General features: G+C 37.0%; 1 protein-coding gene across 1 annotated transcript; it reads right to left on the minus strand.

Moving 5' to 3' along the window:
- Positions 1-11,964: 11,964 nt before the first annotated feature.
- Positions 11,965-53,828, minus strand: Gs1l (pseudouridine 5'-phosphatase-like Gs1l). The gene is made up of 4 exons (XM_081770016.1): positions 53,672-53,828; positions 22,837-23,055; positions 19,109-19,341; positions 11,965-12,277 (listed from the first exon to the last, which is right to left on the minus strand). Exons 1-4 carry the CDS (start codon positions 53,727-53,729, stop codon positions 12,098-12,100), a joined length of 690 nt encoding a protein of 229 aa, XP_081626142.1. The 5' UTR covers positions 53,730-53,828; the 3' UTR covers positions 11,965-12,097.
- Positions 53,829-72,089: the final 18,261 nt, after the last annotated feature.

Here is a 72,089-nt window from a genome sequence, read left to right on the forward strand (position 1 = left end):
ATAAAATGTAGCGTATACGTTTACGTTATATATCAGCATTTAACTTTGCACGCACTTTTGCGATAAAGGTAGGTTTTAGGCAAGAGTGTCGCGTCGGGGAGGGGGGATAGAGAGGTACATGCCTCTAACTTTCTTCTCTGAAATATCTACCTATCTCTTTATTATATGGATATGATTCAGATATTTATAAGATAGTTTAAAAAATAGTGTCCCTCAAATTTTTGATCACGCTAAGCCACTGCACAAAAAGGTAAAAATAATGAATTTACTCAAAGTTTAATTCTGAACAACTTTGTATATTATTTTTTTTAAAACTCAGCCGTTTAAAATATATTTAAAAATTTCTGATGTAGAGAAAGTTTTAGGCGACCTTTGACCTTGGCGGTCATATTGCCAAAAAAACTCACGGTTTTCAGAAAATGTGACCAAGCCAGAAATCATCTACTAGTACCATTAGATAAAGTTCAGTAATAATTTGTTCTCGATCTTTTCGATCCAACAGGACCTATGGGTACGTATGTGAAATTGGCCCCCTCCACTTTCAAATTTCGATTCGAAACTGAAGCCAATCGATTGTTTTTCGTTTGTTATTGATTGTTTTGAAGAAAAAATCGTTTGTTTCGAAAAACGTATGGACATATTCACAAAATAAAGTTGGAGGGGGCCAACTTCACGTTCCCCCCACCCACTTTCAACCTTCGATTCCAAACTGATGCCAATCGTTTGTTTTTCGTTTGTTATTGATTGTTTTGAAGATAAAATCGTTTGTCTCGAAAATGTTACGGACATTTTCAATAAATAAAATTTGGGGGTTGGCAATTTCCCGCTAGGCTCTCTAGTATGAAATATCGACTCAGAACTGAACCCAATTGTTAGTTTTTCGTTTGTTATTGATTGTTTTGAAGAAAAATCATTTGTTTCGAAAAGTTGGGGGGGCCAAATTTCCACTGTCCCCCCACTTTCAAATTTATATCCCGAACCGAAGCCAATCGTTTCTATTTTCGTTTGTTATTGAATGTTTTGAAGATAAAATCGTTTGTTTCGAAAAACGTACGGACATATTCACAAAATAATGTTGGAGGGGGCCAACTTCACGCTGCCCCCCACTTTCATCTTTCGACTCCAAACTGATGCCAATCGTTTGCTTTTCGTTTGTTATTGATTGTTTCGGAGAAAAAAATCGTTTGTTTCGAAATACTTACAGAAATATCAAAAAATAAAGTTGAGGGCAAATTCCCAGTGTCCCCCTACTTCCAAATTTCGATTGCAAACCGAAGCCAATCGTTTCTTTTTCTTTTTTTATTGAATGTTTTGAAGAAAAAAATCGTTTGTTTCGGAAAACGTACTGACATATTCACAAAATAATGTTGGAAAGGGCCAACTTCATGCTCCCCCCCACACTTTCAACTTTCGACTCCAAACTGATGTATGAGAAGGGTACCACGGTGGACAGGGGAGGGTAACCCTACGTGTTTTTTTTGTTTGTTTCTTGCATCAGGATTTTGGGGAAGGCATTTCTTCCCCAGGGGCGTCATTTCAGACTTCGCTTGAGGGGGCAACAGCACCACCGACATAAGACTTTAACGTTTTGTACTAGTATATTAGTAGACAATTGATTAAAGTAAATGTATTCCTCAAACTCTTGGGAAGGCAATTGCCCCCTCCTAGCCCCCCTAAATGACGCCGCTGTCCTTCCCCCTTGGGGGTATAGGAAAGGAGGGCAAAGCGGATCACTTAACTTCAAGAGCCTCAAATGGCAACTAAAATTAAGACTAGGAAACCAAAGTTTTGAGGAAATATTTTATGATTATTAAACTTTCAAATAACAACACAATAGTAACAAGGATTGCATATACATAAATGATATTGCTTAATTACTGAACTACTGCAATTTATTCACTTTGCCCCACCGGTAGGGCAAAGCGGATCATGATAGTGGGGCAAAGTGAATAAGCAAAAACTCATACATTAAAAGTCAGGGTTTAATACAGATATGCAAAATAGAAATTGTATAGAAGAACAATATATGTGTACACAGTCTAAGATAATAAAAGAATGACACCTAAATGAACTGCTTTATCTACCAGAAGATTAAAATGCTTAATATTTTGTGAGTATTAGCCTAACACATTTAAATATAGAATTAAGTCTAGCCAAAGCTTGCATACACATGATCCCTAATAGTCTGGAGGAAAAACCCTACTTTTGGACCAAACCAAAAATTTCAGTATGTCTAATGTTTTTCAGCGGTTTTTAGCTCATTTGAGGGTGCTGAATCTGAATCTGCCGGGTGTACAGATGTACACCTTGAGCATTTTGAGTAATTCAAGATGGAGGCCAATATGGCTTCTGTAAAAGTGACAGGAATATTTTTGTATATTTTATCAAGATGGGTATCAAATTATATGTTTTTTGGGTTGCAGATTCCAATAATAAAGTCAAAAATGTTATGAATTTGATACAAATCGAGATATTCAGTATGGCGCCCAATATGGCGGCTGCAAAAGAAGTTTATGTTGTCATTTCTGAAACCTATTTTTGAAAAAAAAAATATATATATATACTGACGAGTAATAATAAATCGTAAAATCTTAATTTTGTTCTCACAGATGGCAGCATTTTCATAGAATTTAGGAAAAATATCTCAGAAACAAAATAAGAGATACTTCCAAGTGAAATACTAGAACGATTTATGAAAGACGAACATGTTCTTCGTCACAAACCAGGTATCTGAATGCTATATGGTCAGACATGTTCATTGAGAATACATTTATGCCATGGAGCAGGATGAATAATCGGACACACTAAATCCATCAGCAGTGAAGCAATGGGCTTTCAGCCTTCACACCTGCAGTCGTTTAGTAAATGACATTTATGTCATGAGAGATGCTGGACGAGATATGGAAATAACTAAGCATAAGGAAGGAATGCCATCTCGAGTAAAAGGAGATGCTGCAGACTGAATTAAGTTAAAGGAAAAGCTGTCTCATTGTATAGATCCTCTGAAGACCGATGATCACCCAAAAACTATTGTGAATATTGTAACAGGGAAAATTTGTTCCCAGAAAGTGAATGTTGATAATGCTGTTGCGATAGGTGAGAAGGCGTTGTGTTCTTACGAAGAAATACTAACAACTGGTTTTCACGATTCAATCTAAACAACGGTTCGTAATGTTTCCTGCCATGGCGTCAAAAGAACAGCTAGTATTGGTGTCATTGACACAGGACTCTTGTACACACGTGCAATGTGTCTCACACCTACAAGATATATTGATACTAAAGGAGTGATTTCATATGAGCTTGCCGCTGTCCTCATATCTTTGTTTCATGAATATGGAACTCCCAGGTTCTGCAAAAGTAAGTCAAAACTGAAACAAATATTACAGGTAGAGAAGTCTATGAGATCGTACAAGCACGAAGATGCTGTAATGCTTGATGGTTGTGCTGTTTTATGGGTGATCAACTGGCCATCTAACGGAACTGTTCTTGACTTCATAAAATTGTATCGATCATATGTGCTTGAAAAATTGAACAAATACAACGTGTACTTGATATTTGACTAATATAAGGAGTACAGCACCAAAGGAGGAATAAGAAACGTCAGAACAGAATCAACATGTAGCAGGTATCATAAATTGTCTTTCAACACGTCCTTGCCCTCCCAAGAAGTTGTGCTGAATGTTACGAAGAATAAGGTACAACTAGTACAGCTGATCTGCAAGTATCTAATGACAGAAGGGTTGCCATCAGATTCCACCAAAAATCTATTTATCACTGGACCAGAAGATGTTATAACAGAAATAACTGCTGATTGTATCAAGAAACGTCCAGATATGAAAAACACTCACGAAGAGGCTGATGCCATAATTATCACACAAGTAGTGATGGTAGCCAATCAGCTGGACAGAAATTCTACAATAAATGTAATTAGTGATGACACGGATGTTTTTCTCCTCCTGATGCACCACTACCACAAACAAAAACTTACTTGTAACATTTTTATGGAGGCAACTCAAAGTCATAGAGGAGTTATTGACATTGGATTGTATGTGTCCAAACACCGTGATATTGTTTCAAACTTACTAGGACTTCATTCTCTTTCTGGCTGCGATACAGTTCCTACTCTTTATGGCATTGGAAAGCAGAAGGCAATGAAAGTACTACAAAGTGGGAAGGAGGGTCAAAAGCTTGGAAATAAGACATCACTACTTGAAGATGTGATTCAGGAGGCAACCGAGTTTATAGCTTCTTGCTGTGGCAGTAGCATAACTGGCCCTACAATGTCTGATGTCAGAAGAGATGTCTGGCTGAAGAAATTGTCAAAGAAGCCTGCCGTACATATCCCGAAATTGAAGAGCTTGCCACCAACTACGGAGGCATTCTCTGAAAATGTAAAAAAAGACATCATTTCCAGGCTTGTATTTGGAAACAAGCAGATAAACCAGACCCACCAGACATGGATCCGACACATTTTGGGTGGTATCGTGATGAGTTGAACAAAACATTGGAACCAGTTACTGGCACGGAAAGACATCTTGAAGATGGTGAGTTGCGACTGTTCTTCTGAAAACATCTGTAAAGGACGTTGTGGCTGTGTGGCAAATCATAATAGCTACACTAGCTTCTGCAATTGTGAAGCCTCTAAACGATGCCAGAATACCTTCACACGTCAAAATACTAGGAATCTAGAAGACGAAAACATGGATACTTCTTCTGACGAAGACTGACAAGTGACTGATCTGTGATATTTATTATTTTATTGCGGAGTAACATAGAAACATCGGCATTTTGTATTGTAAATGTACATATTTCGCATTAATGTGGCCAGCAACATAATTCTTGATTAAGAAAACGTCCAGGAAAAAATATAAGAATATCTCCAAACCTGAGCTTGTGTTGTTTGTTTTCTTTTGCACACAGAAAGGATTTTTTTTTTTTAAATAAATATAGAGAAGCCCAAAATGTGGAAAAAGTGTTCTGGAGCAAACAAGGTGAGTTGCGGTGACGGAGAAAGCATCAACACCCAATCCAAAATTTCAGTGTATCAGAAATTGTTCTAAGTATGTACTTAGCTCGAGAGTCGAGAATCTGAATATTCCATATTGAATATGTTGATTTCTATTAATTTCATAAGGTTTTTGAAGTAACTATTGAAATCTGCAACCCAAAAAACATATAATTCGATACCCATGTCGATACAATACTCCAAAAATATTCTTGTCAATTTTACGGGCGCCATATTGGGTGCCATATTGAATATCTCGATTTGTATCAATTTCATAACATTTTTGAAATTATTATTGGAATCTGGAACCCAAAAAACATATAATTTGATACCCATTTTGATAAAACATACAAAAATATTCCTATCAATTTTACAGCCGCCATCTTGGCCGCCATCTTGAATTACTCGAAACGCTCAAGGTGTACATTTGTACACCCGGCAGATTCAGATTCAGCACCCTCAAATTAGGTAAAAGCCACCGAGAAACATTAGACATACTGAAATTCTTAGTATCGATGGATTTCCTCCAGACTATAAATATGTTTAAAAAGCTTAAGTCCATAGGTTTTTTTTTCTTATTAAGTAGGCATCTAGTATCTAGTTTCTTTCAATCTATAGTAACCCTAATGAGTACAATCTACGTAGTAGCAAACAGATTGAAAAAAAAAAACAATAATAAGGCTTAAGGCTGAAAACAATATCACATCACACGCTTGGTTTACACAGATCACAAATGTAAATGTCTTGTCCCTTATAATAATCGGTACAGTTTTCGTGAAACCATGACAGACAAATAGAACACTGAATCCAGTCTTCATTAAGTGGATCTGAATAATATTCATGACAGAACTTGCATTGGTAACTACCGTCTCCTTCTGGTGATTTTGAATGTTTTTTCTTTGTAATTCCAGATGTAATTGGGAGAGCTATAGCCGCAGCAAAACATTTCTTCTTGCAGGAGAACCTTGAATGGTAGATTTCCTTCTTTTCTCTGGTATTTCCTTTACGGAAGTTGCACCAGTACTTGGTTCGGTAGACATAGTAGACTTGCTATACTTCTTCGCACTCTTCTGTTTTAAACATTCCTTGATAGGGGTACTCGTTAGTTCCTCTGCACGTAGAGACCTCAAGCTTCCCCTCTCCCCGAACAAAATTTCACGCTACGCCACTGTAGTCATTAGTACTGAACATGTATGGAACATTTTACGTAAATTGATTCGAGGCAAAAAGTAGAGAAAGGAAGAAACAAACAAAGAACTGAATTTAATTAAAATCATTTTAAAAGATGTAAAATCAAACTAATAGTTTCTTCACAGTGGTATAGAATTACATAGTTTAATATTGGATAAGTTGCGTTAATAACCGCTGCGATTATTTAACTGAACTCGTATCCTAAGCCAACTTACTACTACAACAACTACTGATGTTACTCTACTACAACTACCACCACTACTACTATTACTACTGCTATGTTTTTGTTCGGCGAGTGTTAACGGAACAAATTCAATATGAATTTCAATATTCAAATTAGCTGTGTTGCAACGTATACGTACCATCATTACCACATTTAGTGCCAAACAGATGTTCTAAAACAGTACTTCATTATGCTTGGGGTAAAGTGAATCGCTATTCGCTTTGCCCCTTCTAAAATTATTCTCTTTGCCCCACACTGCCACATGAGACAAAAGACTGTCTACAGCATATGGACGACGTATTTACGATAATTCTCAAACATGATAACAAAGGTAAGATCCCACCCTGTCCATGCATAGTGTGTTCGCAAACATTCTACGGAAAAGTAAGAAAATATTTCAAAATCCTTACCTCTTGAATTTTTTTAGCAAAATGCGTATTTTCTTTTTTTCTCCTTTCTCGTCTAAACAACAACACGTACACACAAAGCAGTAATGTCTTTCTCTTATTTCACTAGTGACGTCATAAACTGGGGCAAACATTTCCTGTCCTCTGTTTTCAGTTGACTGTAAATTGCGTTATTCGCTTTGCCTCATATATCCACACTCAAAAAATTTGGTATGTCAAGCAATAAAGTAGTACATTATATGAAACCCAAAGGGTGTGGTTTGATGATGCCAACTTGTATTCTTGCCTCTGATGATGCACATTTTGTGTTCGTAATTGTACTGATTTGAACAAAATCTTAGACACTCACAATGAGAACTCTGGTGACACACTCAATTACCACAGAGTAATGATTCATACATCGTTGGAAACTCTAAAGAACGCAGATCTCAACGAGGTAACATTTGTACAATTCCCTCCATATTCTTAGAAAAAGTCGCCCTGAAAATAAATGTAATTTACGACAAAAAACTGAAACTCAAAAACCTGTCCAACTTTGGCCTCCTCCCCCATACAAGCAACACGTACGCATATAGGGGTATTAGCATGTAGTGAACTACTTCATTGCTTTCTAAACCAATTTTTATGAGTGCACCCCAAGGGGGAAGAAATGCCATCTCCAATATTCTGATGCAAAAAAAAAAAAAAAAAAAAGAGAGTTTCCCACCCCCGTCCGTTGAATTACTGTCAGATACATGAAATACATATCGGCGGGATGCTTCATCCTTCATAATCACTTTGTTACCAAAGTTATCTTGCTACTTTAATTAGAGAGTAAGTTATAAAAGTTAAAATTGAATAACATCAAGGGACGACCAGACTGTATTCTACAGCATGAAACGGCTCAATGGCACCCCTAGCTTTATTTTTTGAATTTTTCTGTACGTTTTTCCAAACGAAGTTGCCCCCACAACTTTATTTTTTGAATATTACTGTACGTTATTCGAAACAAACCATTTTTTCTTCAAAACAACCAATAACAAACGAAAAACTAACGATTGGCTTCAGTTCTGAGACGACATTTCATACTAGAGAGCCCAGCGGGAAATTGCCAACCCCCAAAATTTTATTTAGTGAAAATCTTCGTAACTTTTTCGAAACAAACGATTTTTTCTTCGAAACAATCAATAACAAACGAAAAACAAACGATTGGCATTAGTTTGGAATCGAAATTTGAAAGTGGGGGCAGCGTGAAGTTGGCCCCCCCCAACTTCATTTTGTGAATATTTCTGTACGTTTTTCGAAACAAACGATTTTTTCTTCGAAACAATTAATAAAAAACGAAAAGCAAACGATTGGCATCAGTTTGGAATCGAAAGTTGAAAGTGGGGGGGCAGCGTGGAGTTGGCTCTCTCCAACATTATTTTGTGAATATGTCCGTACGTTTATCGAAACAAACGATTTTTTCTTCAAAACAATCAATAACAAACGAAAAACAAACGATTGGCTTCGGTTTCGAATCGAAATTTTAAAGTGGGGTGGGGCTAGTGTGAAGTTGGCCTCCCAGCTTTATTTTTTGAGTATTTTTGTACGTTTTCGAAACAAACGATTTTTTCTTCAAAACAATCAATAACAAACGAAAAACTAACGATTGGCTTCAGTTCGGATCGACATTTCATACTAGAGAGCCCAGCGAGAAATTGCCAACCCCCAAATTTTATTTAGTGAAAATCTTCGTAACTTTTTCGAAACAAACGATTTTTTCTTCGAAACAATCAATAACAAACGATTGGCATTAGTTTGAAATCGAAATTTGAAAGTGGGGGGCAGCGTGAAGTTGGCCCCCAACTTTATTTTGTGAATGTCAGTACGTTTTTCGAAACAAACGATTTTTTCTTCAAAACAATCAATAACAAACGAAAAATAAAGTTTTGGCTTCTGTTTCGAATCGAAATTTTAAAGTGGGGTGGGGCTAGAGTGAAGTTGGTCTCCCAACTTTATTTTTTGAATATTTCTGTACGTTTTTCGAAACAAACGATTTTTTCTTCGAAACAATCAATAACAAACGAAAAACAAACGATTGGCATTAGTTTGAAATCGAAATTTGAAAGTGGGGGCAGCACGAAGTTGGCCCCCCCAACTTTATTTTGTGAATATGTCAGTACGTTTTTCGAAACAAACGATTTTTTCTTCAAAACAATCAATAACAAACGAAAAACACACTTTTGGCTTCGGTTTCGAATCAAAATTTTAAAGTGGGGGGCTAGTTTGAAGTTGGCCCCAACTTTATTTCTTGAATATTTCTGTACGTTTATCGAAACAAACGATTTTTTTCTTCGAAACAATCACTAACAAACGAAAAGCAAACGATTGGCATCAGTTTGGGGTCGGAAGTTGAAAGTGGGAGGACAGCGTGAAGTTGGCCCCCTCCAACATTATTTTGTGAATATGTCCGTACGTTTTTCGAAACAAACGATTTTTTCTTCAAAACAATCAATAACAAACGAAAAATAAAGTTTTGGCTTTGGTTTCGAATCGAAATTTTAAAGTGGGGTGGGGCTTGTGTGAAGTTGGCCTCCCAACTTTATTTTTTGAATATTTCTGTACGTTTTTCGAAACAAACGATGTTTTCTTCGAAACAATCAATAACAAACGAAAAACAAACGATTGACATTAGTTTGGAATGTAATTTTGAAAGTGGAGGGAGCAGCGTGTAATTGGCCCCCCAACTTTATTTTTTAAATATTTCTCTACGTTTTTCGAAACAAACGATTTTTTTTTCAAAACAATCAATAACAAACGAAAAACTAACGATTGGCTTCAGTTCTGAGTCGACATTTCATACTAGAGAGCCCAGCGGGAAATTGCCAACCCCCAAATTTTATTTAGTGAAAATCTTCGTAACTTTTTCGAAACAAACGATTTTTTCTTCGAAACAATCAATAACAAACGATTGGCATTAGTTTGAAATCGAAATTTGAAAGTGGGGGGCAGCGTGAAGTTGCCCCCCCCAACTTTATTTTGTGAATATGTCAGTACGTTTTTCGAAACAAACGATTCTTTCTTCAAAACAATCAATAACAAACGAAAAACAAACGATTGGCTTCGGTTTCGAATGGAAAATTTAAAGTGGGGAGGCTAGTGTGAAGTTGGCCTCCCCAACTTTATTTTTTCAATATTTCCGTACGTTTTTCGAAACAAATGATTTTTTCTTCAAAACAATCAATAACAAACGAAAAACAAACGATTGGCTTCGGTTTCGAATGGAAAATTTAAAGTGGGGAGGCTAGTGTGAAGTTGGCCTCCCCAACTTTATTTTTTCAATATTTCCGTACGTTTTTCGAAACAAATGATTTTTTCTTCAAAACAATCAATAACAAACGAAAAACAATCGATTGGCTTCAGTTTCGAATCGAAATTTGAAAGTGGAGGGCCAACTTCACATACGTCCTATGGGTAGCCCCTAAACTATAAGGAACGATCCAATTTTCAGGCTCCTCATTCAAGTATCTAGCCTTATAGAATTCGAATCGAATTATGTTGCGGAAACGAAAAACACTGATCTGGTAAATTGTGAACGATTGAAGTTATATAAACCTGTCACGATGCTAAATATTCACGTCACTTCTTGTTAATGCTGTATCAGTGATGAAACGAACGAAAGCTTTGTATGGACAGAAGAAGGGAACATGCAGAGGCTGAATCATGCTACTACATCCACCGGTATCAGCCATTTGACCAATGCAAAACGTGCTGGCACACACTGTGATGAAAGACTGTCGTCTTTATTTGCAGACTATGAATCAAGTAACAGGAGGACTTTCTTCCTATCACCTGGAATGCTTTTCCTCATGACGTCCGAATAGAAAGTCTTAAGATCTTGCTTGTTCATGTTCGCTGTTTTAACCAGCAATTGAGATTAAGATTATATTTACCAGATCGGGTGGTTTTACTGGAGGGAACCTACCGTTTGGTTCAATCACCAGAACATACATGGGACGCAGAATTTTTCTGTCCATGGACACAATCGGCATTATCATATAGGAATGAGATGTTGCACTTACATATTTCCCTGTTGTTCTGATCTTCACTAATTCTTTCTCCCTCAACATCCGGTACGAATGCAATTAAGCCGCATTTAATCCGCAGCTGGAATGTCATCAGTGATCATAAGATCACGTACAGATATAGAATATAACATGTATTTCCATATGACGTTCTAGTGGCTGTATCTCCTAAACCCTTTGAGTTTTGCACCTAAATCTTCCTGACATATTGACCGAACTTAGTACTACTATATCACATATGTCTCGGGCAGCAACTCGATTCACCCAAACGTGACATTTACTTGGCAGTTCTACGCTTTCGTGGCAGAAATTAGAAGCGAAACTTCAGCGCACGCACGCACACACACACACACACACACACACACACACACACACACAGAGAGAGAGAGAGAGAGAGAGACAGACAGACAGACAGACAAATAGAGAAACACTATGTAAGTTTTTACTTGCCAACTCGAAAATTAGAAAATTTTCCAGTTCCCGAAAGCTAATTGGAATTTATAATTCGTTGTTGCCTTACTTTTCTCTACAAGAATTCAATTCTATAGCTCAATGTGCAGTTAAATATAGTGCAAAAATTTTCCACCTAACATCATTATACATAATATCCAAAATTGTCCGGCTTATGAAAAGTTTTTCCACTTGTTCCCATATCGTAATGAACATTTTCTAATCTATGAAAATTCCTTTCACTTGCTTCTACAGACCAACAAAACTTTCCGATTCATAAAAATTGTTTTACCTTTTGCTTCAAAATGATGAAAATTTTCCGACTCAGAAAGTTTTTTTCAATTTTTCCATACACGACAGATTTTTTTTTTTTATTCATGAAAAGTTGTTTCATTTGTTCCTACATAGTACTGGAAATTTTCTGAGCCATGAAAATTTTCAAATTCTTTAAACGATTTTTCAGTTTTTAACATTTCTACACACAAAATCAATCTGTTTTATGGTTAGTGACGAATTGTTACTTGATCACTGATATTTGTTTAGAACGGAAAATTTTCCAGAAATATATAGTGAAAAATTTTCCACCTCATATCACTGATTAGTGGTCAGAAAAGGAGCACTTGGGCAAAGAAATATTAACAATAAATACTACACCAAAACGTTTATTCTAGAATATTTTGTACAGACAAAAATATATTTATATCTGTTTAGATAAAAACCTATTTTATTTTATTATCATCATTGGGTGGAATGAGGAAACCATAAGCTTCAATTACTAGTCATCATATGGTGGTAGACCAAATTTCTCTGGCTCAAAATCACTCAATGACTTCAAAACAAGTGTTGCTCCTTCGTGGAACTCTGGGGGTACATGAGGGTCTGGAACCATCACAACCTGCATTTCTGCTGCAAGAGCTGCTTTCACACCGTTAGGTGCATCTTCGAACACCAGGCACTGAAAAATAGTAATAATAGAATAAGAGCAGGTGAATCAAATGCACAAAATGCACATGAACAAATGCTATATTTAAGTACCTGCCTCACCTTAATAGATGGCATGGTTTTCGTTCAGCTGCAATTTTTAGATTTATAAAATAATTTAGTTTTCTTAATTTTTTTGAAAAACTACGCATGAGGTTTCATAATGTTAGATATCATTTTATTTTACTTACTGAGGTCTATAGATTGATGGATGTCTGATCTTCGGATATTTTTTCTGTTAAACGTTAGTAATATTGTAGAAACTTTTATGTGATATTAAGTTATTTTTCATTGGGGAAATTATTTCCTTGATAATGAATATAAACTCTTACACAAATATGAATATTTAATGCTTTGTTTATGAATTAAATTTTTAATGGAACACTTTTCTCTACTATTTGATTAAAATCTGTGCTGTTATTTCATTACATATTTTTATTACGCTCGACCCTAGCGATAGGAGCTAAATACAGGTTCTGATTGGTTGGAGTTATCCGTTTGTTGCTTCGTAGCACAAATCAAATGCCATATACTATCGGTTCTCGTTGCCGAGCATGCTAGCGCACGGGCCAGTAATGAAAATCGCTTTTGGCGTGGGTTCAAACCCGGACCAAGGAGTTTTTTTTTAAATTTTCATAACACTTTCATCATTAAAATAAGTTGAAACTAATACCCATTTGTCATTTTATATATTACATATGTGCTTTTTCCACCATTTACCTAGAAATTTCTGATAGCCCTTATGAACAATCATGTAATAAAACAACAGAAGAGTAAGAAGTGGGGTCCTCGCGAATTAACTAGGGATGGCCACAAAGTTCCGGTTCCAGTGGAACCGCCGGTTCTTGGACATCCTGTTTTCAGAACCGGTTCCAGACCTGGATCCGGAAGCCCCCAAAGACCCGAAAAGTTCACCTTCAAAACAGTGCAAAGAGGACCATGCGCTTGTGCCCTCCCGCCCAGACATGCTTGTGCCCCCAGAAAAAAAAATGCTCCACCAGCGGGTGTTTAGCCAAATGAGTTGGCCAATTTGCCTGTTTAGGCAATAAGTTAGCCAGTTACCCAGTTTATTTAGCCAAATGAGAAAAGCGGCCGCCGCCTGGGCGCCTGCCTGTCGCTTCCACCATTTCATCTAGCACACTGTTCACAGCCTGCCAGCAACTCGGGTTTAGCGTAGGGATAGACTGAAAGTTTCAGTTCCAGCGGAACCGGTTCTTGGAGATTTGGTTTTCAGAACAGGTTCCAGACCTGGATCTGAAGAACCGGTTCCAGACCTGGATCCGAAGAACCGGTTCCAGACCTGGATCCGAAAAACCGGTTCCGGAACCGGATCCGTTCAAACCCGAAAACCGGTTCCACCAGGAACCGGTTCTGGCCATGCCTAGAATCAACGCGCTGAAGGAATAGTGGGCAGTTAGAGAGGAGGGAGATGCTGGAAGCACCAGGAGGGGAAAGGTAAGCATACGCTTTCTTGCCTTCCTTGGGATGTAGTTAAATTTACATTGAATTTGCACCGGTCGTGACGTAATGTCATGTGGTAATTAGTCCACTTTCCACACACAACTTTATTGATAAAAATGTGATTTGCTTACATTACGAAACATAGCTGAGCAAGCGCCAGCGAGCGAAGGGGGTTAGAAGCCCCGCAGGGCTCGTTCTATTCCACCTTTGCACCCCATCATAATACCACATGGCATTACGTCACACTCGGGCGGTAGAACTTTAATTAATATAGGTACTACGAGCACGGGTCAACAGATAACTCCAACCAATCAGGAAACGTGTATTTAGTTCCTATGGCTAGAGTTAAGGGCGAAAAAGAATATGCTACCTGTCAGAAATCAGATATTTAGTCATTGCTCTGAATTTGATGTTTTTCCGAAATTTGCTTTTTTAAAATTACTTACTAGAGTATTTCTAGTTTAAGTGTACTCTTGCTGACGCTGCTGTCCGTACCTGCCTCGAAAAAGCAGAGACAAGTTGCTGTGACCGAGATCCTTTTCTAGTTGGACAGGGTTGTCACATTGCATTATTTCACAGGCTTCGCCAAACAAAATGACTGAATGACAAATTGGCAACACTTCTTTCCCCAAAGCAAAGGAAAGATTTCCTCCGTAAGAGGGCAGCGACGGTGGAGCCGAAATATGTTTCACATATTTTCTGCGGGCACACTTGAAACATAAAAACTCTAGTAGTTTGGTATTGTCGACGATTCTTATGTTCCTCGGAGTATGAACATTGATTAAAGAATCTCAGTGATGTGATCTCTTTTTTTCTTTAACTAATGGTAATTCAGCATTATCCTTACATAGCAATTGTATTTTCTATTACTAAAAAAAAGGTGCTTTAGGATTTTAAGTTTGGATAGGCCCGCTCACTAGCTTATGAATACATGTACACATTTGATTGATTAATGACAGTAGAAAATTACTTTTACAGCAGTAGTTGATGCTATTTGTTAATAATTATCAACCATTAATATAAATAGTGGAAAATAAAATATATTTATTCTTTATTTTATCTTTTAGTGTTTAGGTTATATATTTTTCAAATTTTTTGGGGTAGACCCATGCCTACCCGGGCTACCCGCTAAAGCCGCCACTGACTAAATATAATATTATACTGTTTTCACCACTTCCAGGAATCAAGTGCATAAATTTATGAGACGAGAAAAGCCTCTCGAGAAGCGAGACGAGACGATAAACAGACAATAGGAAGAAAGTTTTAAACGAAGAATGAAATTATAAAATTAAAATAGATTGGTGGACACCAGAGCTGGATTAACCCATCTGGAGACCCGGGGCTAGAAAAAATATATGTGGTCCCTGCTCAGTTCGCCTAATACATGTCTGTGGAAGTATAATAGTAAAGTTAAGTGAATATATTTTATATTTTGGTCAGATTTTATCTTATGATGATGATTGAATTGTGTATGATTCTATTTTAGACAGCCAATTCAGCTTTTGATCAAAGTGGAGCCCCGGTGCTACAGCTCCTCTAAGCTTCTCTCTTAATCCGACCCTGGTGGACACAGAAGTTCCTTGCACCAAACCTTCTACTAATAGTAATGGAGAAAATACAGCTACTGAAAATGGAACAATTTATGGAGATGAGATTTTCAATTGTCATTTATAGCAGAAATATATAAATATGTACAAACTAAATATCTTGGAAAATCGAAATCATAGGAGGTGTGGTGTCTCAGTGCGAATGCTCATCTCTGGTGCGAGAAGTTCCAAGTTCGATGCTATGTCATGTAAGTTTCGTGAACAACATAGTTTTCACGGGTCTTTTCGAGGTTCACCCGTCTCCTCTTACATTTTCATCCCACCAATGCTTCCATTATCATTCACTTCCGCTGACCATACGTCTCCTTTAGTTTCAAAGGTAAAACCATGGGGTGCTAATTTAAATATTTAATTTAATTTAATTTTTTCTGGAAAATCATAGAATGGAAGAAGCTTCATAGAAAGTAATTTCGGGGACACAACAAAGATGGATGATGGGAAATAGGGAGGCGAGGTATCTTTGCCATAAGCAGCTGACACGTTTCGTTGGTATCGAAGTTAATTCACGCCACGTAGTCGTCAGTAACAAAGTACTTTATGTCGTGAGGCTCTTAAGATATTTAACATTGATAAGTAGAAAATCAACTCTTTTAATTATTGGTGGAAGCGCGGTGGCACAGTGATAGAGCGTTCATCTCCGGTGCTTGGGGTTCCTGGTTCGATCCCAGCTCGCGCCGTGTGGACTTTGTGGTGGACAAACACCGTGCTCGTGGGTTTTCTCAGGGTTCTCCGGTTTCCTCCCACTTTGTTCATTCCACCATTTCATTCATTTCTCATCATCATCGTCTCCTTTAGCCTAATCGGCATAACCGTCGGACGTAAAACTTAAACATTTCATTTTTTAATTATTGGAAAAGTAGCTAACAAACGAAAATCGTATATAATTAAGTATTTTCCTTATTGAGTCGTGTGAGCGGTCCCGGGTTCGATTCCCGGTGGGGTCACTCGGTCGAAAAAGTGTAACAGATTTTTCATTCCAGCCACCCTGAATGAGGTTTTCCTTGGTTTTCCTCATTCACACCAGGCAAATGCCGGGGTGGCACCTAACTTATAGGTCCCAGGCAGCTTCCTTCCTTTCCCAATCCTTTATTCCTTCCCTTTCCCCGGATTGTGTGCTCGCCGAGGGACGTCATCCCTCAAATCGTGAAGGGCTAAATGGCCTTAGATGCGGAAAGCCCAGAAATCCAAATCCCCCCCCCCTTATTGAGTCATTCGTTTTGTGTCTGCCACTACTTTCGTTGACATTAGCTCCCTGAGTACAAGAAAGAATGCATTTGTCGTAAGAAACGATAACAGCATAGCCATATAATTGTAAAGACCAGCCCCGGGCGCCGAAGTAAGGGGGCGCAAAATTCGGGAAAGAGAAAGGTTATATATATATTTGTAAAATGCAATGAAAAAAGTAATAAAAGGTGCTCAAAATCAAGAAAAAGCTTGAAAATTTTCTTATGCTTCGCGCCAACCATGATGCCAATTCGCGGCTGGTCTGTCGACCTTACTCACACGTACGGGGGTGCCGTCGTATATTCTCGCGACGGGCGCTGAGTTTCCACGACACGGCACTGGTAATGACCTAGTATTCTCAACTCAGCAGGTATTCTATTATAACACTGTACTGGAGCTCGAAATCAGGAATTATCTTTTCTAATCCTTCTCCCCTTATTTGATGAGGATTTACAAACAATCGAAAGCATATTACGCGATCTTCAGCATATCGTATATTTACGCGAAGCATAAACAGTACATTAGGTGGTCTTCAAGACAACAATGTGATATATATATATATATATATATATATATATATATATATATATATATATATATATATATATATATATATATATATATATATATATAGGGTGGTAGGTAACTCCACCGACAAACTTTGGAAGGTGTTTCCTTATATGAAATGAAAGAAAAAAGTTCTAATAAATATAGGTCGAAAAACGTCTCCTTTCAGTTATGAACCGCCGAAAATTCGAAAAATTATGTTTCGAAACGCCCTGTCTTACAAAACTATAGGACCTATAAGAAGCGGTTTAAGGAATTACAAAGGAACTAGTATGCGAACTTTCTAAATATCCATGTTTTATTAGTACTTAAAAGAACGCTTTATTAGTACTTAAAGGAGTATCCCTATACCTCAATTTCCTTTTTACAGTTTGTTTCGCCGATAACGGAAGATGGTAAAACATGGATATTTAGATAGTTCGCATACTAGTTCCTGTGTAATTCCTTAAACCGCTTCTTATAGGTCCTATAGTATTGTAAGACAGGGCGTTTCGAAACATAATTTTTCGAATTTTCGGCGGTTCATAACTCTGAAAGGAGACGTTTTTCGACCTATGTTTATAAGAACTTTTTTCTTTCACTTCATTATAAGGAATTACCTCCCAAAGTTTGTCGGTGGAGTTACCTACCACCCTGTATATATCTATATATTTCTATATCTATATATCTATATCTATATCTATATCTATCTATCTATCTATCTATCTATCTATCTATCTATCTATCTATATATATATATATATAGAGAGAGAGAGAGAGAGAGTAGATTTAAGTTAAGAACTAATGGACTTTTCCCCTCAACTTTAACTGGAAAGTGACAAGCATGTTATACTCTTACAAGTTAATATATTACAGTAATACGCTACCAGAGATGTCGAGGGTCAATGAAACCATGACCCACTGGATCCACCATCACCTTGACCCACTCTGACCCAGTACCCACCATGATCACTCTGACCCACCACACACCATGAACCACTCTCTCACTGTGACCCACTTGATCCAATTTGTTTAGTATATGCTCATATTTATGTCCAGTTACATCTAAGGAAACTAAAAGCAATTTTGTGTCTGAGCGTTATAGTAGTGCATAATTGGATTCCGGATAAATGAAGGCCCATAAATATGCAAACTACCTAAATGGGCCGCTAAAATTAATACAATATACATTGGGAAGTGGAGAACTTTGCATTTAAATTAGTTTTATACGAATCCCGAGGGGACACTTCACGAATGTTCCTTGTTTGACTTATCCCTTGTAACCACAGTTTAATAACAAGGCACAGAATAAAAGAAATCTGGAAGCAGGAGCGTCATTTCAGACTTCGCTTGAGGGGGCAAGAGCACTAGCAACATAAGATTTTGTATTAGTAGACAATCGATTAAAGTATATGTATTCCTCAAACTCTTGGGGGGGGGGTAATTGCCCCCTCCTGCCTACCCTAAATGACGCCTCTGTCTGGAAGCGTTTTTATTACCCCAAGAGACAACAACTGAACTTAAAAAAAAAATGTTTCGCAGTCTTCCTGTACCTAGGTACATTGGGAAGAAATAAAATAATTTTCTATTGTGTTGCCAGGTAACAAAGTATATATACACAAAGAATCAGAAATGTGACTTGAAAACTGTTAACATCTTCAATTACTTTTGCCTCTTATTACCCTGAGTGTCTCTTATTACCCCATCTTCCCCTACTTTTTGAACTTCATCAAGTTTATTGTTTTCAATCTACACTGATGAAGGCGATGGTGATTTGTTGAAACGATTATTTTTTTCTGTTTACAGTATTATAGAATCCTCATAGATGTCGCATTTAAGTAGCGTCCAATATCATCCTTAAGATATCATACGTTACGTTCTTAGGCACGTTTCAGTTTTGACAATACCATTTTCAACCCGTCACAAGCGATAAATAACAGCAAACAAACTGAAACCTGGTTGTTTACCTTCGAAAACTCTGGCTTATCTGGAAACCGAGAAGCACAAACAAGGAAAATGGTAGGATCTGGTTTTCCTTTCAACACCTCTGGATCGGAACTGCCCATCACAATATGATTGAATAATGAGAAAAACTCTTGGTGATTCACTGTTTTCAGATCAAAACTCTCCTTACTACTGCTCGTCGCCAAGGCGATGGGTACTCCTTTCTTATGTAAATGGCGAACTAATTTTTCTGCTCCTGTCATAAGAACATGGACATATCCTATTAGATACAATTATATTACGCTCAGATCAATAATACTTAATTTCAATTTATATTACTCTCATAATCAGTGAGACAGACTGACATACATAGAATAAAGCAATCAGTAAATTTCATTATTTAAGCATTCAATTGATATATTAGAGCAGAATAATAAAATTTTAAGTAAAGTTTATTTCAACCGTATTTTTAACCTATATCGTAACAACTCAGAAAAATTAACCCTTTAACTAGGTAGTACTACGTCATTGCATATGTACAGTGGAAACGGCTACGACGTAGTAATACGTCTTGACTAAAAAGTCACTGATCTTCAGTGGCAATGACGGTCTCACTTGAAAACTTTTCTTCTTACATTTAAATCGAAAACAAATCAATAGATGGCTCTGAATACACATAATGCACAAACGACATTGGGTTTTGGAATAACAGATGGAACATTCTTGCTCGTAAGAAGGACGCTGCTGCTGCTGTAATAAAAGAAACAGAAACTGCATTTCAAAACAGTAGCAAACGTCTTGGTGAGGTGGGGACGTCTTTGTAAAGTTTTGTTTGTTTATTGTTGTGTGCTATTGTTGTTTGTGTGAAACATACGTCATTGTTTCATAGTTCTACGATTCTTGTGGCTACGACGTAGTACCAGTGATGCCAACCTGTGGGAAAAATCCCATATCGTGGGAGTTTTTGACCTTATTTTCTCGGAAAGGGATAATAAGCAGCAAATATGGGATTTTTCGAGAAGATCGAAATTTACGGCTTATTCATTTAGATATTGTAAAAAGTGACTAACACAAAGAAATTTAATTTTTAATATTACAGCATACTTTTAATTATGCATACTTTACTTGGGAAATTTACAAGTAAAATGGGATTTTTTGCCTCTCGACATGGGATTTCATATTGTTTCAGGTTGGCATCACTGCGTAGTACTACGTCTGCCACCTGAGAGTACACATTTCCAGAAAACTGTGCCAGTTAAAGGGTTAATGAAAAAATCTGATAATTACGCAGCAACAAGCTTAATTTTCTTCTGGAATTCATAATTTCTGTATTTTCACATAGTCATATCAACATTTAACCCTCTGATGCATGATCAGTTTTTCCTACACAAAATGTAAAACATGAATCTCTCAGGTCCACATTTAAAACCAATGGACAATACATATTTGTTCGAAAGACTTGTATTATCTTTAACTTGACTTCCCCCTTAGCTTATATTCGAAGTGCGAGAACACGAAAGCGTACTATAGAAATAAAGAACCTGAGAACAGAATAGAGAAATTGAGTATGTCCGTGTCATCTAATTCACAGTAGATTGTGGTTCCCGGCAAAGACTGCTTGAGTTCTTCTGTCACTTGCAGCGCAGTCACACGATGGCTCTAAGAAACCCGCTTTAATGCTCGGTGGGACCTGTCACTGAGGGTATTTCTTCTAACCACTATTCTTTTTAGCTGATGTGAGTTTAGTGTGAGTTTTGTAGGCCGCTATCACCGTGGGCACTGTCACCCAAGACATTCATTTTCGTTACGTTCACACCAATAAGCGAGCGCTAACAATGGGTATCAGAGAGGTTGCACATTTTACACTATCGTCTGCTCAGTTTGATGCAAACTACCACTCTATTGCTCCTTACGTAATACTGAGTTTCCTCTAACACCCCACCCTCACAAACTGCCTGGCGCTGTGTTCGCCGCCTGAGCCAGGGTAAAAGTGAGGAAGAAAACGCGTGGAACGTCATTCCCCCACTTCCAAAAATATCTATGGCGTCCCCCACTTCATAAAAAATACAATGAGCAAAGATAGACACGGGGGACGGCATGACATCATGCGTTACCCTACCTTTTTAGATCCACTTTTACTCGTGCTCCTGACATTTAATGTGATTCGAACACAAGATGCTTACATTAATTTGGAAAGTATCTGTATGAAAGATCCGGAAATTTGGCAACGTTAGGTATTGCTTCTGTGAACTTAGTCCTGAAGGTACTTGAAAGATGCCGGAGATACCTAGGGTACAAATGCGAAAAATATAATAATAATAATAATAATAATAATAATAATAATAATAATAATAATAATAATAATAATAATAATAATAATTTTGGTTAATATGTCGGGCCTTTCATAACCACGTCATGCATTTGAGGGTTAAAAAAGAGCAAATAGAAGACAATATTTAACTTATTGAGATAAATTGATCTCAACATATTTAAGTATGGCAGCGACAGCATCAATTGTCGCAGAATATGAAAATTTGGAGATCTTGACACGTGAAACGATCAAATTTCCAAGCTAAGATAAAAAAAAATCACGTAAAAAAAAAAATACCAATTTTAGAAAAGTGAACCACATGCATTGAGATATTGATCAACATATTACACCAATATATACAACGTTATACATATATATTTATTTTTAAAAAAATCTATTTGTGTCTGAACTCCCTGGTGGATACATGGTTAGCGTACTCGCCTTCAGCGTGGGAGATTCCGGTTTGATTCCCGATGGAAGCTCATGTGTTTGGGATTCCGCGTTGAGCTGTAGCCCAAGTCTAATCAGGGGCGGATCCACGACGGATTTCTCAGGGGTGCGGTAGATTGTAATACTGCTACTTAGAGCTACATTTAAGGGCTCCAAACTTTGGGATGGGTTTTATTTATATATAAAATAATAAAGTTTTCTCTTCTGTGGAGGGGGGAGCGGTCGCCCCCTGGATCCGCTCCTACGTCTAACCCTTTCCGGATCCTGGCTTTTTGGGCTATTTTTTAGACTTTCAGTCAAGCAGCTACTGTATCGTCACTATTTATCTTAGGATCTTAGGAAAAAGAAGTATATTTTTCAAAAAATCCCTGAGACATCCCTAATTACCTAGGACAATGATTCGACCGACATTCTCTTCAGAATGGAACTGCCTTTCAGACGGTATGACTCACGTGTCCCCATCATGTATGTGAGGCGGGAAAATGACGAAAAACGGGATTTTGGGGGTAAAAATATCCCTTTTTTCACCCCTTTGCCCCTCTGGTTTCCCCCTATTTTAGCACTGACATCGGAACAAAAAATCTGGTAAATACTAGTCGGTGGACTGAATGTTTGTGCAAAATTTCAATCTTCTACGTGGAAAAATAAGCCCGCCAAAAAATATTGAACATAGGCTTAGTAAATGAGAAAATAAATTTTTGACTTATGGCGTCATCACCTCCTATGTCTGGACGCAGGAAGGTCTGAAGCCATACGTAATGTCTTCTACAGGGCCTCTGGACTTGGAAAACAAAAAAAAATCTGGACGAAAAAGCTCAAATAGAAGAGAAATAACGCACTGTACCATGAAAAATGCGTATGGTACAAATTGTACCATAGGATCCCCGAGGGGCTAATAGCTATAGCCTTGGTGCTGAACGGCACACTAGATTCCCAATCAACCTATTGTGCCTGAAAATAAAACCTTAGTTAAAGAGTTAAGATTCTTACCTGGCATTAATTGAGATGTGGGAAAGTACCGTTTATACAATTCCTGGATTTGTGTCATATATTCTTCTGCTGTGAGAGGTAGACCTATTTCTTTGACGATGGTTTTTGCTGAGTCTATTCCCGTAAGCCCCATTGCTTTTATCTTCATGTCCCAAGTGTATGTCTTCCCATAAGGATTGCAAAGTTCTTGGGTCGCTTTCGTATACAGGTCTTCTGTATCTGTAAAATGTTCAAACAACCTTAGAAGAGTCAACAAGGCGCAAGTTACGCAGGCTCTAGAGAAAATATAAGAAAAGTACAAACTTTAAAAAAAAAGATAAAAATAGATTTGTAATTCAGGCCAGCCACCCATACGATAATTTATTATGATATACAATAATTGAAACCTTAACGTTACGTATGGTAATGGCCTTGCTAGGGATGCGCACGAGACAAGATTTGTGGCTGTCTCGACTCGAAAATGTGCTGTAAAAGTGATGTCTCGACTCGAAAAATGTATATTTCTCTATTGGAAGAGCCATGTCTCGACTCGAATTTTGTCACGAAAATCCTGTCTCGACTCGTCTCGTGCGCATCCCTAGGCCTTGTGGTAATAGGTGAATATACATAATTTTAAAACACATACCTTTTTATTGGAAATTTTTGAATGTGCAAATAAATTGTAGATGTGCATTCAATTATTATAAAACCCACACACAGACACACACACATATTTGGTCTAGGAATTAATTCGTGCGGTTGGTACGCACACATTGAAGCTGTAGTACAAACACAAAATACATAAATACCTTAAGAAAAATATTGTCCATCGCTAGCCACCACTTTCGCCCATCTGTCAGGCAATGTACGGATTCCGTGGCGAAAGAAGTCCTCATCCTTGGAAGCGATCCAATCAGAGACCCATGTTTCGATATCTTCTGAAGAAGTAAACCGCTGTCCAATCAAATCGTTGTTCATGCAATCGAACAAGTAGTAGTCCGAAGGAGCAACGTCTGGTGAATACGGCGGGTGGGGTAAAACTTCCCATCCGACATTTTCTAAATAGGTTTTGACCGGTTTTGCGACATGTGGGCGAGCGTTATCATGTTGAACAATAAGTTTATCATGTCTGTTCTCCCATTCTGGTCGTGTTCTGGCCAGAGCTTGCTTCAAACGCATTAATTGTCGTCGATAACGTTCTCCATTCATAGTTTCACCCGGTTGCAGCAGCTCATAGTACACCATACCTTTCATATCCCATCATATGCACAGCATAACCTTTGCACAGTGAATATCTCGTTTTGGTTGTGATGGACCTGGTTCACCTGGTTTCACCCAGGCCTTTTTTCGTTTAGGGTTCTCGTAATGGATCCACTTCTCATCACCCGTAATAATTCGATGCAGAAACCCCTTTCTGCTCTGTCGTTGAAGCAGCAATTCGCAAATGATTTTTCCTCTTTCAACGTCTCTGTCTTTCAATTCATGTGGAACCCAATGTGACATCTTTTGAATCATTCCCATGGCTTTCAAGCGTTTGGAGACTGTTGTTTGATCAACGCCTAATGCTGCTGCAAGTTGTTCCTGCGTTTGACACGAATCCTGCTCGAGTAATGCTGTCAATTCTTCGTCTTGAAATTTTTTTGGCTGTCCAGCTCGCTCTTGGTCTGCCAAGCCGAAATCACCACTTCTAAACCGTGCAAACCACTTCTGACACGTTCGCTCAGCTAAAGCATGGTCACCATACACTTCCACCAAAATACGATGACTTTCAGTCGCACTTTTCTGCATGTTAAAGTAATGCAGCAGGACACCCCGCAAAAACACTTTATCAGGCACAAATTGCGCCATGTTCACTTAACTACAAACTGATGTTGTTGACGCTTTAATCCACTGCCCTATACTACGAACGATACGCGATGACAGGGGTTTGCAACACATGTGTGGATACACGGAACTGTGGGACGCTCCGTTCGTTGCGCCATCTCTTGTCCACCCGCACGAATTAATTCCTAGACCAAATACACACACACACACACACATACTGAGGTTTTTAACACTCATTCTCGCTACTATAAATCAAGAATGGATGGCAACCCGGAATCCAATCTTTAAATTCAGCTACATTTACAAGGAGATGAAAATATTGTTGTTGTTCCGAGTGGTGTTAATAAGCATTATCAGGGGTAAAAGTGAATCTGAAAAGGTAGGGGGCGGTAGGTACGCCGTCCCCCTATCTATCTTTGCCATTGTAATTTTTTAGGATCTGGAAGCACGTCGTACATATTTTTGGAGGTGGAAGGATGGCGTTCCCTGCATTCCCCCTCACTTTTATCCCTGAAAATAATAAAAATGATGAAGATAATGACGCCGATTTGGAGTTTGGAACTAAAGATTATTAGACAAATTTATTATATAAATTATTATTGCTATTATTAGTAGTATTATACCTGTTCCTACAATTATGAGGTGCATAACGATTATACGATATTTTTTTTTTTGCAATATACGATAATTTTAAAGACGAAAACCAATAATTTTGTTGTCTGAGGTTGGCAACTCTGTTGTAAGTACAAATTAGCTACAAGTAGTGATGGGATTTTTACCGGTAAATATTTTTTGGGTATTTACCTTGGTAAATACCCAGGTATTTACCCAAATTGGGTAAATATAAGGGTTTTTTTCTTTTCAAACATATATATGTACAGACGTTCTTGAGCAGTACATAAAAATAATGAAAAAGTAACAGTAGATCCAGTAGAAGCTACAACAAATGTCGATTTATTATTTTCATTAATAGAGATGAGTTATGTGGTCGTACCTGGTTTGATATTTGTCCAGAGAACATATCTTTAAGAACTTATGACTGAAAAAGACTACATTTATTTCTTCTACAAGTAAAGAAACTAAACAAGTACACGGAACGCAGATAAGGGTTTTTCTTTTAATTTACATTCTGTAAGTGACTATGGGCGACAAGTCATAACAACTGACATGACTTGATTATATATATTCTGTTACATCATACATGCTTTAATAACTACAAATGGAACACAGTAGGAGTAGGAGTATATGCTAGGACTTTCACACTTCACTACACTTGCTACCTAGGCATCAAAATGTAATAAAATGTGATCTGTCTGTAGCAAGAATGAAGTAACTGCATTTTCCTATTTTGCGAGAAATTAGCATTCTTCGAAACAAAATAGATAAAATGCCATTGGATAATGGACTTCACATGACGGTTACGTCAGTTTCTTTAATTAGTTTCTGATTGGGTGGTATCAGAATCATACACCTAGTTCAATGATTTCATTCTTTAATTTAGAATTGGGCAGAATTTAGTTAGTTTTCTCTGGTTTCAAACACCTCAATTGGCAGCATCAAGCTAATAAAATACAAAAGAATTACAGAACATTCAGGACTTAGTAACGTTCTCGAAATATTCTATACACATAAGGACAAAACTTTATCTCGTTATGAGATATCATTTCTACCAAGATTACTCATTAGATTCATCGGATACATGAAATGAATATATGGAATCATCGCTGGTAATGTCTCCATCTATCTCTCACACCGAAGAAGTGTCACTGTCACTGTCTTCTTCAAGGGTTCTCCTTTTTCTTACTACCATGGTGCATTTCAAGTGTGTTGAACTTGTATCTCCCGATAACTTATTTTTGGCTCCTCTGATAAGTTTTTCTGCTGCTCTGACTCAACAGTCTTCTCAGTCTCTTTACGCTATGTTGATACTTTTGGTTTCTGTTCCAGGTGATGCAACTTCCAGTTATAAGCTATATACGTAATTTTTCCAGCTCTGGAAGCAGTCAGTCTGTTCCTTGACTTTGTGTGAATTTTTGAGAAGGTACTGAAGGATCTTTCTGTGGTGGCTGATGATACAAATGCTGTTAATATCCACTGTGCGACTTCAGATAATGGATACTTCCACACAAAACTTGCCACCAAATTACTGGGTTCATTTCACCAGAACTTGTCCAAATGAACTTCTTGCCTCACAAAATTTTCTTTATCTTGTAATGTGCGAAATCCTTTATAACATTTACAAGATCTGCTTTCATATTTTCGGCAACCCTGTGTTATGATCTACAATCCATCGACATATTGTTCTGGACTCAAGTCAAACCCCTGTGATGATGGATCTGGCAATGCTGTGGCATAGTAAATCGGTTGCAGTGCTGGAGCTTTTCTGTTTTCGAAATTATTTTTTTCTTCTGCTTTGGACAATCGGCATTCGGGAATAGTCTTTCTTAGTTGCTCTTCGATTTTCTTGACAGCAGGAAAAACTCGATGTATGTTACATTCATCAGACTCTAATATATTTATCCAGGACACTATTGGTTTGAGAATGTTTATTAGCTTTTCAACTGTCACCCAGAAAACCTCATCATCAAGCAACTTTGCTATGTGGTCTTTGATAAATGATGTATATCTTGCCATTAGGTTGATAGTGGTTTCATGAACAGCTAAGTTCTGTAGGGTGACTTTTGTAGCAATCAAACTTTAAAGAGATTTTAAGTAGCTTCTCCAGCCGGTTTTACATGGAAGACTAAAAGAAGTGTGAATGTTTTTCTCATTGTTAATTGCATGAAAAGTGCATTCAGTACTTGAGTATTTCTAATCATTTTATGGCGTCTATAACATTTGCCATAAATGAAATTGAAGAACACTTCAAAATATCTGCAAAATATAAGCTATTTGAAAATACCTGGAAATTGTTTTACCGACTCCTTTTCCGCCATCGTTTTTTGACTCGTTTTACAAGGTCATATGGCAAGCCCTTGAATTATATGAAATAAAATTACTTGTACATTAATATGAAACACTTGCACTGGGCTAGGGTAAATGCAATGACATATATAAGGAATTAATTGTTGAATTTATTACATAAGTAGTTAACTGTTCTTTCCAATTTGGAATTTTTATCTGAACTTTCAGACAGCTTAATAGACACTGCAAGCCAGAAAACTACTCCCTTATCGCTCAACCCAAAAGTTAACTTGATATGTGATGTGCGTGTGAGCAAATTAACTCATTAATTTACATGTGTTACGGTATCCATATATAGGCTACTTACGTTTTCATCAGCTGTCATCTTATCCATAAGTGATAATGCTACTAGATGAACTTTATACATTGATGGAGGAACTCTTCATATATGAAACTGCATCAAAGTTTTATCAGCCAGCCTCGTCACTAAAGAGTCATCAATGCTTTTATTGTTACTACAACTTGACGTAGGTTGTTCACTTTCATTCACTTGTTCTGTCCCAGTATTTTGACAACAATCAGACAAACTTCTGCCTTGTAAATCTTTTAAAATAGTTTTCTTTAGACTTTCAATACTCCTAAAACATTTATTCACATGATCTGACATTTCATTTACATTTGCGTGTTTATAGTATTTACCACGGTACTTGCAGTTTACTGATTTATCACTTCGTACATTATATGCGCTCCAAACATTGCTTTTCTTTCTATCCATTTTCAGTTTTCTTTCCCTCCCTGAATAAAAGAAAACTTAGAAAATTCAACTAAGATAAGAGGCACGTCTGCTCTCAAAAAGTCTTAAATCAGTACCAGTACTGAACTTAATTAGAAAAGGAATTGTTCGAAGCAATGTTACCAGATATAAATTTTGAGTTTCCAGTGTTGCAGGTTTGCATCTTTCTTTAACCACATTTGTATCTGGAAGATTTTGTTCTACTATTTTAGAACTCACCATGTCTTCTTATTATGTAATGTTGCGGTTTGTAATAAATACCCATTTTTTGGGTAGGTAAATAAAATTTCGGTATTTACCGGGTATTTACCCAATTTTTATTTACCTACCCAGTGGGTAAATACCCAAGTCCCATCCCTAGCTACAAGTTGTTGTAAGTTAAAGACTTAAGGGGGCAGACTACTAAAAATGATACGAAAGCTAATTATTTTTCTTTTGTTCATTTCAGTGAAAAGATAATGAAATGTAATTTACCACAATAATAGATAAGGTTATACTACACCCGAAAATACGAATTGGAAAAATTTTCAGTGTTGCCATCCATAGAAATTACACTGTTGAAAGAATATGAATTATCTAAAAATCTAGGTTAAGGCAGCGACTAGAAAAATCAACTCAACGGTAATTGATGACTTATCATGTAGTCTTGGTTTCTTGTTAAATACTTTTTAAATAATATTTGTATTTATTTTGTAATAAACAGTACAAAATAAATATATATATTTTTAATAGACAGTGCAAAATAAATACAAATATAATTTTAAAAGTACTTTACAAGGAACCAAGACAACATGATAGGTCATCAATTACCGTTGAGCTCATTTTTCTAGTCGCTGTCTTAACCTACATTTTTGGGCAATTCATAATCTGGCCACACTGTAATTTCTATGGATGGCAAACTGAAAATTCTTTCAATTCGTATTTTCGGGTGTAGTATAACCTTATCTATTATTGTGGTAAGTTATATTTCATTATCTATTTTCACTTACGAAAAATGGACAAAAGAAAAATAATTATAGCTTTTGTATCATTTTTAGTAGTCTGCCACCTTAATTATAAAGTACCGGTACGCTTGAGAGTAAGAAATATTACTCGTTAGGAAAAATGTTTTTAAAAAATAGTTTCAAAGACAATTAAAGAGGAATTAACACCATTCCAAAATAAAAATTAAAAACTAATCTATATATAGGTCTATAAAAGTGAAAGTTACTATGCGACTTCATATCTCTTGAGCCACCTAACCAATCTTAATCAAACTTTCAACGTAAATGAAGTTCGGGCCTCGGATGTTTTTTTATCATTTTACTTTAACGGTGCAACTTAGGGGAAGACGAGGGGGAGATATTTAAAAATGCTCGAAAATGACCGATATTGGAGCCGAATCCATAGTTTCGGGAGTCGATGAGATGAACAGTGACAATTCCGATGGCATTTAAATCCAAATTCAGCCCGTGTCCATAGTTTTCGGAGTTTCTGAGATTTAACAGTGACACTTCCGGTGACGTTTATATCCAAAGCACTGCTTTCTGCATCCGTCCGCTCCCTCTAGCTGCCTGCTCAATCAGCCAAAAAATGCGTATACCTTTCATCACGAATTCGCCACTAGGTGGCAGATCCTACCGTTCGACAGTCAATCCTGTTGCGTTGCAGTTTGACATCTATACGTACACAATACATGCTAATAGAAAGAATATAAAGAAATCTAAATGGTTTGCGTAAAAGATATAATATGCGGTAGTCATTGAAGAAGTACAAAAAAATATTTGTTCAAATGGAAACACATTTGTTGATGTTAGGCTGAGGCAGAAAAATGCAAGAATACGCTCAATCATATGTTGGCCTAAATAGAATATATATAATTTTATGCTTTCGTGTGAACGAACTCTGATGCTATAAGCAAGGGTGCCGATCCTGGGGGGTTGGGGCCCCGGCTCCCCGCATTGTACTTATGAATATACAATATTCGGTACAATTTGAATGCAATTTGTCTTAAAATCCTCATATATGACTTCTGCATTTGAATGATCCAAAGTCAGCCCCTTTACGTCCAAAATTAAACGTATTCTTCTAGCGCGAAGAACGGATATTCTACTAGTATTAAATATAAACTTTTCTAAGCAAATAACATTAAAATTGTCGAAAAAAATGAAGGTATGAAATGAAATTACGTTCTCCCGAAATTATAGGCTACTCTGTAGAGTCCCATGGTTACTAAAAGAGTTCGATTATTAAATAAATGATGGAATGAAAATGTGAGAGGAAAGGGAGAACCCGGAGAAAATCTACGGACACGATATGGTCGACACAAAGTCAGACGGCCTGGGATCGAACCAGGGACACCTCGCTCTAGAGATGAGCATTCTATCACTGAGCTACTGCGTGTTCCTCCCTCCACAAATAAGGTTCTAATTAGCGAGATAATTTTGTATACAAAAGAGGAGAAAGAAATAAAATCAAATGTTATTCGTAATAGAAGAGGTTACATAACTCAAAGGCAATATTATTATTATTATTATTATTATTATTATTATTATTATTATTATTATTATTATTATTATTATTATTATTATTAATAATAATAATAATAATAATAATAATAATAATAATAATAAACTAGTCCAAATCTAATTCCAAAAATTAAAAATATACAACTTAGATTTTTCTTATAATCAAACGTATCTCGAGATAGTCCATTAAATCATTAAAAAAAGTCTCTACTTACAGGTCAATTTTACTATTTCTACTTTAAAAGTTTTTTTTTTTTTTAATTTAACACTACCGAAATTCATAGTTAATCTATAATAATAAATCTGTCAATTTTAATAACAATTGGTAAATGTCTGATCGGTGTGTCACGCTGATCCTAATAAGAAACAGTTTCCCTGCCGTAACCTGCGCTACAGATTGCTTCACTATGTCACTACCTATAGATTGTTAATTTACGAGGGTCGTTCAACTCAATCCGGGACTTTTTTCTTTGCAGGTTTAAATGGACGCCTAGGGTGGAGATTTTGTATTCAGTAGAAACTGGCATCTGTGTCCTCTTACTGGTAGACGGTGCTCATTTCCCGCGCTTCTGGATAGATCATTATTCAAGATGGCGGACAACACTGTGATCGTCTACGTGGAACAGCATGTTGTGATGAAGTTTTTAGTGAACGAGGGCACAAAACCTGCTGAAATTTACAGAAGACTTCAGGCTCAGTACAGTGATCGTACACTCAGTCGCAGTAAGACACTTGAATGGTGTAATCGCTTCAAAGATGGCCGTATCTCTATCACTGACGATTCCGGTTGTGGTGAATCACAGCCCACGGTAGTCATTCCTGAAAACATTCAGCGCGTGGAGCAGCTGATCCTGGACAATCGTCGCATAACCTGTCGTGAAATTGCAGAGGTGTGTAATCTGTCGTGAGGAACAGTGAACACTTTGAAATTTGTTCTTCTATTTGTTTTTTTTAAAGTCCCGGATTGACTTGAACGACCCTCGTATGTCGCTATAGATTGTTAAGGTCTGCAGGCAATTAGCCGATTTAAAACAATTAATTATTTCAACTTGCTAACAACCTATTAATATTATTTCTTCCTATATTTACATTTATTATACTAATTACATTTAAACATTTTACATTTATAATAGTCGTAGATGCTTTCGATTTCGATTTCAAAGGCAGGTTGTACACTGTGGGTTGATTTATTATATCGTGCCGTTTGGAACCATTGTTCACAATCTGTTTCATATAAAGCAGTTATTGGATACCTTTACGAGAATGTCGATGGCTTAGATGCACAGAAATCATTAATGAAATTTCTTAGCTGCTCATAAGTTTTCAAAGAATGTGCATGAAGTGCATTTGACGGGCATTGAGAAAGATGGTACTCTATAGGAGCCATATCTGAGGAATACGTCAGATGAGGAAGAATCTCCCCTTGGAACTGCTAAATGACAATGGTTGTCAATTGTGTCACATATGGTCTAGTGCTGTCCATCTGGATGATCATGTAATGTCGTTTATTCGGCTTTTTTCTTTTTTCAAGTGTTCCATGAACACGTTGGAGTTAATCACAATATACAGCAATAGTGATGATAAGATTACGAGGTGGGAGTTCACTGTGGATAATGCGTTCTATGTCCGACCAGACACATAACATTGTCTTCTTGGGATTCAAATCCTGTTTGGGACGTGGGGTTATCTTTCTACTTGGGTTGACCCATTCCTTCCTCTGATTAAGGCGGATCACTAGGTGTTCTCGGAGCTATGCTAAACACTGTTTGAATAGTGCGGCGTTGACAGGTATTGCCGAGTGTTTACTGGTGCCAGATAATAAAGGAAGTAATCATGGAATTCTGCTTGGATACTTACTGGAGAAATTAGTTTTCGACTCTTACCGCAATTCACAGCTAAGCCACGCTTTTCGAATTGCAACGCTAGAATCCAGGAGTTAAACGTACAAATTTAACAACAACGCATTATGGCGTTCTGCGCAAGTTTTTTCTCAAAATCTATTTCCTTAAATGTAAATTAATAATTAAATAAAATGTGAAACATAACACGAAAAACGGTCAAACAGTATATCTATTTCGTAATAAGATCGTTACTTTAAAGTACTTTACACATTCAAATAAACATTTCATAAAATTGAGCACTTCTAGTGAGATCTAATAGCAAGTGCCATCTTGTGTGCTCATTGTAAAACGAATCAAATATTTTCTTTTATTTGTTACCTTTTTCGATATCAGAAGACACAACCAAATGAACTAGTGTCTTGTGTTGTAGCTGAAACCTAATTTTATTGCGCAGTAGTTAAGGGGAATGAGCTAAAATATGTACTGACTTCCGGGTGGTAATCCACCTTAAAGTTTACGTACAGGCACCATTTGTCATCTCTGGTCACACATGAAAGAAAGAGCCAATGTTGGCGACAGGATTCACGAGGTGGATTAGCAAAGAACCATATACGGAAACACGAGGCTTCTTGCTGTCTGCACTTGAATGAGGTACCTACGAACCTAGTTTTTGAACCTTTCCTACCCCATGAAGGTGTAGCACAATAGTTGCTTGTCCACTCTGAGTTCAATTTTATAGTAGATCAAGTCGTTCAAATGGTTCATATCAAAGTAGGATGGGAGACCAGAACGCGAGGGGGGGGCATCGCTTAACAAGATTTTTGAAAATGACTCAATAAAATGCATATTCAATAGTTTGTTAAATTAACATATTTTTTACTTCTACATATTTTGCCCTATGCGTTGTGTATTTGCTGAGCAGGCATTGGTTAGACGCAGGTTTGAGATCATGCGTAGTAGAATGTCCAAGGTACGACCTGTTGGATTCCTCTGTAGAGCAAGTGACTCCAGCGGTTGGTGGCTCAAGGTTACAAGAAAGATAAGTAATACTGATGATCCTAATAGTGAAGAAAAAATTCAGTTAGACTTTACGAGGAGTTACCGGAAGCAAAACCAAAACTACAGCCTTTCCTTGTATTGTAATTGACCAATTCTCTAGTTTCATAAGAAAATAACTTCCGCATACTGAAATCATGGAGTTTCCTTCGCAAATGTAGTTCTCTTTCCACTTGTGGTTTAAAAGAACGTGTTTTTTTTATCCATATTATTAGCTTTTCTTCTTTTGGTGACAAATTTTTCATCATTCGCTCATTGACAAGGAATTTAAGTTTGCCTCCGTAATTTCTGACCATGAGTGTCGCCAGAAATTTCCAGAAGGGACGTCAATAGCAGGGTGCACTTAACGGGGTCCACCCGCTCCGGAAACCTCTCCAATTGTAGTAACTCAACAGACATTTACACACTATCTTAATAAAACTGTACTTGCTGTAGTGGAGAAATAATTGGTGTTGCGTAAAGATTTCATCTTATACTACATATAAACTCATTCTGTTCTTACAAAAACATTTTTTATCGTTTTTTTTCTGATAGACGGCAGCATTTAAAAATTACTTATTGTACTTTCGAGTATAGAATAACACCAGCTCTATACTATATAGATGTAGTATCTTGTAAAACATCTTTGCGCCATCTCTTGTATAGGCTTAATTAGTTCAAGACAATTCTTGATACGTATTTATTCATGATCTCTGTTGAGTCGTCTTGTGTTAAAGTTTAGATACCCTAAAAATAAATAAATAAAATGGGTATAGCCTGACCAGGATATTAGTGCGGTTTTTCGAGGAGGTAGCTGTTGTTGTGTTTACATCAGTTTCTTGGTAAGTGCGGTGGGACAGGGGAGAGGAGAGCGTCACTCTGCTGGGTATCCAACGATTTCTAAAACTTGCAGTTTACATGTTATAAGTAGCCTAAACTGTTTCCCTTAATAAGAACGCTATAAATTATATAGTTGTTATTGAACGCAGGAATGGTTATTCCTGCAGTAATGCAGATGTATTGTGGATAATGACATATGCATGGGAATTAACAATTTAAGAACAACATCGCACGCAATTGAGTTTCTACCATGTATTAGGCAGATTGTATAAAAATTGCGTTTTATTTGATTTCATTATAAGAGAGGAGCAACCTGTAAAACACAGGAATAACAATGCCAATGACTAAAAGATTAATTAGGGTTGATAGCTTAGAGACTTGCGCAATACCTTGTAACTGTAAGTTTAAATAAAGTTAAGGCTCGCGATGCTTGTATTTGTTTTAAATGTATGTTTATCGGTTGGTAAATTATTTTCTCGAGTTTTAGCCAAGGAAGAATTCCGATACCTTTCCACTCGAGAACTGTGGAAGCCCTCTTCGTTGGTCTATTGGCTAGCGCATGTGCCTTTGTTGTACGTGGTTCTAGGTTGAAATCCGAGTGAGCTCAAAAATTAATTTTACAATCTTTCACTTTCAATAATCATCTGTCTTCTGTAGCATAAAGAGTATAATAATGGGACGTTAAACTAAGAAATTTCATTTCATTTTTTCGATGAATGTGAACCCTTTGGGAGAAAAAAGAGGTGAAGAAGAAATTTTTCCTTCATTTTTTAAAGGGCTATGGGATTAGATAACTTGCCTTTCGGCATTGGCATGTAAAATCTGAATACAATTCATCTTTCTTTTAGAATTATTATCGTAATCGAGCCTTTTGGTAAATGTGGAATAAAAGTATTGATAAAACATCAGCGTATGGATAACATAAGCGTATCATTGCTTCAACACATGATAAACTCACAATTTTTATTTATGAGTACAGAAATTCCCTTTGAACTCACTCTAAATTTCTTTCAGACTCTAGGTCTCAGGTGACAAAGAATTAATTCTACTGTCTGTTTTCACACACAATATAATTTTAAAACTTGGGAGCCTAGTGTTATCTTTGTGCCTGCAATACATAATCATTTGTCGATTAACTTCAGAGGACTGAGTTTAGCCCGTAAGCACAAGTTGCATATAGTTCAAACATATCAGATGTACGCTCTTGTTTAACAAAACCTGCCCCTCTCCCTCCTCTATCTGAAAAGCCCTATATTGTTGTCCACATATGAAATTCAAAGACAAAGGCAATCATCTTTAAACAGCTGTATTTTTATTTCAAGTCTAAGTATTAAAATGTGCTAAGTATGGTTGCAAGAGGTTTTTTTTTTTTTTTTTTTTTTGTTGCTAATAATGAACTTAGGTGCCTAATATTGGCACTCATCTTTTTCATGAATTGATGAAAGAAGCGGCCGCGTGATTTTCTGGCAATTGTTTCATCACCGGTATCTTTGTGCAATGAGATAACAATGAAAGACAAACTTTGTTTTTCAAACTTGATACTTTGATAAACTTATGCAAGTGGTTTTGTTATTCAAATATTCATCTGTTCACTCTAATCAGTTTGAGAAGTAGCATTAATTTTATAATAACATAATGTCTGTAAGAGTTACCCTGAAAACATATTTTGTATTTCTTTTTTAATACATAATTCATTTTTTCCTGAATTTCACTGGAGTTCAATTCCTTGGAAGAACAAAGAACCTTCAGTTGTCAGGCATCCCACTTTAAACTTCAATCGCTCCCCTATCACCTCCAATGTAACACTGATATATTTATTTTAAATAAAGTTTTCAAAATATGGCAGAAATGCTGGATTTTTTAAAATTGCCAAACCATGCTAAATAATGGCAGGTTAGACATCAGAGAGAGTTATCTTTATCTACCATCTCAATGAGGGGCGGATTCAAGTCTCCTTCGGAGGTGGTTAGAGTATGGCGGTGAAAGATTATCAGTTTCTCTCTCACCGGATTTTTGCAGCACATCCGAAAATGATCTCAATGTAAAAGAATTTTGTTACTCAAGACACTGCTTAGACAATCGATCGGAGATTACATGGCCCAACTTGATCGCAATTCCGAAGATTTCTTATTTCAAAATTACTCAATAGAACTTGCTTTAAACAACGAAAACGCAGTTACCAAAGTATAACTTAGATCCATATAGTTGAACTTCGAGGTTTTGTTAATAGAAGAAGTAAGAATTCCTTACAATCTAATGCTACGAAGTTCGTAGTGTTTCTTTGTACAGCTCTGAGGTTTATTCGCAAGTTATTGCCAAATTAATATGGAGGGTGTATGTACTTTTTTGTACTGCCATAAAGTGTTCTGGAAATAACTTCTATAACTTTTGAAACCACTGGCGTCTCTATCATGTAAAATTTGGAGGGGGGGCATCAACGAAAGTGATTAAAATGGCACTACCTAGCCGAACCTGTGTATAATATTCGATTCTATTTCTTACCTTTCTGTTTATCTTCACAGACTCCCTTAGGTGTATCAAGAACTGTTATAATCGTTTCACAACCTGAATATTATATCCCAAATAAATATAATAGTATTTATATGTTATTCTGTCGTTAATATATAAATTAAATTAGAATAAAATACAGAATATTTTGTTCTTCAAAATATTGGGGGGAACGCGTCCCCCAAGTCCCCCGCCAGAGACTCCCGTGTTTGAAACTGTGTTTGTCTTAACTTGAACATATGCGTGAAGTGGTTTATTACGAACAGGACAAAAATAACTGTGATAGATTAATTACAAGTAATCCGGTTAGAAACACTGTTGTTTGTATTTTAGTTCCAAAACCAGCCGCCCGCACTCGTTCGTTGGTCAGGTTATAACAAGTAATTTCCTTTATTGGCGTTTTGCTCATGCTTCAAACCTAACTCCTCTTGTAGTTAGTTACTGTACTAAGCAGTGAACAAGTATAGCAGACGTACTTGGGAGGACAGTACAGATACTCTACATAGGAGACTGACAGAAGATTCTCATCTTCTGGAGGGTTATACTTAAATTTTTGAAGGTCATTGTGGAATTCATATCCTGAACAACTTGTTGTCGTCGTGAATCGTACCACTCATCCGAACTTGCTGCTCTTTACTCGTATAAACCCTACCTTATGCGGTGCATATTCTTTATCGCACCATGCATAAGCTACCAGGATTAGTTCAAGGACTTACACCTAAACCAGTGGCGGATGCCAAACGAGATCCCCGAAGTAATCGGCGTAGCCGACATCTCTCGGAGGGTAGTTTAGAGTCTGTTGAGAAGAGATCCCGCTCTCGTTCTCCTACCTTTATCAAACGCCCAGAAGATCCAGAACCGATGCAAACTACCGCATCCAATCCTACTACGTCCACTGTTGCTATGCAACAGTCATATGCAGCCACACTTGCACGACCGAAACTTTACTCATTTCTTCTAACCAATTTCGATCCTAAATACAGTAATACTCGTCACATATTTAATCAAATCATTAAATACCTACCACGAGCCAGTATTCACCAAATTGTTTTCACCAGGGGTGGTGTTATTATCAAGTCTGAAGATGAAAATTTCGGTACAACACTCCGTAATAAGGCGAGTTATGAAATTTTCGGTAAAGCTGCCCAGTTATCTAAACTGCCGGATAGAGTCAAACAAAATCCCCCACCTCCTAGAACTCCTATGATGTCAGTAGTTATTCGAGGTGTCTTACCGGAAATAACTGATGAGGAAGTGCTTGAAGAATTAAAAGCTGAGGGAATTGAAGTCTCAAAATGTATCCGAATTAAAAACAATAACGGCGCAACATATATGGTACGAGTTTTGACCACTTCTCAATCAGCCATTGATATTCTGTTGCAAGAGGGCGCATTTATATACAAAAAGCGTCACAGGGTAGAACCATCTCGTACCAATCACCCTCTGCCAATTCGGTGTGAACGGTGCCAAGTTTATAATCAACATATAACTGCAAAATGTCCAAATGTTGCGAAATGCGGATATTGTACTGGCACTCACGAAACCAAAGATTGTCCAAATACGGGAAAGGCACCGCACTGTTCTACTTGTTCCAGTGACACGCATCCGACCTATAGCTATAAATGTAAAGCTAAACCAGCAGCAAATCCAGAACATCCTGAGATGACTGTCCCATTACGGACTACAGATTCAACAGTACCAGTGTCACAATCCATTACAACTCCATTAATTGTTGAGAACTTTCTCCGTTACATTACGCTTATCCTTCAAAATATATTTCCTTTCCAACGCCAACTTATCCTGGATCACGTTATTGCAGCAGCCTCAGCTATCTTTCAAGTTAATCTGTATGCTACATATTCTGGGCCCTATGTTCATTTCCACATTGTACCTAGAGACACCACAGTCTAAGTTCATAATGTTTTATGTGATTATGGCTCTAGCACTTCTTTTCATGAACATTCGCTCCCTACCGTCACATCGCATACTATTTGAGCAATTACTACTTGAGGAGAATATAGACATCTTTCTTCTGAATGAAACAGCGCTCAAACCAACTACATATATTGTTTTCCTCGATATAACTTTCTTCGCTGTGATTACCCAGACCACAATGCAAGAGCTCAAGGCGGCGTTGCAATCGGAATACGTAATAAAATCACTCATAGAAACCACTCTATTGCACTGCATTATCAGTTACCAGAGCACCTAGTTACAACAGTTTACCTTCCAAATCTTGTACTAACAGTGGCTACAATTTACGTTCGTCCCGGCAACGTCATTCCTCTTGCATTTTTCACTTACTTGTTTCATCAATTTAGACATCTCATAATATTAGCCGACATTAATATTCATAGTCGCTCTGTACAAGATAAAGAACAGTTTCACGATCATATATCACTTAATTTGCATGGACATGTTTATCAACTACCTAAACATACGCGACCAAGCAGTCAGACAACACCTGATGTTGTTATTAGTACTGTTTCAATTGTCGATAAATGCATCATACAGATTCTGGATTGTATGGGCAGCGACCACCTTCCAATAAAAGTGATTGTTAACCATAAAAGACAACAATCTGAACCAGTTTTACGAACTATCAAGCTGTACGACAAAGCGAACGGGGGTCAATGTCGCTCTGATATAGATGTCGCTCTTGCTCCTTTAGCACCACCTACTACTGAATCCGAGCTTGAAGGTACCGTACATAGCATTGTAGAGGCTATAAAAAATAGCGCTGACCAATATATACCTCAGTATCAAGGTAAAACGTATCAGCCAATGTTACCCCCTCAATATTTGGCTCTCGTACGCAAATCTCGCTATTACTTTCGAGAATACGAAAAAACACGAAACCCGGAATACCTAACACAAGCTCGTAGGTGGCAAAGGACGGTGCATAATTATATTGTTGCTCACAAGCGGATTAGCTGGAGCAAAACCTGTAGTCAACTGAACACAGAGTCACATCCAACGAAATATTGGAAAAAATTTCACCTTCTAACTGGGCAGAAAGTAAATTCATCTTACCCCCTTATACAGAATGATCAACCTTTACATACGGACACTGAGAAAGCAGATGCTTTCGCCGGCCATCTCCAATCTGTCTTTACACCTCCTACCTGTATTCACCGCAGCAGTCCCAAAGTTTCCGAAGAAACAATAAACCAGCTATTACAGCCTTCCATCCATCACAGGTTAGACAACAATAATCCTTTAACTCAGGAAATCACTTCTGGAGATATTCTATCCGTCATTAAACGGAAACGTAGCACTGCCCCCGGCTTTGACCAAATATCGTACAGACTTCTGAAAGAATGTTCGGCCAACTTTTTCATTTTTCTGGCTACAATATATACATTTATACTTCGAACAGGTTACTATCCTTCCGATTGGAAGGTATCAAAAGTCTGTGTGTTTTTGAAACCGAACAAACCAGCACATTCTGTGCAATCATATCGTCCCATCCAACTAACATCCACACTTGGGAAAGTTTTGAAAAAATACTGGTCTTACGTTTACACCCCTATATCACTGATCATCAACTTTTACCACTTCGTCAGGCTGGATTTAGGCCCTATTACAGTATAAATGATCAGTTACTTCGCCTAACTACCATCATAACCAACCACTACAATAAATCTCTCCCGTCTTGTCTCATACTGATGGACCTTGAAAAGGCATTCGATCGGATTTGGCACTACGGATTATTTTATAAACTGCTTAAATTGAGTCTTCCTCTCTCATATCTCCGAGTTATTTATTCGTTCATACTTAACCGTATTGCCTATGTCAGCGTCAATAACTCTCTATCCCATCCAGTATTTCCACACACGGGGGTACCGCAAGGTTCTAGCTTATCGCCTCTTTTGTACATCTTGTATGCTTCAGATTTGCCATCTCCAGCACCGAATACTTATCTGTTCCAATATGCTGACGATACAGCTTTTCTAACACTAGGCAAAACAATACAACATATTAACGTACACTTGTAGACTACGATTACAGCTTTTCTGCAATGGTGTCGTAAATGGCGACTATCAGTAAACGAAGACAAAACTCAGACACTAGTTATTCTACCAACAAAGTGTCGTAGTAAAGTTAGGCGTAATCCCAATTTGTTACAGATACGAGTAGGCGATCACCTTCTTCACCCCTCTAAAACTGTTACATACTTAGGTATCATCTTTGATGATAAGTTGCGATGGACACCTCAGTTACAAAAAATTGTTACGAAGGCTAAAAACAGATTACAACTTCTTCGTCGCCTTGTTGGTCAGAACTGGGGACTGAACTCTAAATTACTACTTAACACCTACAAAGCATTCATGAGGAGTGTCCTTACTTTTGGTCACGTAGCTTGGTGTTCAACCCCACAAAAATTCTACAACAGACTTGAGATCCTAGAGCGACACGCCATTCGTTTAGCATATCGGATCAAACTTCCTTATCATAATACTGACCTATATGATAAAATTGACTTTCCTCCGCTCGTTCATCACATTGCCAACTTGCGTGAGAAATTTATAGCCAAGAATCTCCAGAATCGTAAGGATATATTTCTTGATACAATATTTACAGACTTACAACAAGAATCCGCATATAAATACTGTTATACACCACTCAGCGTCCTGGTTACAATATATCTCCGCAATCTTCCAGCAGATCATCATCACACAGCATTCTTTCGTCACCAAATTATCCAGCAGCACATTCCTCATCTTTTCCCATCATAGCACTGTTTCTCCACACCACTAATAAGGGCTATCCACATGTCTTTCATCAGTCCTGAGCCGCCCCAGGACAGAAGATTAATATGCATTTGTCTGTTCCTAGTTTCATACTTTGTTTAATAACATTTTGTTTTCATATTTCGTTTTGTTTATGATATTGATATATAAAATTAATCTTTTTTGATATAATCTTTGCATTTTGATTTTGTTGATGACTAAAATAAATATTTCTTTCACAGCTCCTTGACCGACCATAATATGAATAAAGAAAAATTGATGATCTCAAACCCCAGGCCAAGAGAGAGGGCGAAACCCTCTAGTGGCAGATTAGATACAACTAATGTTTATTCAAATTCCTCCAAAATAAAGATTGTTCCACTCATAATAAGATGCCCTCATACTTCCGTATCCAGAAATAAAGTGTTAGCTCCAACCACTACCCTCAAAAAAAAAAAAAAAGCGTTTTGCTGTAGTATTAGTTTTGAAGATGGCGTATTACGTATAATTTTCTGCATTAAATATACAAGCGACGTATTATACTAAAACACGTGTATTAATAAATTTACAAATATATAACATTTTTTAAATGTTGAATTTATTTTCGACTTTGGACCGCCTCTCTAATAAAAATTTCTATGTGCGCTCCTAGTCAACAGAAAGTTGCGTTTCTTCTTTTAAAAAAAGTATTTAGTATATTACATAATCAGCATGATTAAAATACTATAATCAGTAGTCGGATTCTACTGTAATCAGTAGAGGAAGTGAGACGGTATGCGGTGGTATGCCATACCACCTCTATTTTTTTTTTTTTTTTTTTTTTAATCAAGAAATTCAGTCACTGGAGAGTAGATGCTAAATATCTTTAATAAATTCATTTTGTACACAGTAAGTGACGAATAGCTTTGCACAGTAATTGACTATTTCTTATGTAGAAATAATTTCTAAGTTGCAATCACCAACATTTTTATCTCTTTCCTACCTTTTGTTTTAAAATGAGATGTCTTCAAAAAAAAAAAGTTTATCTAGCTGATATTTTGATGTGCCGTATTGAATTGTTTCTTTCTTATGTGTGTGTGTAACTTCTTGCCTTAATGCATGTAAATGTCATGTTTTGAGCATGGGCGGATTTAGAGGTTGTCTGCTGTAGGTGGAGGGCGAATCTTTCGGAGGTTTGGAATGCCCCTCAGTCGAGTGGGGGGGGGAAGAAGTTTTCCCGTAGGAAATTAATATAAAATCTCAGTTTTTGAGCATTTTCGTGTATAATTCTCAATAATACAACACAAGAGAATATTTTTTTCAGAAAGTTGTTAGGGAAGGGGGAGATCCAAGGCTCTCCATGTCACTCCCCACGTAACGCAGAGAAGGTCTCCATTGGTTTTCAGTCGTTATCTAAATAGAAATGCAATCTTTTAGGCAAGATCGTTATTATTATTAAGAATTCTGCCTTTTGACAGGTCCTGGGACTGAAGAGTTTTTTTTTTTTTTTGTTTTTTTTAATAATTAGATTTAGGCCTGGAAATGTTTCTTCCAACATTTTTCGATCTTCAGCTTCCTCTTTTAACTCCCAATATTTTCTTCTGTTTCTCAAATCACCAATCAGTTGTATTCTTCTTCCTATTCCTCGCTTTCCTTCCATCTTTCCTTTTATGGCTGTATGAAGACAATTTCTTCACAAGATGTGTCCAATCCAATTGGCCTTTCTACGAAGAATGCTAGCTAGAAATGTACTCTTCTGTCCTATCCGTTTTAAAACATCTTCGTTTGTAGCTCTCTCTCTGTCTATTTTTTATCTTCTTCATATTCCTCCAACACCACATTTCGAAGCTTTCTATATATTTCTTCTCTAACTTCCGTAATGTCCAAGTCTCTCAACATACTCTTACTATATTTCAACATTTAGATAGCCGGTATGTCGAGTTAAAATCGAAATAAAACATACTGCTTCTGTCTTTTTCCCACAACGAACACTGACTGTAATCATGCACTTCAGAGATGTAATGAAACAATACGGGAGTATATGGCTTATACCTACCTATATATTTTTATAGTCTTGGGTATACTCACCTTTAACTTCACGAAAGAACAAGTGTAGCCCTATATGGTTGTGGGTATACGATATATTTTCGAAAACGTGCGTATACCTACCAAATATTCTAACAGCACATCATAACCAGTGTTGCCAACAACCAACGAAAAAAATGGCTGAAATCAATAGCTAAAATGGCCAGAAATGGCTAGAAAATATGCAAATCATTTAGAGTTTTGCAGTCCCTACAAGTAAATAACTGTGCCAAATAATCATTAGCAATTAGTGATAAATGTGTCGCAATAAAGAGTGAAAAATTCGCTTTTGCCTTATTATTACCGAGATTGAAGGACTAGGTCCAAAACTAAGTTTCGTTTCTCATTTAGTGATAAACGGCTTTTGCTGCTGAAATGTGTTTATCTATTCATTTATATATGTGCTTTTACGTCAAACATTTTAGCTCTCGTTCCCGATTTACAAAATAAACAAATACTTCAGTACTGTCTGTTGAAACAGGGTGAATACACTTTCTAAGTCCTGGCAAATTCTCCTATTCGCTTTTATGACTTGGAGTGTACTGACCTTTTGGCATTTTTTAAAAATTTATTCTTGAATTTAATTGAAATTTTTGTTGAATTAAAATTGAATTTAATCACACTAATTGCTGTTAATAACACAACCTAACAAAACATTAATAAAGAAAAAGAAACGAAGATACCTAACCGGTTGCAAAAAATACTTTGGTAATATTCCAATTATCTCTACTTTAGAAACTTTCTGCGCACAAAAACTTGAATCTAACTGAAAGAAATTTAGTAAACTGAAAATAGCAAAATGACACAGATTCCAACAAAACAGTTTCTAAATTCAGAAAATAATTAGCTAGAAATAGTTAAAAACGTAAAACATATGGCGTAAAGAGCCACTAGTGGCTTTTTCGAAAATTTGTGGCTGGCTAGGTTCTCAAAATGGACAGATCTAGCCAGGGGCGGATCCAGGACGGACGTCTGGGGGGGGGGTGTACTGCTACTTTTAAGAGCTCCAAACTCTGGGATGGGTTTTATTTATATATAAAATAAGAAAGTTTCCTCCTCTGGGAAGGGGGCGATTGCCCTCTGGATCCGCTACTGGATCTGGCCACAAAGTGGCTAAATTGGCAACTCTTCACAACCCTAGCGTGAAATTTCATTAAAATTGAGATGTTTAATATTCAGAAGTAAAAAAAAAAATGCATATAAGTTTGGATGTAAAAGGAAACGTAAATGGGAAACTGCTCTGTAATCCAACCCTCCTGGAGGAGGTCTAGAATGATGGGTAACGGCCCATAGATGAGAGTTCCACTCGCCAATTATATTGGATCAAAACCTGGTCGAGGTTCAGAGCCCACATTAACTGTAGATGCCATGCTTCAGCAGATACGATCTGGAAGTACAAGGGCCGACCCGGAGAATGATGCTTAAGGGCCTTGAGATGAATACCGAGTTGGTCTGGAGTCTGAAGTCATGTGATTGCTTTTCCATGAAAGCACGCACACAAAAGTTTCATCTTGTTTTTACTTTCCTCTGATATTAAAAAAAAAATCTGTGTGAGGGAGGGGGGATTTTTTTGAGTAGTTTGGAGGCCTCCACGCGGATTGGTAGAAAAAGCAGTTTTCGCTGCTTTGGATCACTCCCAGCTGCGACAACATTATTCTCTGGTTCTTTACGTTTCTGATATCCGGATGTTTGTTGTTTCTTTCGATTTTGTGTAAATCGTGTCTTTTCTCGATTCCATCACTTTCAGATTTTAAAGAAAACCAAATTCGCCAAATGAAACAGTTCTACGCTTAGAGTATCGCATATAGAGCATAGTCCTTACTACAGTTTTGGCGTCACAAATATGCAGCTATTTGCGTACTGTATGTTCTGACCGTTAGCAATGGTTCGCAAACCTAGCAGAATTGTACTGAAACTGAACTAGAATACTCCAAATAGAATACTACTTGGCTATAATGCAGTTTTTTTTTAAATGATTTTCAATATATATATATATATATTAAAAGAACACGTTTGGGTTACAACAATGAGCGCGGTTCTTTTTATCTTCTCGGGGTTTTAGATCAAAAGTGTGCAACTTGGAACAGTGGGTGGGCCAATCACAGAGTACTAATTGGCGTCGCGGGCCACACTGTTGAAATATCATTTTTACGACTGTTAAATAGTATTGCATTCAATGATGGAACATGATCATCGTAATTTTTACATCTCAATAACGCAAAACTGTTTTAAAGGTAACCAAAATATTTACTCAGAAATGAAGAGCAGAATAGTGTGTTTACTTACAACAATTTTAGGGGGAAACTTGACCCGTCATGTTCTGAACCAGTCTCTCAGTCTTCAGGGGTACACTAGATGTTCCAACATGGAGGAAATTTTAAAGATGGACTTCTGTTACCCTTGACCTCTTCTTGGACTTGATCCGAAGAGTGCCGCCAAACAATGTCATGGTCTTCATGTTGGAATGAGCTAAGTTGGGGTACTTGTTGAATAGAAAGTATTTCTGATAAAAGTCTTGCGTGCAGTTGTCCTGAAATACCTCTTTCAAAGCAACATTCTCCTGAAATTCAATTAACTCCGTCGGCAAACTGTCAGGAGTACTATTAACGTCAACGCTTAATAGTGATGAGAAAATAAGGTAGGTGTACGCAATTTCGCCACCTTAAGCTTTGAACGACTGTTGCAAATTCCTGATAGGTATGGCGAGTACGACCGTACTGGAAATATCATTTAGTGAATATAACGAATATGCAATGAACATAGAACTCTGAATTCCTATTCATACTGCTAAACAAAAGTTGAATACCTTTGGGACTTTTCTAATTTTATCATACGTAGTTCGTACATAAAGGACTTGCTGCACCAGTTAGGTTCGGAGCTCAATTGTTACGTATTGTATGCCATTCGTTGGTTTGATCATCCTATTTCAAGCAATACCAAATATACAAAAAAAAAAAAAAAAAAAAAAGTTCATTTACAAGATTAGCGAGCAGTACCAAACCACGTGTAAATCACTTCAGTACATAGAGCTGCGTCAAAGTTTGTTGGTTTGGTCACAATATTCCAAGAAATAACATATTCATATTGGCAGATATATTGGATTACAGATGATACGTCTTTGGTATTTTGTGGATATCTACTGTTAACCATAAACGTAAATACCACATTTCGCTTCTCCAACTCCAGTGGTTTGAGCTGCACATGCGTTAGATACATAGTGCAGCATTTTGAACTCAAGATGTCGCGTTTTTGAACATTTCGTGTCTTTTTGTCACATACGCTTGCTGATCAACATTCATATCAAATTTGGTTATCCTAGCTTCAGCAGTTTGGTATGCCTAGGTTTTAAGCGGCCATCATGGATTCAAGGTGGCCATAGAGTTTTGAATTAAACTTTTGTTTATATTTTGATCCGTCGCCATTTTGCACAGGGTTGTCGTAGAGAGTAGAGACTTGCTCCATATTTTTTCATTTAACAACAGCTTTCAAAAGACGTGCTACTTAACCCCCTTTACCTTCGAAACTTTTGAGTTGGACCCTACCTAGGACCTGCGGGGGCCATGGGACAAGACGGTTTAACTTAAATCGTTGTACTTTGAAAATAATGCCACACGTCAGCCGCGTAACAACATTTCAAATATAGGAGGGGGCAAGTCTTTTTGTTGCGCCCCTCTCTCAACAGCGCCGCCCCCCATCACAACGCGTAATTTCCTCTAATCTTTACAGTATTACTGTTATGTTTTTTTGTGTGTGTGTGGAAAAATAATTGTAATTTACGAAAACAGCTATGCATTTGAAAAATTAAAATATTAGACTTACTTTAAGTAAAGACAGCTTCTTCACCCACCCAATGCATTCATTCAACACAAGAGTTGTACATTAGTAAGATTAGTAGACCTCATTTGATTTGCGTCGGGATACGTGTGAAGTACAGTTTACTATTAATTAATCACTAAATAGTACGACATGATTGTTCCGTATACGTTCGGCACTAAAGTCACATTCTCACTCTCCAGAGGCTGAAGACATATCACAACCCAAATTTTTTTTCTAAAGTGATCAACAGATTCTCACAATACACATACACATACACTTTTCTTATTTTACTTTCACACCACATTAATCTTCAAATGTTTCAGTACATAGATTGAACTGCACTTTGTATTGATATATCGGACTAGAGATGCAAAATTGCTGGATTTTTGAGACTGCTTTATTTTCATTTAAAAAAACGGCTTTAGGAAAGAAAACGAAATTTTCGCTCTTTTGACATAACTATGATCTCATAAGTCCCACGTTGGTGGCCTAGCCACGATATCAAGTTCTTAAAATTTATAAATCTTGAAATGCGTTGTTTGGGTTGCTTACAGTCAAACTGGCAGACAGAGTATCACTGCCGTTCCAGAAACACTATTGTTTCAGATACTCTTCAATACCTAATATTAGAGCCAAAAAGGTTTCATAATTTTGTTCATATTTCAGAAGAAAATGTTTCACTAATAGCAGCAACATAACATGATTTAGTTTAAGGAACTGAAGCAACAAAGCTTAGTGCGGTGGCTCTTACCTTCTATTTTTCTTCAGAATACAGTTTTTTTGTTTTTGTTTGTTTGTTAAGTTAGACTATGATGGGAAAAGAAAGCTGGAATACACTGTTGTTTCTTCACTAAGTATGAAATATTAAAAGAAAAAAATCCCAAGCCAAAAAAGCATGGAAAAGAGTCGTTTTATCTTTTTTTTTTAAAGCAGTTTTTTTTTCGAGACCTTAAACCACTACTCAGAACAGTTATTGTTCCCACCACTAACTTTTCACTAAAACTTTTTTGTCGTTAAACATTATTCTAAGAACTGTACAAACAATTCGTTCGAACTAGAAAACCCCATATATTAACCCTTTTGAGATTCCCACTTTTTTAGGTAAATTTTAGACTTTCAGTCAAGCAGCTATTGCGTCGAGACTATTTATCGTAGAATCATGGTTCATATCCCGTTTTATTCGGAATGAAACAGTGTTTTCCTAATTTGTAAATTTCCTTAATATGTACCTAAGGCAAATTCCTGTCCAAATTGGGAAAAATGTTATTTTTTTTTAAAAGTCCCCGTTTCCTGCGAACTTCTTCCCTCCGGTACACAACATGGACATGCGAATGTTACCAAATAAAAAAAAAAAAACTTTGCTTCACTCCAAACAAAACGAGGTATGAACCATGATACTGGGGTAAATAGTCTTAGTGCTAAAATTCATTTACTATTTTTTCCTAATATCTACTATTGTTATTCAACAAGTTCTAGTGTCAAGACTCTTTATCGTAGGATCATAGTTCGTAACTCTTTGTATTTGTAATGAAGGAATATTTCCAAATGTATCATTCAAATTTCCCCATCATGTACCAGAAGTGAAAAAAATCCGGCTTAGATTGGGAAAAAGAGATTTTTAAAGGGAAAAATAACCTTTTTGAGAATTTCTTCCCCCAGATACATGCTAGTGCCATGGCAGTGGTACAGTTCGAAACGATACTTCATTACAAACAAAATAAGGTACGAACCATGGTCCTACAATGAACACTCTTGACGCTAGAGCTTATTGAATAACAATACATTTATTTATTTATTTATTTATTTATTTGCCAAAGTTCCAAAGTAACTATTACCCAAAAATGGGGAGGGAAATTTAGTAAATCAGCTCTAGCACCAAGACTATTTATTCTAAGATTATGGTTTGTACCTTTTTGTTTGTAATGAACCAGTGTTTTAAATCGTATCACTTGCATGTCCGTATCATGTACCTGAGGGGAGAAATTTCCGCCCAAAATGTATACAGAAAAGCGGGAAATTCAAATTTTCAAAAATTAACTTTCTCGGAATCTTATCTTCTCAGGTACATGACAGCGCAATGGTAGTGGTACCGTTGGGAACGTTGCATTATTACGAACAAAATGAGGTACAGACTATGATCCTACGACAAATAGGGATGAAAAATATATAATAGGGGAGAAAGTAATTTTTTTTAAATCACTATTTACCCTACTATCATGGTTTGTACCTTGTTTTGTTTGGAATGGTGGTAGGTTTTAAACGGTACCACTCACATGTCCCTGAGGGGAGGAATTCCCGAAAAAAGGAAAAGATCTGAAAAATCCCCTTTTTTCAACTTTGGGTGGAATATTCTTGCTTCTGGTACACAATAGGGAAATTTGAGTGGTACAGTTGGAAACATTTTTTATTACAAACACAACTAGTTATGGACCATGATCCTAGGATTAATAGCGATGTGTTAAAAAAGCTCTAAAACTTTTCTCTCTTTCTTCGTTCATGTTTGTGACGTCACTGCCCCCAGGCATCGCAAGCGTGATCGCAAAATTCCCATGAAACACATTCTTTGATGCTTTCCCGCTTAAATGAATGCAAAAAACACAGTGTGAAAAGCTTTACTAGAGATTTATAAAGCAAATTCCGAAGGTCGACGCCATGGTTCAGATCTGTACCAAAAGTCCCCAAAGGTTTAATATATTTGCCCTTCTTTTTCTTATGATTGATCGATTATTCTTGATTGTTGAACTTCTCATATTTATTTTTCTTCAGAATGCAGTAATTAAGTCTCTTTTTCTTCTTATAATGGGGAACAAAGGTGGAAAGTACTTTCTTCATTAAAGTTAAAATATTTAAAAAAAAAAAAAAAGTTCAAAATTTGACAGGCATAAAAGCGGTTGAAAAAACTTTTTTAAAAGCCGTTTTTTGAGCCCTTGCGTACGTAACATCCAACTTTTAATATATTTAACAAGAACGGAATAATATAGTTTCAATTTGATTAAATGTTCAATGTAAAAAAAAAAATAATAAGCCACTGAGATCCTATAGCTCATTTCGACACAAAAACTGCACATTTCAGAGCAGAATTCACTTTTCCGAAGACAATTGCACGGTAGGAGCTATTTGTGAATTTTCTACACAGTTCCTTCACGTCCATTGAGTCAAGCTTGCCTGGGTCATTGTGGACCTCAGATAAGTTTTGAGACGCCGCAACATTGAGAAACTTCTCTCGACAGTTGCGGATGGCACCGGGATGACAAGCAGGAAACAAAGGACTTTCAACACTTCAGGAAACAACTCTCTTGTTTCTTTATAGAATTCCTTGAAGTTCTCAAGCAGATCTCTGATTTTTTGAAGTGGGAATATTGGTGAGTAATTGTTGCATCTGTAGTTGGTCCTAATTGACATGGTATTCTTTTAAAATGTCACTAATGTCTTGAGAAAATTTACCTTCCAGAATTACATCCTCTATTGCACGATACTTCTTCAGTTCAGGCTGATGGAATCGACTAAATTTTGCAAATGATATTGTTCAAACATTCATAATAGGTTGCGCGTAATTTCTCTTCTGCGGTGTTGAATTGGTAATTTTTCGCGGATGTCTGCGAGTGTTCTAGTCTTTTCGGGATCTTGTTTCCTGCGCGGTAGCTGAGAAGATCCTTGTTTGTTCTATCGAAGGCGCCCCTATACAAACTGGGGCGAAAAAAGGAATAATTAATATATCTACAGCGCCCTTGGCGCAATATTACATCATTTTTTGTTCTATCGAAGGCGCCCCTATACAATCAGGGACGACAAAAAAAAAATATATATATATATATATAATATATCTACAGCGCCTTTGGTGCAATATTATATCCTTGTTTGTTCTATCGAAGGCGCCCCTATACAATCAGGGGCAACAAAAGGAATAATTAATATATCTACAGCGCCCTTGGTGCAATATTACATCCTTTTGTTCTATCAAAGGCGCACCTATACAATCGGGGGCGACAAAAGGAATAAATAATATATCTACAGCGCCCTTGGTATAATATTACATCCTTTTTGTTCTATCGAAGACGCCCCTATACAATCCGAGGCGGCAAAAGGAATAATTAATATATCTACAGCGCCCTTGGTGCAATATTACCTCCTTGTTAGTTCTATCGAAGGCGCCCCTATACAATCAGGGGCGTAAAAAGGAATAATTAATGTATCTACAGCGCTCTTGGTGCAATATTATATCCCTTTTTGTTCTATCGAAGGCGTCCTATACAATCAAGGGCGAAAAATGAATAATTAATATATCTATATCGTCCTTGATGCAATATTATATCCCTTTTTATTCTATCGAAGGCGCCCTATACAATCAAGTGCGAGATAAGGAATAATTAATGTATTTACAGCGCCCTTGGTGCAATATTATTTCTTTTTTATTTTATCGAAGGCGTCCCTATATAATCAGGGGCAACGAAAGGAATAATTAATATATTTACAATGCTCCGTCTTTGTAACATTATGTCCTTTTTTATTCTATCGAAGCATTATGTCGCCCGTACATTATGAGGGGCGACAAAGGTTTAAGAAAATGTTTATATCGCTGCATGACTGTCATATAGATACTTTTTATTTCTTTATTTTATTGTATCAAAGGTGCTCTAGACAATCAACACAAAAGGAACAGAAAAAGTGTCCATTAGTTACAATAATATACAAAGCACTGCACGCTATATTTTGCCGAAGGTTTGGCAGTGCATACAAAACACTGCTTTTGTACATAAACTTTTCATTCTTCAGTCTGCTTTTTAAAAAAGGCAAAGTAATCATTGGGCGCCTTCGGCGCCCCCAATCACTTCTACCAGAACTTTGGGGGGGGGGGGGGCAATGTCACTTTCAAACTTAGTCACTTTCATTTTTGTTTACATTTATATACATAGTTAATGCAGGCCATAAGTGACCACTTTCGACACCTTGGTTAGTGTTTTTTTCAGAATAGTTTTTCTTACATTCGTCGGGATGTATAATTATAACCATCAGCAGGCCCGTAGCCAGCCCAAAAATGTAGGGGGGGGGGCGGCTGAAGTTAGGTGGGGCCCGATCCAACCATATGATAGTTCATCACCATATTATAGTTCTTTTGCAAGCCTACTGTAAAATATTTAGGGGGTCAGAAAATTGTTTGAACAAGCTTCAAAGAAAAAAGACTGCAGAATGTGTTAGGAAACATTTAGAGCACAAAAAGTCAAGTTTTTTTTTTTCTAATTTGACGATGTAATTGTGCATGAAAAATTGCTAGCCCATTGCAATGTGTATGGGAGTCATTCTAAACTAGTATTTGCAAAATTGATCATAAAGCAACTCAACGCAAAAAATGAATAAAGACATTTTTACTGCCGATACTCGCAATGTTTGCGTTGCTTTGACGCAAATGGTTACGACATGGCCCGACTTGTATTGATTTGAAACAATATTTAGTATTATAAATATTCTGGTTTGACTGGATTCAATTGTTAAGCTCGGAAAATTGCTGCAACAAATATGCATATCTTTAAACTTCAATTTGAGTATTCTTTTTTACAGAATAAAATCATTTTATTTTAGCTCATTATTGTGGAGGTGGATCCACAATCATAAAAAAATTGTGTCAAAGCAACGCTAAATTTGCGATTTAATTTGCAATGATCAACAGTGCAGTTATAATTGCCTTTAGGATGTAAAGTTGCATTACGCTCCGCAAATTTTGGACATGTTGATGCGGAATGCAGTCACGGATATAAGAATGTTTCATTGCATCTCGTTCAAGCAAATACATCTGTGCACCGAGTTATCCTACTCTTATCAAAGTGTCACACGAACAATTTATTTCCGAATATAGCGGTTGGCAGCACTGCACGAACCGGCGGCATCCAGAGGTAGACGGCGTAGTTTTATCGATTTATGTTGAAGGAACACTAAGTTACTACAAGTTAAGATTGCAAAGCACCATATATATACAAATTAAGCAATAATACTTACTAAGTAGTAATCCATCCATGTCAAATATGGCATGTGTAACAGGACTAAATTGAGCCATTTCTGTTTACTCCCACGAGAACTTTATGCTTGGGTCACACAGACTACTTGCAGAGAGCGTCTTTCTTTAATTGATATTACTCATGTGGTGATAAAACGTCACATCGCATACGTCAGATTTTTATGAAATTCTGAATAAATTAATAAAATGAAGCTCCTTGTTTTAACTGCAATCAAAGACATATTCCTTCTTTACAAAATGAAATATTATTTATTGTTTATTAGTGCATTCATATAAAAAAAAGTTTGTTGAAAAAAAAATAATTTATGTTACAGGGTTGGAAATATTTTCTAATGAAATATACATTATATTGTGACCAAAATCAAGAGAGAAATTTTCGCGAGTCTTCAATTTTATAATATTTAATTTTCAATTCAATTAGATTTCCCTGATTTTGATTGTGAGAATTTTGAGTTTTACACTTTCTTCTTTTGTTTGGGAATCAATGAGTTTCTCCCGTAGGTTGTTTCGATTTTGAACTTGGTGGCCGGATTACTGAGTTCTCCGGCATTTATTTTCGGGTTTCTAAACGGCTGAAAACGGAAAGCTACTAGGTGATTTGTGGTAACGGTACCTCATGCAAAATAATATTGTCTAGGGCGCTCTTGTTCCATATTTCAATTATCTTTTATCTATTGAAGATATCACATAATTACTGTAAAGTTAGTGGTATTTTAATTTCGCCGGGATGAAGACTATTAAGGGATTTTTCTTAAGTTTCACCAGATGAATATGGGGTTTATGCTTTTTCAAATATAGTTATTCGGGACCTTTCTTCTACATTTTCCCATCATCGTCGTCATTGTAAGCAGTTGTGATTTCAGCGGTAGCCTGGCGGTTATGAAGTACAGATATGCTATATTTCTTCATGTTATTTCTGGATGAAAATCTTTAAAAGTATAAGTATATCAAATTTGAATTGAAACTGGCAAACCTGTGTTTCTGAAACTAACAAGATAATCGTCAAGAATAAAAATGTTGTGGTTTACGAGGGTTCTATGCGGTTTTTAAAATTGGACCCCATGCAGTGGCGGCGTTGGACATTAAAAGTGGGGGGGCAAGACATGATCTGAACAATTGTATATCAATGTTAGATTTCCTGAGTGTTTCTAACACTGTTTGATGAAAGGTTGTATAACTAAGAGGATACTATCTTTTTGCACTGAAAATACTGCATATCGTATTTCTATTTTATTAAGTAAATTCATAAGAGCAATACAGGTAGGTATTAACCCTTTATACTCTTAAACAACGAAAGTGTAAGAAGAGATTTGAGTTCTTGCTCATGAACATCTTAAAATTCTGTCTGGAAAATTGTGTGATTAGATTACTTAGTAAATTTGCAAAACAATTAAATAGAAGGGACAATATTAATCATAGTAATGAATAATATTGTAATGAATAATATATGTAATGACGCTTGTTTTGCAGAAGTTATATTGAAACTAGGAACTAATGAACAACTTATACTTTTAATTCCACACATGCCATTAAATGATTGTTTTTACTCTTAGAAAATTAAATACAGTAAGTACTCCAAGCATTTGCTACGACATTTAAAGAAATATGCAATTGCAATATTAATTGCTTTGAATTGCAATTAAAACGCAATTTCTGTAGTTTTCTTAACTCCACGCGAAGACAAATAACCAATACGTACTCACGCAACGGCAAATATATGGCACCATTTTTTCTATGAAACAGAAATGCATACAAAACCTTTACCAGGGTGTTCACATTCTGGAAAATAAGTGAAAGTCAGGTAAGTAAAAATGTATCAGGTGAAGTTAGGGAAATGGCAGATTGGTCAGGAAAAGTCAGGGAAAAATCGATTTAGGTCCATTGTTCAATTACTGAATTTATGAAATAGGGTTGATTTCTTTACTGTTAATGGATGCAAAATGTGGTGTTCTCAATGACGATATTGAGGGAGTCAGTGTTCTCTGATATAGTTGTTGAAACTAATTTTCTGCGAGAAACACATCTAACTGCATCCTGGCATATTTGCTCAAAAGGGTAGACGCTGTTCTAGAAGAATTGCATGGTGCCAAGAGGATATCTGGACAAGTGGCTGAGAACGCGAAGAAATAGTATCTCCAGCTCACAGTGAAAGCTCAGACTGAAGAATTTAAGGAACACTCGAGTGAATTCATAGCCAATGACAGAGATTGTATTGGACTTGATGAGTTTTTTTACTTAGTCTTAGGAAATGGGAAGAACTTCGTTGACTTATGGTCAGTTATGAAATTGTGTTTTATCTTCTTTCACGGAAACGCATTTTTTGAAAGTGGTTTCACAATAAATAAAATTCTCATTGTTGACAACTTACAAGAAGAATCTCTGATGCCTCAACGGATCATATATGATTCTGTGATGAGAATAGGTGGATCACCAGGATTAATAATTACAAGAGGAATGACAAATTCAGTGAGAAGTTCAATGAGACAATATCAGATGTATTTGGAAAAGAAGAGAGAAATAAATACTGGAGAAGAGAAGAGGAGGGAGAAACGGAAGATTCAGCAACAACTAAAGGTGTTGAAGGAAGAAGAAAACAAAATTAAACTGCGGAGACAACAAGAAGGATATTCAGATCAATGAGAAGAAAAATATGCGAGAAAGGATGAAAATAAATTTCAAAATGGGTTGCATTTAACAACTGCACCAGCAAAAGTATGTGTTACATAATGTGTGTGTATGTGTGTGTGTGTGTTTTTTTTGTTTTTTTTTAATAATCAGTAAAATCATGTATGAACTGTTTATTACTATAGGCAATATTATAATATTGTAATTGGTATTATAATGTGTATTTTTTCCATATCTTAAGTACTTTGTATACTGCACACTTTCGTTTTTAACAATTTGTGTAATATGTAGGCCTAATCAATATCTGCCTAATGCACATGTTTGTAAATTTACATTCGTTTGGAAAGAAAATTTAAAAAAGAAAGAAACAGAAGCGGAAAAGAACAAGGCCAACTATTAGGAGTGTAGAGGCTGGGGTTTCTTTCTTTTTTCTATATTTTTAAGTTATTCAGGGGTCAGGGAAACCTGGAACTTTCGTCATGGAAAGTCATGGAAAAGTCAGAGTTTTTTCTTTCTCCAAATTGTGTGAACACCCTGTTTACATTTCCAAATAAAACTATATAAATTAGGGCGTCACTTCAAAAAAGTGGGGGGGCAACTGCCCCCTCTTGCCCCCCCTAATCGCCGCCCATGACCCCATGTATTTTAAACTGGACTACTTCAACAGTACAAAATGTGTAGGTACTTTCAACAGCTACAAGATCTTCAAACTTTGTGAGAGGATTTGCGGTGTAATCAAAAGTAGAAGTCCGAAATGTTAGGTTTTCGGTATATGAGGGACGTATACCTGGTTATATATATTGCATATATAGGCTACTGTATAAGTGTATAGGTGTATATGGGTTTAAATACTGTACCTTGTTGAGACGATAGCGTTCAAATTGATGATACACGGCATATACACTTGCTTTGTAGAGTACTTGGTTTCACATGTTTGTCAGCTACACCCGCCATCTTGATTAAAATGGAGGTCATTTGAAAATATAAAAGATGCATAACGTTCTTAACCGTTAAGCAGGCGCGACAATATTCGTAACGTTAGCAGGCGCGTGGGGTATATCATACCCCATATGTTTATTTTCGTGTATTTTAGCAATCACATGCAGAATCATTTTAAAACTACTAATGCAGTCATACTACACCATACATCAGTGGTTTTCAACCTAATTGCTATCACGACCCCCATTTTATCACATCCTCTTACCAGCGACCCCCTTATAATTTCTGGTTTGTAATAAGCTTGTGTGGTATTTTTATTACACCTATTGCGGACATGTTACACTATCCCTCTATTTCTATAATAGTAGAATCCATTTCTTGTATATAATGAATACAGTAACTTCCCTAAAAAGTGAATGGATTAAAACCAAATTTGAACAGTTCATTCGTATTACAAATATCGAATCCGATCCGTCATAGTGTTTCAAAATGGAGGTCGTTTCAAAATCTTAAAATTTCATAACTCCCTTGATTTTGAGTCATATGATAAAAAAATAAAGTTATTTCTAATTTTGCTTTTAAAAACTTGGACAGTTGTTAAAAAAAGTTATTGAGTATTTTTAATGACTTGATAATGTGCGTCACGAAGATTGAACCGGACATGAAATTACACCATGTTCAGGTATCTCATTAGCTTTATTTCAATATGGAGGTTTTGTTGCATTTGTATTTTTGTGGTATTTCAATATGCAGTTCTCGTTAGTTTCATATCGTACCTCTTTCATTTAAATTGATTTTTAAACAACTCTGCACCTGTTGAAAATGTTTAGTAGACATATTCTTATTATTCTTAACAGAGTGTATAAAAAATTTTTAAAAAATATGAATATCAGAACAAAATTCAAAATAATATTTAAAAATATTTTCTTGTATTATATTAATTATATTTATCTCTTCCGTTTATCTTCGCGGCTCCCATGAAACCTCTCGCGATACCCGTAGGGACCGCGATCTCCAGGTTGAGAAACCGTGCCATATATAAACTATGATAAGCAATACTATATTCAGGATTGCCAACTAAATGAAAGTTATCTACGTTCATATGTTGTGATGAATTTTTCTGATGCAGTGCCACATTAACATTATTTAATTGCGCATTACTGTTATAATGTATATGTTATTACTTAATTATTAATTTCTAATGATATTAATAAACCCAAGGTTGCCAACTGCCTTGAATTTCTTGTAACTTTAGAATCAATGATATTTTCGTGTAATATCACTATGATTCCAATCCGCATCCACTTGAAATAAACGACTCGTGGTAGAGCTTTCACCTCCGGTGCTTGGGGTCCCTGGTTCGATCCCACCTCGCGCAGTGTGGACTTTGTGGTGGACAAACACCATGCTCGTGGGTTTTCTCGGGGTTCTCCCGTTTCCTCCCACTTTCTTCATTCCACCATTTCATTCATTTCTCATAATCACCGTCTCCTTTAGCATAACCGACATAAGCATGGGACGTAAAACTGAAAGATTTCATTTCATTTTTTGAAATAAACGAAGAATATTTTGCAGTCAAACGCGTATGAAACACATTCCATTACATCAGCGTACTTGTGAAAGAACAATGGACAAATACCTCGAATAGCAGTTGAAATCCTAAAGAAACAACGCTGCCACATTATACACACTAACAGTGGGGTATATTAAACAGTGGGGTATATTAAACCTATTAGATATGAGCAGTACATCTCATGGTATTTTGAAATACTGAAAGTCGTTTTTAGGTGTTCAGGGACATTTTTACCATAGGAGTCATCGCTCAAACACACTTTTTTTTTTTTTTTTTTTTTTTGTAAAATTCAGGCTGCCAGGAACTATAGTCAATTCAATCAGTCGCTTTCATTTGAACAATAGCAAATTTGTTGGAGATGGTCAAGGAAGTTTTTATGAGATCAACAACATCATCCACTGTGTAGTAGTATATATGCACCCGACTTCCCAAAATTATATGGGTGCATATAAATGATGAAATGGTGTTAGCCCGCGTGTTTTCAGGGAAGTCAGATGTTTGATTGATTAATTTTTAGTTAAAATCTTTTATCAACACTGTCATAAAGAGCTGTGTGTGATAAAGTAAAATATACCGGTACCTTACCACTCTCTAGGACGCCTGGTCTCTGAGAGTTCCTTTATCCTTACCACTCTCTAGGACGCCTGGTCTCTGAGAGCTCCTTTATACTTACCACTCTCTCGGACGCCTGGTCTCTGAGAGCTCATTTATCCTTACCACCCTCCCGAACGCCTGGCTTCTGAGAGCTCCTTTATCCTTACCACTCTCTAGACGCCTGGTCTCTGAGAGCTCCTTTATCCTTACCACTCTCTAGGACGCCTGGTCTCTGAGAGTTCCTTTATCCTTACCACTCTCTAGACGCCTGGTCTCTGAGAGCTCCTTTATCCTTACCACTTTCTAGGACGCCTGGTCTCTGAGAACTCCTTTATCCTTACCACTCTCTAGGACGCCTGGTCTCTGAGAGCTCCTTTATACTTACCACTCTCTCGGACGCCTGGTCTCTGAGAGCTCATTTATCCTTACCACCCTCCCGAACGCCTGGCTTCTGAGAGCTCCTTTATCCTTACCACTCTCTAGACGCCTGGTCTCTGAGAGCTCCTTTATCCTTACCACTCTCTAGGACGCCTGGTCTCTGAGAGTTCCTTTATCCTTACCACTCTCTAGACGCCTGGTCTCTGAGAGCTCCTTTATCCTTACCACTTTCTAGGACGCCTGGTCTCTGAGAACTCCTTTATCCTTACCACTCTCTAGGACGCCTGGTCTCTGAGAGCTCCTTTATACTTACCACTCTCTCGGACGCCTGGTCTCTGAGAGCTCATTTATCCTTACCACCCTCCCGAACGCCTGGCTTCTGAGAGCTCCTTTATCCTTACCACTCTCTAGACGCCTGGTCTCTGAGAGCTCCTTTATCCTTACCACTCTCTAGGACGCCTGGTCTCTGAGAGTTCCTTTATCCTTACCACTCTCTAGACGCCTGGTCTCTGAGAGCTCCTTTATCCTTACCACTCTCTAGGGTGCCTGGTCTCTGAGAGCTCCTTTATCCTTATCACTCTCTAGGGTGCCTGGTCTCTGAGAGCTCCTTTATCCTTACCACTTTCTAGGACGCCTGGTCTCTGAGAACTCCTTTATCCTTACCACTCTCTAGGACGCCTGGTCTCTGAGAGCTCCTTTATCCTTACCACTTTCTAGACGCCTGGTCTCTGAGAGCTGATTTATCCTTACCACTTTCTAGGGTGCCTGGTCTCTGAGAGGTACCTACACATACATTGGGCACAAGAACCTTGGTTCCCCTCCGGGGCTCCGGCCAGAGTTGGCGTGGGTCAATGAAAACTTGACCCACGACCCACTGACCCACCACCCACCGTGACCCACGACCCACTACCCACCATGACCCACTCTGACCAACGACCCACCGTGACCCACCACCCACCGTGACCCACTCTGACCCATCACCCACCCTGACCCACTCTGACCCACCATGACCCACCACCCACGGTGACCCACTCTGACCCACCACCCTCGGTAACCCACCGTGACCCACCACCACCATGAACCACTCTCATCCACTTTGACCTACTCTGACTCACAAAAATCCATCGTCATCAACTCTGAACACGATCCAGGGCCTCTTCTGAACTGACTAAAGAGTTTACACTTGTAATAAAACAAGACTGTGAAATTGTCACTAATCGGAGTTTGAATTTCTAATCAATTGCTCAAGCACCACTGTTACAATAACGGTGGATCTGACCTTTACGATATAAAATGGTAAAGTGTTTGTCAGTGAGGAAATTGAAACAGTACGAGGTGGGAGGAAATTAGTGTGTGCCTAAAATATACTTGTACTAAGAGTATTCTTGCAAGTGTTAATTTCTGAACGCATTCCAAAAGAAACTTCTATTCGCAGGAAAATACCCCTGTACAATATGGAAAAGGTTATAGTTTCTCAGTTCACAGTATTTTTCTCACAAAAGACTTGAAAAATCAGTCGTTCATAGGGTATAAAGGTGCTCGGGTACCCTATGTGAGAGCATTTGCATAAAGTATGCTCATAATTGTAATTTGTGTAATCACTAAAACACCACGTTAAATTTAACTTACAAATATGCATAATTGCAATTATTATGAATATTTATTTAAAGTAGTTTACCTAAACCAAAGAAGAGACTTACTAAAAATTAGGTACAAAGTTGAATAACACAAATAAGCCATTAGTAATACAAGTATACATTTTCCGTAACTCGTAATATTCCACCTTAAAACAAATCTGAAATCGGATTTATTTCCTGTTGGTAACTTTTTCGCGGTAAATCATCCGCAGTGGAATGATGTCCATTCTTCAGCCAAGAAATAACTAGCTCGTCTACTTTGAGCATGTCTAGCGGTGGGCCATTAACATTGATGAGCAACAAGTTAGACAAAGTTTGAGCACTTAGTCTATTTCTAATATCAGTCATCTGTAAATTCATAAGGGGAAATCCCCGTTCGCACTCTGTCGTGGAAATTGATAATACTTCTACCCGATTTCTGCAACTTTTCATCGACAATCTACTTGTTAGACTTAAGTCTGATAACGATTTTTCTTGGTCAGGTTTGAAATACTCAGCAAGAAGCATCATCTCTCTATCACCATACAACAACTTTTCCATATCGATCATGTCAGTTGGCAATGTCGACCCATGTAGAACAGAAACTTCATCTACCACGCCTTTGATAGGGAATCTTGTGAATAAATTATCAATTAAAGCCTGATAAACTGATGATTTCTTATTTGTTTATAAATTTAATTTTTGTAATTACACATGAAGGTTTGATACCATTACCAAGTTCCCTTCCCCGTCTAGAAAGCGAAAGAGAACGAGGTTCCTGGAAAGTGTTCAGAGGTGAATGGGAATTTCCCTCCTTCTTCAACTTCAATTACCACACTGCTGTTTGTCATGTGCCAAATTACGACGAATTTTAATTAAATTATCATAGTATAATTATTGTTGAATTATCAATACTTTTCAGTGGAAAAAAGGGTGAAATTTCAAAGTTCCAAATCAAAGTAAGTAGACCAACGTAAAGGGGAAAAAAGTGCAAAATTTTCCATACAATTATGCGTACAATCCAAACTTCAAATTTCCGTGTAAATAAGATCACAGTACAAATTTTATGCCTATTTTTCTCACAACTTTATGTGTTGATTGCCCTGTGCTGTAAGCGCTCCATATAATAAACATAAGCTTCAGCAATTATTATAGCAGAAAGCAATGGATATACGAAGCCAAGCACTGTCTTTTTTGTTTCTGATTTTTTTTCTTAAATAACATCGATCGTTTTTGATCATTTTTACAAACTAAATCACTACCAATTTTCCATATATAGAAAGTGCCCCCTCCCCCACATAAAGGAGAATTTTTAAAAATGCTAGGACACATTCTGTTTATTTTCAATAAAGAGTTAATACACTGAATTTTAGCTCCGTAAGTTTAATGGCTTGCGAGATACTAATTTTTTTTTCGCAAAAATTCGGATACTCACTACCTCCTTAGGATATTATGCATTATAATAAAAGCAATATAACATCCCAATTTGGATTAAGGCCTAACTATATACCAAAAGTAATTTCATTTGACTTTGCAATTTGACCGTGATGATCAGGCACACATAGTTACATTCATTTTTTTAATATAATAATTTATATATTACAGTGATTCAAATATGTATTTTTTCCAGTAGTTAGCTCTAAAAACTCACAGGTCTCGAAAGCCAAGTTGTAGTGTAAGTCCTATTGCCATTATTACTATTAAAAATATCAATATCCAAAAGACAGAATTTTTTCACTTGGTTACATATACTCACTCAGGTAAGTAGACAGAAACAAGTGGAAAAGGAAGGGAAATGAAGGTCTTGAAAGTAAAACGAAGACAAATTTACCAGTCTTCAGAAGATACTGTCTACAATGCAGTGAGCAAAGAGGGTCGGTAGATCATACTGAGTCGGTGGGTCGCAGTGGGTCGCAGTGGGTCATGGTGGGTGGTGGGTCACAGTGGGTCACATGCTGTTGACCCACGACCCACTGACCCACTCCATCTCTGGCTCCGGCATCCACACAAATAATGTTGTGGGTGCGGCGCATCCACAAGATTATTAGTTTGGACCCGGATTTGAACCCGTTTCTCTTGCGTTTAAGTCAGGCGTGTTACCGATTGAGCTAGGGCAGACCTAACTTATAATTGTAGTGCCGGTATATTTTCCTTTATCACAGCACAGGCCTTTATGACAGTGTTCATAAAATATTTTAACTTAAAAAAAAAAAAAATCAAACATCGAGACTTCCCTGAAAACATATATTCTAACAAACATATATTCTAACACGACCCGTCATTGAAATGCACACACAAAAATTTTGGGACGTCGGTGCCGTTGCCTGGGTTCTTACAAACTCACAAAAGAGAACTTATATTTGAACTAATTTTATTACTGCTGTATATAAGAAGAATTTTTATAATAAAAAGTGATTGTGAGAGTCAGAGAATCCCCATGTACCGGCTTTAGCTCTAACCAAAAAGACAGAATTTTACAATGTATTGTTGTGACGATTGAGTGATTCCGGAAAAATCGCTTCTCGCTTTCTATTACCGCTTTTATTCTATAGTGCCCAATTTGAAACCAAAAGTGGTTTATTTATGCTACTTCCGGTTTTAGTAGAGATATTAGAGTGGAAAAGGATATGTTCTTGGAATGTTTAGTTGATTAAAGAAAACAGCTTCTCACTTTTCGTTACCGTTTTTACTCTATTACGTTTATCATTAAAACCGGAAGTGGTTGATTTCTGTCACTTTTGGCTTGAATAGAAGGTTAAGAGAGATGACATCTTATGTAGAACGGATACTGCTTCTAGATATCTCTTATCACTTTTTCTATGTGCAAATCAAAATTAAAACCGGAAGTTGTATGGATTTCTATATTACTTCCGTTTTTAGTAGAGAACTATGGTGAAGATGAAATGTATTCTTCGTAGGAAACCGATTAAGCGGTTCTATAATGATCAAATTAAAGACCGGAAGTGGTTCAATTGTACCCATCTTCTAGTTTGAATATTACCTGTATCAACGAACTCGATCCATCAGTGGCGCACATATAGAGTCCACTTGGTCGGACCCCCCCTCCAAATTTTCTAACTGGACTAAGAAATTATTGGTGTAGGCTAAAGATTTGATTTTACGCTACATCTGTACTCTTTTTTCCTTATGTAAATAATCTAGTTCTACCATATTTTCTTTCTAAAAAATATTCATCATCATCATAGGTATTCTGCCTTTATTGGCAATTCACTTGCCGCAGCTGAGAAGCTTCCATGCTACACGGTCCTCCACTAACCTCTTCTTCTTTACGTATGATCTTTCTGTTTTTATATCATCCATTAATTGTAGTCTCCTTCGCTTCCTCCCTCTCTTTCCCGCCACCATACCCTCTACGACGTCCCTCATGATACAATCTCTTCTTAGGCAATGTCCCAACCAGTTTCTCTTCCTCTTCCTAATAATATCTAAAAGTATTCTTTTCTCACCCACCATTTCTAACACTCTCTCATTCGTTTTTCATTCAACCCAGCTAATTCTTTCCATTCTTCTCCACACCCACATTTCGAATGCTTCCATTCGATTTTCGTCACCTTTACGTAATGTCCACGTTTCCGCCCTATACAGTACAACACTCCACACGAAGCATTTTATGAGTGTTTTTCTCAACTCTTTATTCAAGGTCCCACAAAACAGACTTTTCTTCCTCCTAAAGGCTTCTTTCGCCATTCCTATCCTTGCTTTTATTTCACGTTCGCACTTCATGTTATTACTAAGAATACTACTCAGGTATCGAAAACTATTCACTTGTTCTATTTTCTCCCCTCCTACTTTTATATTTGACACAGACCCCTTCGTTCCAATCACCATAGCTTTTGTCTTTCTAACATTTATTTTCATCCCATATTCTTCAAAGCCCTTTCTTATTTTTTTCTAACATTTTATTGATTTTCTTTTCGGATTCTGCAACAAGCGCCACATCGTCTGCAAATCTTATGCATTTAATCATTCTACCTCCTACCGAAATGCCATCATCATCATGTAAACTCTTTTTCACTAACTCTTCTAGATAGACATTAAATAGTGTAGGCGAGAGGCAGCATCCTTGTCGAACTCCCCTTCCAATTTCACTCTCTTCCGTCAGTTCTTTCCCTATTCTATACTTACTTGTTGGTTCATGTATAAGTTTCTTATGAGTCTTCGATCTTTCCATTCCAACCCTATCTTCGTTAGAACTCCCAACAACAATTCCCAATTCACGCAGTGAGTCAGTCATTGTAAAAAATATGGGTGATACTAATTAACAATTGCTTATTGTCTTTTCAGATGCTGAATAAGACAAATTCAATATTACATAGACGTATTGAACACCCCAAATACTTTGAACTACTCCAGCAAAAATTTCTGGGTGTATCCCTGCGATCCATCAAATAGTGTCTCCCGTCCCGATAGACGGACGCAGTAAATATATATAGGAAATTTTAATAACTGAAACTATAATTATATACTATACTCTGTAACGTATACAGTGAAACCTATCTATGTTGGCCACCATCAGTTCCATTGAAACGTGACCAACTTACAGAAAATAAGTGTGATTGGTGTATTTTTAGAATATGATTTCTAGTATTACTTGGTTGTAAAATTTTAATAAGCAATGACACGACAGCTACTTTTAAATAATGTATATAGAGTAATCATAATATGCAGTACTAGAAAAAAGCACTACAGTATGTTTAATATTGTAGTTAACTACCTCTTGTTAATGAGCTACATTGCAAGTAATTCCTTCGGAGCAAAAGATGTTCGAATTTTAAGCGAATTCATATTTCAAAACCTCGGCTACCTTTCGACAAGCCATTAGGTGCCACTGACTGACAATTGAGATGGTTAGCTCTAACCTTGAGAATTTTTTGGAATTACTAAAGCTCCCCACTGATGAAAGGAACCGATATAGCTAATAGATTGACCAAAACAGACAGGATAAACAAATACGTACAACCATTTCCTGAATTCCTGCATGTGCTTTTCTTATTCACATCTTCCCTCACCACTCCTTTGTTTGGGTAATGTTTTAGCCATTGACCTTCAAGAACAAATCATGAGAATCCATACTTCTTTGTCTCTAGTCACAAATACAGAACATGTGCCTCTCGTATGGGAATACGAAAGAGTTAAGAAAAATAAAACAGTATTTTGCGGGGCCAAGATATCCAGGTAAATATATCATTATCATCATAGGGTAACACATTGCTTCAATGTGGCCAACTTCCAAGATAGATAGGTGGCCAACTTACAGAGTAGTAAGTAACGAATGTTTTATGGGAAAATGCATGTTCAAGACGAACCAGGTCAAGATGAGCAAGTGGCCAACTTAAAGAGGTGGCTAAGTTGACAGGTTTTACTGTATGTAATTTTCACGGAGTAAGGAACATTTTTTGGAGTTCAAGAAGAAATAAGTAAAATTAAAATCATCAAAATTCCAGTTGATTTGAAAGAAAACAGATAATTCCTCATGTAAATCAATTCTCTCTAAAAAATAAATAAATAAATAATAAAAAAAAGATTATGAAGGTATTGTACGCCATTAGTCGGTATAAAATGATTGCTCATTGTTACAAACTCGCTCAGCTCAATTCTGGATTTCACAGGAGGCAAAGCCAATCTAGTATCTATCGAAAGACTACAAACTGAGTTCTTTAGTGAAGTTAGTTTTTGTTCTCGTAGTATTTTCCTTCAAGTCTATTTTTTACACATTTTATCCGTCATTTTAAAACCACATATATCGTTATTCTGTACCATTCTCCGAACCTGTATGAATATAGTCATTTAAATATCTTTATTATCAGCCCGAAAGAGATAGAAAGATGAAAAACAGAAAAAGACTTCAGCCTTGACGATATCACAGCTTATCTATGACGTCACTAATCTAAATCCTTTCTCATAAATTAGGAATGACCTTGCCAGGGAAAATAAAATGCAAGTAAGCCAGTTTACTTATTATGACAGCTCCGTTCTAAAAATTATTTTCACTCGTACTACCGAACTAAATATTTGAAAAAAAAAAAAAAAAACTCTAGCATGTGTATGTGTGTGTAATGTGCTTAGTTATATATTTGTAGTTCAGTGCAGGAATTACCCCCCCCCCCTCAGAAAGTTTTCATGGGAGGGGTCCAAAGTTTGGGGGAATTATCCAATAATGAGAAAATCCTATGATTATTTAGTATCGAACGGGTGTTAATATACAGCCGGAAAAATAAACGACAAGTAAGTTTTAATTATTATTAAGTATTCTGCCTTTCGGCAGGTCCTGGGACTAAAGAGGTTTTTTTCTTTTTCTTTTTTTTTTTCAATTTTTGATTTAGGCCTGGAAATGTTTCTTCCACGTTTTTCAATCTTCAGCTTCCTCTTTTAACTCTTAATATTTTCTCCTATCTTTCAAATCATCGATCACCTGTGTCCTTCTTCTTATTATTCCTCGCTTCCCTTCCATCTTTCCTTCTATGGCGGTGTGAAGAAGATAATTTCTTCGCAAGATGTGTCCAATCCAATTGGCCTTTCTACGAAGAATGCTGGGCAAAAGTGTCCTCTCTCTCCTATCCGTTTTAAAACATCTTCGTTTGTTGCTCTCTCTGTCTATTTTATCTTCTCCATCTTCCTCCAACACCACATTTCGAAGCTTTCCAAATATTTCTTCTCTAACTTCCGTAATGTCCAAGTCTCTGAACCGTAGAGTCCAATGTTCCATATATAACACTTGACCAACTTCTTAAGTCCAATATTGAGCCTGCTAGTTAAGAGTGATCTTTTCTTGTTGAATGCTTCTTTCGCTATGGCAATTCTTGACCTGATCTCTTTGGTGCAGTAGGCGTCTCTCGTCAAAATACTTCCCAGATACTTGAAAGTATCGATCTCTTCAGTTCTCTTTGTTCTACTCTGATCCGTAAGGGCGCGTTTCCTCGGGATATTCTCATGCCTTTCGACTTTTCGATGTTGTTTTCTATTCCTTATAGTTTCCCGGTGTCAACTATTTTGTCAATCATCTTCTGCAGTCCTTCTTCGGTTCTAGCTAAAATAACTGTATCATCTGCACACCTGATCTTGTTAATGATCTGCCCTCCAATCTTGAAATTTCTATGTTAAATAATTGTGGCGACATACTACATCCTTGTCTGACTCCTCTTCCGATCTCCACACTATTGGTTTCTCCTTCAATTAAGCGCAACGTCACTCGTTGTCCTATGTACAAGTTTCGAATGAGTCGGTCTCTCCAGTTGACTCCGATTCGAGCGAAGTAGCTCAAGTAGTAGAGCGTTGGCTTCGCATTCGGGAGGTCGTGGGTTCGAATCCCGCTGCCGACCATCCTGACTGAGGTTTTCCAGGGTTTCCCTCAGTCCTACCAGGCAAATGCCGGGATGGTACCTACTAAACAGGCCCTGGCCGATACCTTCCCAAATCCTTTCCATTGTTATTGTTGTTGTTGTTGGGTATCCAGTGTAAAATGGCCTCTGAGCTGTATCTGGTGATTGTTAAATAAATAAATAAATAAATAAAATTTCGTCCAATTGATCCGGTCGAAAGCTTTTTGCCAGTCGATGAACCAGAAACATAGCACTTCCTTCACTTCAAGAACTCGTTCTGGTATAATTCTTAACCCAATAGCATCTCTGGTGCTTTTTGCTTTCCGGAATTCAAACTGATCTTTCTCAAACATCTCTTCTATCTTACTGTGCAGGCGCTTGTTCAGTATACGTGCAATAATCTTTCCAGTGCGGGATATAAGGCTAATGGTTCTTTGCTTGCTTTTTCTTAGCCAATGCAATCATTGTAACATCAAGAAATTCCTTTGGCCATTCTCCACTCAGGTAGATCTTGTTAACAAGTGAAGTCAGTATATTTATTGTATTGTCTCCTAATCCCTTGAGCAAATCTGCTGGTATGTCGTCGTCTCCAGTGGCCTTTCTCCTTCGCATGTCTTTGATTGCTTGTATTACTTCACTTTTCAATATACTGGGTCCTTTTTCATCATCACCCACCTCTTCCTCTGCTTCGATCGCAATATCTTTGGGGCAGTTCTTCTGATCATACAGATCTTTTATGTATTCCTCCCAAATTCTAAGGATTTCTTGATGGTCAGTGACCACATGACCTTGTTGATCTTGGATTCCAAACGTTCGTATACTTTTGTTAGCTTTCCCTCCTAATTCTTGTGCTTTCTGATACATCAGATCATATCTGCTGCGCCGTTGAAGCTCCATTATTTCTTCACATATCTGTTCCATGTACTTTTCTTTGGCTTTATCTGTCTCTCTTCTCAATTCATTATTCAGCCTTCTGTATTCATTAATGTCCGTGTTTTAAGCATTGCTTCAGTTATCCATGCTTTTCTCGGTACTCTTTCCATCCTGCCAATGTTATTGTGGAGTGTGTCTAGAAGAATCTGTTTTACTTTTCCCCAACTATTTTCTATATTGTCGACTATATCGCCCATTGCACAGAATGTTTCTTCAATCTCTTCTTTCACATCATCGTCGATATTTCTTAGTCGCTCTTAGTTCCATTTTCGATTTCTCCTCCCATTTTTCTTGATCGACTTTAACCAGGTTTGCATTTCCACCACTAAGAGATTGCGGTCCGAATCAATGTCCGCTCCTGGTAGTGTCTTTATGTCTCGTACACTATTCCTGACACGTTGCTTCACAAGAATGTAATCGATTTGGTAGCGTTTCTTATCTCCTGGACTTTTCCACGTGTACAGCTTGGTTTTTCTTTTCTTAAAGAAAACATGTTTATGACCACCAGATCATGTTGCCTAAAGAAATCGATAAGCATTTGACCTCGTTCGTTTCTTCTACCTAGTCCAAATGGTCCCACCACTTTATTCTCAGCTCCTTCTCCTACTACGCTATTGAAGTCTCCCATTACTATGGCGTTGACCTTATGCACCCCATACACGTACACACTTGCATGAGCAACATGTATGAAAGATTTGTTTCATCATGCATGCTGGAAGAAATTTTTTCCCATACACGTAACCACATACTGTCCTACTTACTAGAAGTAGTTTCAGAAATGTGGAAGACGAGGACCGGGAAGATTCGAATGGCAAGACGATATGATTGCTACCAACAAGTAGTAACCATCGAGGTCTGTTAATTCTACATGTCAGTACACAGGAATAAGTGTGAAAAAAAATAGTTGTAATATATATTTTTTTAACTTACCTGTGGAGATAACTCATCAGGGTCTTCACCACCACTATGTTCATCTAGGTAACTACTGCTTACACGTGTTTCTTCCTGATCCGATAAAAATGAAAGTTCACCGTAGTACCACAGGGGTGTAGCCACGGGGGGCCCATCGGGGCCAGTCGTTGAACCCCCAAATGACCAGCCTTTGAAACATCATCGTAAGATTAGCTCGCTTCAGTCATTTAAAAATAACAAAGTTTACACATAATTAATTTACGGTAATTATTTACCGATCGAAAAATAGTATGTTATCTCTTCCGTATAAGGAATGACCAAATGCGCAGCTTCCTACCACATCTCCAGCAATCGATTGATCTTAGTGCTACTGTGCGGATCACGTCCAAATTGGATGGAAAAGGTTTAGATAATGTAACTATATTACTCCACACCATTTATAATATTTTGTGTGTGTAATTCTTCTTTAGATTTTTGTCAATATAAACTGCATAAGAAAGAAACGGACTTCGAAAAATACTTTTTTTTTTTTTTTTTGTAACAACAGATTACACAATTTATTGTGATTTATATTTTACAGTTCGAAGACAAACCTTTTAACAAGGTACTATAAATACCGGTACAAAACAATGGCACTAAATTGATTTGTAAGTACATTATATTTTTATATGCTGTCAAGTGTTTTAAAAAACACATTTTTTATCAAATGGAAAATATGCTGAAAACAGCGTTTTTATTCAGTTTTTCAATTTGGATTTCATTCACTTTTCTTTTTGGCACTTGGTGTAAAACAGGAAGTGAGATATAGCTGTAAATAAAATAATTATGGTGTTGGGCCGCGGTGGGTCAGTGGTAGATACTTCACCTCTGGTGCTTGGGGTCCCGGGTTCGATCCCCGCCCGCGCCAAGTGTACTTTGTGGTGGACAAACACCGTGTGCGTGGGTTTCCTCGGGGTTCTCCCACTTTCTTCATTTCACCATTTCATTCATTTCTCATCATCAGTGTCTCCTTTAGCCTAACCGGCATAAACGTGGGACGTAAAACTCAAAGATTTCATTTCATTTCAATTATGGTGTTTTTTAGTCACGAATAATAAATAAATATTTTTGTCAAGAAATCTTAAAGAAATTAAGTGAAATTTCAAGGAAAGTCAGTGTTATGTAGATAGGTTCTGTGTACAAGGGCTTAAATTGAAATAGTTTTGCACAAAAATATAACGTTTGGTCTTGGGCTGTAGTTCTTGGTTAAGCATAATAAAAACTACCTGGTACATAATATTTATGGATGAAAAAACCTTTAAAAAACAAACAGGTTTTTAGTTTTTCGGACGAAAACCAATATTTTCCGTTCTTTTTCAGGCCTCAAGATCTCTTGCTGTAACACACACACACACACTATATATATATATATATATATATATATATATATATATATATATATATATATATATATATATATATATATATGGGTTTGTAGATTGTACCTCCC

This window comes from Thermobia domestica, chromosome 8, assembly GCF_964235325.1.
Source record: "Thermobia domestica chromosome 8, izTheDome1.hap1.1, whole genome shotgun sequence".
NCBI classification, from domain to species: Eukaryota; Metazoa; Arthropoda; class Insecta; order Zygentoma; family Lepismatidae; genus Thermobia; species Thermobia domestica.

What these genes read in the sequence shown, in the direction of transcription:
- Gs1l (XM_081770016.1), bottom strand. Translation starts at nt 53,729, where the DNA reads ATGGCTCAATTTAGTCCTGTTACACATGCCATATTTGACATGGATGGA. An exon ending in CATGGATGGATTACTACTTA is followed by an intron (nt 23,056 to 53,671) that starts GTAAGTATTATT and finishes AACATTTTACAG; the next exon opens with ATACAGAAGACCTGTATACG. An exon ending in ATAAGCCAGAGTTTTCGAAG is followed by an intron (nt 12,278 to 19,108) that starts GTAAACAACCAG and finishes ACTATTTTTCAG; the next exon opens with TGCCTGGTGTTCGAAGATGC.